General features: G+C 43.4%; 2 protein-coding genes across 3 annotated transcripts in view; both read right to left on the bottom strand.

Annotated features, from left to right (window-relative positions):
* Positions 1-12,593, bottom strand: part of LOC311099282 (voltage-dependent N-type calcium channel subunit alpha-1B-like) — a gene marked incomplete at both ends in the record, with an annotated part of 253,927 nt that extends 241,334 nt beyond the window's left edge. The window contains 3 exons of the mRNA XM_084139992.1: positions 5,769-5,908; positions 8,772-8,877; positions 12,298-12,593. Of these exons, the coding sequence (XP_083996118.1) occupies positions 5,769-5,908; positions 8,772-8,877; positions 12,298-12,593 (542 nt within the window). The remainder of the gene's footprint in view (positions 1-5,768; positions 5,909-8,771; positions 8,878-12,297) is intronic.
* Positions 12,594-26,140: 13,547 nt separating this feature from the next.
* Positions 26,141-64,357, bottom strand: LOC311100109 (histone-lysine N-methyltransferase EHMT1-like). Of its 2 annotated transcripts, none has more exons than XM_084140865.1 (27): positions 64,329-64,357; positions 47,685-47,808; positions 47,053-47,600; positions 46,770-46,917; positions 46,441-46,574; positions 46,154-46,315; positions 45,895-45,963; positions 45,566-45,683; positions 45,346-45,453; positions 44,790-44,935; positions 42,880-43,023; positions 42,398-42,633; positions 41,969-42,178; positions 37,450-37,532; positions 37,214-37,320; positions 36,815-36,937; positions 34,892-34,993; positions 31,576-31,680; positions 31,243-31,397; positions 30,900-31,061; positions 30,542-30,686; positions 29,412-29,489; positions 29,211-29,326; positions 28,885-28,971; positions 28,645-28,723; positions 28,139-28,314; positions 26,141-27,919 (listed from the first exon to the last, which is right to left on the bottom strand). In XM_084140865.1, exons 1-27 carry the CDS (start codon positions 64,347-64,349, stop codon positions 27,757-27,759), a joined length of 3,849 nt encoding a protein of 1,282 aa, XP_083996991.1. In that variant the 5' UTR covers positions 64,350-64,357; the 3' UTR covers positions 26,141-27,756. The 2 variants fall into 2 exon arrangements, with proteins under 2 accessions (XP_083996991.1, XP_083996990.1); XM_084140864.1 differs by having other exon boundaries at positions 46,441-46,577; positions 64,329-64,356.
* Between the last annotated feature and the right edge of the window lie 7,732 nt (positions 64,358-72,089).

Genomic DNA, 72,089 nt, shown 5'->3' with positions numbered 1-72,089 from the left:
AAATATATATTGTATGGGATAACCATAATGGACTAAGAGAAACAGGGAATCGAGACATGGGTTAGTTTTCTTAGCTACAGGTTACTGTAGCATTTGCCTTACTGAGTGAGACCCCTATTAGCATTCTCTAAATAGCATGCTGAAATCACCTCAAAGTGACTTCAAACCAAGAGTGTTAGCTACATAATCCCTTAGAAGTTGAAGAAGCATAGAATATCAGAGAGGATAGTATAAGTTGTTTAGTTGTAGACTATTTTCTCAAGTGGTGAAAAACCTCACAACTCCAGAAGGTTTTAGACATACAACACTGTATAAACTGATAAAGAAACTGATATCAGATACTCTATCAATAAGTGCTACACAATTAATAAAGTACAGTAAGTAAAGTCAATTAATTGTAGGCATGAAAAAAAAAGACAAATAGAAAGGGAGATGTAGGGTTAGAGACATAGAGGATGGAAGAAGATGTAACACAATGTAAAGAAAGAGATTGTGTCTCCATTGAGACGTGTCGCCACACAGCCAGGGGGAATATGACTATGCCTAGGCAGAGAGAGTCTACACTCACACAACTCTCATGTGCAGAGTCCAAAGCCACTCATCAATGCCAGGGTGCGGAAATAAACCTTCCATCTGTACATTTCAAATGGTCTTTTGATGCCCTTACCAGGAGGGATGACACAGAGACTATTGTTTTACCGTCACTTTCCATCAGGCAGTGACAGGGCAGCACGCCCATTTCAAATGACACCATATACCAAATGGTCCGTTCACACAGTCATGTCTTATTCAGCAGAGCTAGCTCCAAATAATCTCATGTACACCTGTAGAGCTTTGTGAGAGAAAAACTGTAGACAGACACAACCAACAGACAGACGGCAAAAGTAGTTTGGCAGAGCCTCAAAGGGACGATTCATTGATGCTGTTAGGGAGTGACCCAACTACGCTTCTCTCTACTGACACTCTAAAGCCCACGATTGTTGGTCCATATTACATGAAAATATATATGAAAGGGCAAAGGATTGAAGGCACTACTTTGAAGTCAGCAAGGGCCATTTCATATTCATAACATTTAGAGGTCTGACATGAACATCAAGCCCAAACGCAGATAACAACAAACAACACTACTGCCAATGTTTTGTCTGCAGGTCACTTTAAGTTTACAGTTAGCTGGAAGGGAAGGCTTTGACCTCACCACGAGAACATTTGATTGTGGTTGCCATGCTGTTTCTAAGGGCTGTAAAAGGCCAACTGAGGCCTTGATCAATAAAAGCGATGCCTGACTGTCTCAGAGCATGAACTACTAGAGTAGATGGCGCTCTAACCACAGGAGCACAGTGGAGCACAGACCAGGTAAGCACTCAGAAGGAAACAAAACACAGCTCATAATAGATCCCTCGGTCGACACATAATATACAGTATACACACTTTACATAATAACATCTCCTGTGGATGGCCAAATGGGATGATTAAAAGCTAGCTATCAATAAAACGCATGGGCTTTTCATCAAGATTCAGCAAATAACTGATTAATTACTCTGTTATAGGTTCAATAGACCAAGGAGCCTTTTCAATCAAAACAGGTAACCAGGTTTCTAAATTAAGTAAATCATTAGATTTTCCTGTGTAGTGGGTCTAAAATAATCCACTGTAATTTATTTGGTCGGGTACATGAAACAAAACATCCAGTCTTGCAGCGCCAGATGATTTGTACTCCTCTCTGAAAATTTGGTTAGAGTTTAATTGAATGGAGCCCTTGAATTTGACAGGCGTAAACACACTGCTGCCACCAGTGGTTTAAAGCAAGAACAGGCCCAGTGCTATTCTTCATCATGTCATGGACACTCTCAGAGACAGTTGTAGTTGGCTGCTTTGGCTCCAGGTCAGTTCTCTCAGTTCTCTGTGTTCTGGGCTCGGTACTCTATTGATTGGGCCTGTGGCACCCAGGGCAGATGTATTGTCTTATTAGCAGGTGGTAATGCCTGATCAGGACAGATTAAAAGGTCTACCACTGCCCGAAGGACCACAATCATTTAGGAATTAGCTATTTAATTAGGAGCAGAAGACTATATCGACAACAGTTATCCCAAGGTTACAGACATGTGGGTGGCTAAGCTAGCACAGAGGAGGACAGAGATTTCAGAATTTTTCACAGTAATGGTTCAAATATAAATGGAAAAATTAACATGTATATAATTGTAAGGCCAACCTACCATGTCCTTCTTGACGTGCAGTCAGGGTAGGCAGGGAAGCAGTGCTTACTTACCCTGTGATAATCGAATAATTGCATCAAAATCTCAGGAAAGGCGGCAGGGTATTCATGCCTTTCTTTCCATCCATTAAAAGCCATTAAAATCCTTGATGTGTGAGGCCTTATCTGACTCCAGGTCACTGTTAATGGGCAGGATCAACATATGCATAGCTGCTTTGCGCATGCTTATTGCCTAAACATGTTGTGTGGCTATTGTTGGGGTAAGCTGTGCACAGGCAACCACCATGGCACACTCTCCTTCATTGCTAGCTGTCGGGCAGGTGAACAGAGTGAGTGCGGGACTGTCCACTTGTCTGGAACGTCATTACCAATTAATATACAAAAACATTATTCCATGTCATAGACCGACCAGGGGAATCCAGGTGAAAGCTATGATCCCTTATAGATGTCACTTGTTAAATCCACTTCAATCAGTGTAGATGAAGGGGAGGAGACCGTTAAAGAAGGATTTTTAAGCCTTGAGACAATTGAGACATGGATTGTGTGTGTGTGCCATTCAGAGGGTGAATGGGCAAGACAAAATATTTAAGTGCCTTTGAATGGGGTATGGTAGTAGGTGCCAGAAGCACCGGTTTGTGTCAAGAACTGCAACGCTGCTGGGTTTTTCATGCTCAAATCTTTCCTGTGTGGATCAAGAATGGTTCACCACCCAAAGGACATCTAGCCAACTTGACACAACTGTGGGAAGCATTGGAATCAACATGGGCCAGCATCCCTGTGGAACGCTTTCGACACCTTGTAGAGTCCATGCCCCGACATATTTAGGCTGTTCTGAGGGCAAAAGCAACTCAATGTTAGGAAGGTGTTCCTAATGTTTGGTATACTCAGTGTATATCTTGTTGGATATACAGTGTTATGTTGTGTTTGCTATTTAGTTGTAAATATGTATGCGAGTGTTATAGCTACTATGGATTACTTGTTTTGTTTGTTGTTTTCAAGCCACGTTAGCAGCTAGCTAGCCATGCATTGATTTGTTTCATTTCAATATAAGATGTTGCTTCGCTATTAAGTTGTAACTAGCTATAACTACATGTATCCTTGATGCTGTGTTATATTTCTGATGTCTGTGATCTGAAAGTCACACATCTGATTAGCTAGCCAGCTACTTCACTTCACACTAGTGCACGGAATAACCATGATCACTGGAAGAATTGTAAATCCATTGTGAAAGGCTATGGAGTTTGCGTTGCGAATTATTCGGATGAAATGTGTCCATATATTGGTATTTTAGTGCCACCTATCAATTGTTACTGTGGATGCTACATCGGTCTATAGCTGAGCTCAGTTGAGCAGTGTCATATGGTGAAAAGTGTTTGTCAATTTCGGTTAATAGCCTATGTCACTCTGGTTGTTGGAGCTATCTATTGTATGGTGAACTTGGGCATCATCAAGGTTTGTTTGTGAGTAAATCTAGCTTTAATAATAGCCAGTGCTTACCCAGCCACCGACCTTCCCTCACGTCAGTGGACTAGCATAACTGCTAGACATAGTCTATTTCATATTGCACGCCAGCACAGCCATGGGAACCGCATATGGAGATACAGCACAAACAATCTGATTAATAATGCTAAGTAATTGCATAGGACCATATGAACTCAAATGGATCTTGCAAAACAAAGCTTTAACTACAATAATGAGGTATAATTGTCTGATTGTAATAGCTGTACTATCTAACCTGAGGGAGGATAGTCAATCCTCTTCTATCACATCCTTTCATCAGCTTCACCTCTTCATCACTCATTATGATCACTCACATACTCCCCCCTTACCCTCTTTAAATGCTCAATTTAACCAAAAGGATGAAAAATGCTAAACTGGCCTGTGATCAGTGCTTGTAAATATGAATGTGAGTGTTATAGCCACTATGAGTGTCAAGCCACGTTAAAACCACTCTGCCTCAGGGCTGAGCCTCAGGCATCTCTGTCTGGGGTCCTTCCCTTCCCTCTCCTCTCCACTTCTCTCCTATCAACTCCTCTTCTCTCCCACTCATACCGTATCTTCCTGTCCTCCCCTCCCCTCTCCACCCCACAACCCTCCTCTCCTCTTTTCTCCTCTCCTATCAACTCCTCTTCGCTTCCCTCTTCTCCTTTCCTCTCTATCCCACTCATCCCTTCCTTCTCCTCCCCACTCTTCTCTTCCTCCCCACTCTTCTCTTCCTCTTGTGGAATAATCTTCCAAATTCTCTTCAATGGGATGTTTTGGTGCCTCTAGGGCAATTCAGACTACTGATTGAGGACCTTATTACTGTTTTGCATTTCTTATTTGTATTTGATGTGTATATTTTTGTAATTAGAGGGCTCATCTGTAAAAGAGATATTGGCCTCAGCATGACCACCTGTCAAAATAAACAAAAACATAAAAAATGATTATCCCCCATTCCCCTCTCTGGTCTGTGCCAGTGTCTGAACACCAACAGGGGATACATCATAATTGAAGCGAGTTCAGAGCTGGCGGGGCCACCTCAGATAAGACATTTCATACGGAAATAAAATAAAGTAGACCGACTGATAACACAGCTGATGTTACGACTTAGGAGAGGTGTGTGCGTAGGGGAGGGTGACACGTAGAAGACTACATCAACAGCCTCACTATCTCTCTCCCTCCCTCCAACGCTTCCCCATCTTAATCTCCATTCCTTCCCGGCTTCAGTATCCAGCATGATTTATTTGTTTAGTGAATTTCCGGAATGGCCATTATTTACACCATAAATCCCATCCAGACTCCTTATAACACCAAGCTGGCACAATATCTCGATGCTTATAAATGTAACAAAGCAAAGGAATGGTTACCACTGGGGAAGAGCAACACTGGCTCCCTACTGCAGTGGAGTGTGATACACTTCTTATAGGTGATTATATGGTGTTGGTACTCCACCACTGCTCCACATAGACTGCCCTACCCTTTCACCCCTGTCTGTGGTGGCTCAATCAGAGATAGAGCCATTACTGCTCTCCAGAGCCCTCTGTCTGGCTGGTAGTCTCCATGCTAGCCAGGCACTCTCTCTCAGCCCAGACAGACTAAGAGCTGCCCCCAGACTTTTAACTTATGGTACTCAGAGTATCCATCCAAAACTGTGGAACAATGACACAGTAAAACTAGTGCTGTATCACTGAAGTTGTACAAATTTTCACCTTTGGCCTATTACCTCTGAGCATCCATGGAGCCTTTGCAACAGAAAAAGGAGAGCCAAAACAGATATTCAAAATGTCAATAAAGACTGTGATACCTGATTTATGAAACACATTTGATGAGCAATATTGGACAATTCGTTGGTACAACAAAATTATATTTTTGTATTGAAACGTCGCTTTCGTTTGCTTTGCTATCCTTTGTAGGATTGTGAAGGCCAATTCTGGCCAATTGCAGCAATAAGGAACGCACCCCATACACAACTATAAAACAGACACACACAAGCATGCACATGAACAAATCAGTCTTTCTTTCATCCATCCCATCCCATCTACAAACACACACACCCGGCGGGCCAAGAACTCACCCAGTGAGGACGACCACAAAGTCCATTACGTTCCAGCCGTTGCGGAGGTACGAGCCTTTGTGGAATGCAAAGCCCAAGGCGATGATCTTAATGCCGCCCTCGAAACAGAATATTCCAATAAAGTAGGGCTCTGTGTCATCCTGCAAAGAGAGAGAGGGAACAAGGGAGAGATAACTTTTTGTTAGAGGTAAGAGAGAGGTTAATGAAGCATGGCAGAAGAGAGAGGGGGAAGAGAGTGAAAGAGAGGAAAGGGGGATGGTTTCCTTCACTTTTCTACCCAGCATGCAGAGAATGGGTCGAGGAATAGGACGCTCTCTTGGTGGATGAAAGGTAGAGGAAGAAAGAGGGGTTGAAAACATAGCCTACACAAGAAGACCAACAGTAATCTTGGAGATCATATTTTATCAGTGTGATTTACGCATCCATCATAACACATTATCATTTACATAAGATAATAGCTTACATTTTACTCTTAACGAATCTTACTAATTGATGGCAAATTAGTATGATTAAAATGTATCAATAAATTATAATTTGATGAGGCTTTTTGGTCTCCAAAAGGCATCTAACGAAACATTCAAAACATAAACAAACAATTTTTATGGTATGAAGATCTTTAAAGTAACTGCCCGGTGTTTCCAGATTTATAACCTATAATCTATAATTACTTACACGATATGAGTGAAATAGTTTTCCTTCCAAAAAAATAATAATTAAGCATGTTAAAAATCAGCTTTTCTGTGTTGAAATGGTGTGGGCGTACCCCAACAACAGAATGGTGTGGACGTATACCGGTCATTTAAAATATTAATGCAAGTAGACCGCTGATTGGCCAGCTCATCCTCCTCAGGGAGGAGACATGTTATATGAAGAAATAGCAAGCATTTTTTAAATTGTCTGTTTGAGATACAGATTTGAGGTGGTTTTTGAAGTATTTTTTCTCCAATTTATGCTTTGGCCACAAATACGAGTATAGGACAAGTCAACATTATTTGTATATGAGTTAACAGAATATGAACTTTTAAAAGTGAGATTTTCACTGGGCAAAAAACTATTTGCAGCTAGGATGACTCTTGCTCTTGTTCAAAGCAGTGCTGGAGCAGGCACGTATGACATGACACTTTTTCATTCCCTTCCATTAATATCATGTCAGTGGAGGCCTGAGGTGCTGCTACACACACAGGCACTAGCAGAGGATATCTCACAACTTACACTAACCTCCCTCTCTCTCTTTCTTTCCCTTTCTCTTTTTCCACAGCTCCACGACCCCAACCCTCAATCACCAACCCAGGATTTCCAACGCAAATAATCACAACGAGTTTGACAGGCTTGAGAACAGCGTTAAAGGGTCTGTGACCTTTTCACTTGCTCTAAGGTAAGATCTAACAACAATGAACAACAAGCAAAATAACAGACCTGTTTGATTTGTCACTGTAACAGGAATTGGTGCAGGAAATGGTGTTTTAAAATAACTGGTTTGTTGTTCAGCCAGAGAAGCGAGTCTGGGATTGCTGCTGTCTATCAAGACCACACAGCACTGATGCTCTCAGGGCTTTAATGTAAGGAAAGACACTAATGACAAGCATTGAGACTGACATCTTTGCATCTCTGTCTGCTATAAAAAGATAGCAGACAAAACAATGCTATGCCAAGCCTTACATGATGGCTAGGCTGGAGGGGTCCATCCATAAATGCATGATGTTTTACAGTAGACTGTGTTAACATCTATAATGTAGAGATGTAAAATATTCATGAATAATGAACACTCCATCTACAGTACATGGCTCTGAAGGGGCAAACTGGAAATCACAGGGGACCACAAGGGTAAATCTCTGCTATGGATCTGAAGAACAACGACTTTTGACAATGTTCTATTATCAGGAGCTCCACTTAACAGACACACCCCAGTCTATTCATCCTGGACCATAAATAGCCGATTGTTTTTCTAATTACAAGGACGCTTGTATTACATGCTTCTACTTGAGAGAAAGCGGGAGGAAGGAGGGGAAATGTATTCTCTCTACTAACACTAATCAGTTTCTCAGGTGTCGAGTAACTTTTTTATTGTGCCACTACACTGCTGCTGATGTTGCATCACTATTATGGAGATAACAGGAGCAGGCGGCTGCATTTGAGGGTCATTAACCTTATTTCAACAAGCTGTTGCAGCAGCGCCTTTTATGCATTTTCCTCCATTCCTCCAGGAGCCACAACATCTTTAAGACCACATCTGTGTGTGCAAGATGCTGAAAAATGATATTTTAGAGAAGCAGCGTCACAATCCTCCCATGGCCGCGCAGCAGCCTCTCCTGGCTTCAATATTTCACAGCTTAAAGGGAGAACAGCAATGGTTAAACGACTCGACTGGCTGAGTTCAAACAGGGGTTTAAGCTATACGACGCGTGTGAGAAGGCAGGGGAACGAAGGCAGGGGAACAGAGGGCCTGGAGAGGGAAAGGGGGGAATCAAAGCCACTCAGTGTGAGGCTCAGCTGACTTACAGAATGAGAGGGGAGAGGAGAGGGAGACACACATCGCCATATACCCACGCACTAATGAGGAGGGGTGCTGCTCTCCCATGGACTGGAGGTGTGGGTGGCCCAGCTGCCTGGCTGTGTGTCTGGTACTCAGGGCCCTCTGACTGGGAGGAGGAGGTTAGGGATGACTGGGTTCCCTCATCACTGAGCTCTACTCGTGGAAGACTCTAAATGAGCAACGACTCTGAGCGAATTCTCTGTTTCGCTCTGTCTGACTACCTCTTTCCCTCTTGAAAATCACCTAAATAACATTCTACACTTTTGCAGCAAACAAACAGAAGACAATACTGTATACGTATATTAATCGGAGCCCTAAGTAAAGGCAGAGAAAGTGTGAAAGGAATATGGATGCATTCCAAATGGCACCCTATTCCCTATTTAGTGCACTACTTTTGACCACTGCAATAGGGTGCCATTTGAGACGTAGCCTTAGTTCTCATCCAAAGGGAGGAGTGTTGAGACTCTTACCAGGCGTTCTGACATAGGTGTCTTGTCGCTGGCTGGTAGGTGCTGCTCCAGGGCCAGTACGATGCAGTTGGCGATGATGGTGGCCAGGATCAAGTACTCAAACGGAGTGTGCAGGTTAAGGAACACAAGCCATGATAGAGAATTTCATGCACAATACAAAACACTAACTCCAACTTGTAAGTATTTTAGTCTTAACCCATTGTGGTAAAACATATATGTATTATTGAAGAATAATTTAGATTTAAAAAAGACATGCAAATACCCAGATTGTGTAAAAGGCTGGTGAGAATTGCCTCAACAGAGTTTAGGTGTGCAGAATGAGCATGGATAAACAGTGCCACTGCCACCACCTGCCACCACCCAGCTGCGGTGCCACAGAGCATGAGATATTCCGCTTTAGGAAGTTACTGGCTGATTGAATTAATTTAACCAATTAATGACATTGACTGAACAGGAGTCCAATAGACAGCGATGTTTCTGAATGCTGTGTGACTTAGACATGGTCAGAAATACAAGATGGTAGGCTAATCCCACAGCTACAGTTGAAGTCGGAAGTTTACATACACCTTAGCCAAATACATTTAAACTCAGTTTTTCACAATTCCTGACATTTAATCATTGTAAAGATTCCCTGTCTTAGGTCAGTTATGATCACCACTATATTTGAAGAATGTGAAATGTCAGAATAATAGTAGAGAGAATGATTTATTTCAGCTTTTATTTATTTCATCACATTCCCAGTGGGTCAGAAGTTTACATACTCTCAATTAGTATTTGGTAGCATTGCCTTTTAATGGTTTAACTTGGGTCAAACGTTCCAGGTAGCCTTCCAGAAGCTTCCCACAATAAGTTGGCTGAATTTTGGCCCATTCCTCCTGACAGAGCTGGTGTAACTGAGTCAGGTTTGTAGGCGTCCTTGCTCGCACACGCTTTTTCAGTTCAGCCCACATATTTTCTATAGGATTGAGGTCAGGGCTTTGTGATGGCCACTCCAATACCTTGACTTTGTTGTCCTTAAGCCATTTTGCCACAACATTGGAAGTATGCTTGGGGTCATTGTCCATTTGGAAGACCCATTTGCGACCAAGCTTTAACTTCCTGACTGATGTCTTGAGATGTTGCTTCAATATATCCACATAATTTTCCTTCCTCATGATGCCATCTATTTTGTGAAGTGCACCAGTTCCTCCTGCAGCAAAGCACCCCCACAGCATGATGCTGCCACCCCCGTGCTTCACGGTTGGGATGGTGTTCTTCGGCTTGCAAGCCTTCCCCTTTTTCCTCCAAACATAACGATGGTCATTATGGCCAAACAGTTTTATTTTTGTTTCATCAGACCAGAGGACATTTCTCCAAAAGGTACAGTTGCAAACCGTAGTCTGGCTTTTTTATGGCGGTTTTGGAGCAGTGGCTTCTTCCTTGCAGAGCAGCCTTTCAAGTTATGTCGATATAGGACTCGTTTTACTGTGGATATAGATACTTTTGTACCTGTTTCCTCCAGCATCTTCACAAGGTCCTTTGCTGTTGTTCTGGGATTGATTTGCACTTTTCGCACCAAAGTACGATAATCTCTTTCTTGAGAGGTATGATGGCTGCGTGGTCCCATGGTGTTTATACTTGCGTACTACTGTTTGTACAGATGAACGTGGTACCTTCAGGCGTTTGGAAATTGCTCCCCAAGGATGAACCAGACTTGTGGAGGTCTACAATTTTATTTCTGAGGTCTTGGCTGATTTGTTTTGATTTTCCCATGATGTCAAGCAAAGAGGCACTGAGTTTGAAGGTAGGCCTTGAAATACATCCACAGGTACACCTCCAATTGACTCAAATGATGTCAATTAGCCTATCAGAAGCTTCCAAAGCCATGACATCATTTTCTGGAATTTTCCAAGCTGTTTAAAGGCACAGTCAACTTAGTGTATGTAAACTTCTGACCCACTGGAATTGTGATACAATGAATTATAAGTGAAATAATCTGTCTGTAAACAATTGTTGGAAAAATTACTTGTGTCATGCACAAAGTAGATGTCCTAACCGACTTGCCAAAACTATAGTTTGTTAACAAGAAATTTGTGGAGTGGTTGAAAAACGAGTTTTAATTACTCCAACCTAAGTGTATGTAAACTTCCGACTTCAACTGTATACTTGGGTTACAACATCTTTCCAGCTGGGTGACCATTTCATTCCGTTTTTTATGGTTGATTCATTCTACAATCCATTTTCCCGTGTCATTCCCCCGCGGGGGTGGCCTTTGTGGAATAGCCAGTCGTGAACGAATGGCGAGGTTTTACTGACCCCATCGACCAATCAATCTAGAATCGTTTGCCCAGGGGCGCCAGAAGCCTGAACACCGCACTTTGCCCCTCGCAAAAGCCCAAGAAACGCATTGCACTGCCAATACCACGCCTATGAGTGGACAGTGAGTTGAGTTCTGCCCTTTACTTGAATTTGTTTACCCACAATAATGTATTGTGGTTTTGCCCTCTATACTCATTTAATTCCTTTAATCATTGCTTTAGCGTTAATTTCAATTTATTGAGGTCACAGATACATTGATAACCATTGTTATTAGATTGCATTTCGGAGAGCGCTGTTCTCACTGACGCCTACACAACAGATCCAGCTGTCTGTTCGCGTTTGTCATGCGCCCTTCGGCTCTCTCCAGCCCTCGCGGTTTGTGGTTGAGGGTGATGTGGCGGGGTGCGCGTGGGCAAGTTCAGGACCATGGAGAGGGCCCGAGCAGCTCCGAACCAAGACGAGGCGTTTTACAACCTCAGAGCCAGCGGTCTCCTTTCCAACTCACTGAGCACTCTCACCTTACCATGGAAACGGACAAATCTGTGAACAGCAACAGTTGAAACGACACTGCTATAATACACAAATAGGCAATGTGCAAACAAGACTATATATAAATAATAGAGAGAGAAGGGGAATTAAAAACGAACCCTAATCCAACAGAAGCAAGCGCAGAAAGAACAAAAAATCTACAAATTGTTAATTAATCTCGCACATAAAATAGAAATGGAAAACTAAATATAGTGAGTATGATTGTTGACACGTTGGCAATTACTGATCACAATCAAACCTTTTTGGAGGTGACAAGCCGTCGTGCACAATTCGTGAATGTTTAGCCTACATTGTACCTATAGACATCTTGCCGTTAAGTAATTCAACTGTATCCAAACACTATCATTAGAGGAAAAGCCTTTATCGTGTCCAACCAGTAAGAACACAGCGACAGGTGCACCAGGAGTTACACAAGGTTAATGAGCTAATCATCTACAGCAGAATAGGCATCCGCCTACTTTCTATGGAATAATCGACTTTTTGAGTTCACTGACAGGTGCGCTTCGAAATGGTGACAAAGGCCATATATTTTTTTATTCTCAGTAAAATCTTTAAGTACAAGACTTGCTCTACTCCCTGTGTCATGTTTCTGAATTAAAAATCTACCCGTGTGTTTGTCAAATAAGGATAGATATGTTATACAAACATCAATGCAATGTGATGACAGCTAATGTTTTACCCATGGTGGTTTTGGAAAGGATATGGCCATTCGGTTATTCGCTTAGCATATTTCCTAATGAGATTGTCCTCTCGAAAGATGAACAAGGATCGGTTGACAGTGAAGCAGTTCTGTTTGACTGGGTTAGGGTTGTATATGGCCATTGTCCTGGCTCTCTGAGCCATCGACTGCTTGTACATCCTTTGGCCGCCTGGAGGACCACCTGCTCGGGCGCCCCCTCTGCCTGCGCCCGGCGCACCTCTGCCTCCTCCTCCAGCTCCATAGCGGGTGGGTAGATCTTCTGCGAAGCGAGCCATTCTGGAACCCCACAGATCCAACAATGAAAATCCAAACTGTTTTCAGTGGAAATAGAGGGGAGAACCATCACAACAAACACACTTAGCCAGACCACAGGTTTGCATTAGTGTGTATGGATGGCTTGTGTTTTGAGAAAATAAATCGATTTTCTTTGGGTAAATCCTTTCCTTTTTGTCCTTTCCATTCACTCAATACTCAAAGAAATTCGACATTTAAAAAATAAAGTTTGCATTCAAGCGCAATGTGTGCACGATGCACTTCAACCTATCGAATAAAAAATTATCCAATTCATTCCAATTATCAGATTAATTCCACATATTACATCCATATCTGCCGGCACCGCGTAAATAGATCATGCAGCCACGACAGGAAAAATATCGAAATGAAACACACGCGCGTCTTTTTTCAGTATTGGCAACATCTTGTCAATGTTGAAACAAACACCAGTTGAAAGACCCGCAGAAAAGGTCGTGTTTGTCTCCAAAAGAAAATAAAAATACAGAAAATCCTTCTGTTTCGTCTGCCAGTGTCAATGATCGATTCCAATAACAAAACAATAAACCAATCCGGGATTGTGTACTCCCGATACCCACCTGATAGCTCGCTGTGTAAAATGTTACCAATTTCTTAGGCACAGGTCCCTAACAATCAGCGCATGTGACCAAAATGAGCCTATCGGCAACTCGACTTGCTCAGGAGCGCTTCGCTGATTGAGCTGGATGGATACGAGTGACAGATAAGAGACATTATCTAATAATTATTTAGCAAGGACGCACCATGCAATACGGTAGCTGAGGAACGCACCATGCAATACCTAGCTTGTTATGTATTCGACTAAACATTACATTAAACATGTATAATACGTTAAGAGGTGGTAAGGCTAAACGCGCTAAACAAAAAAACTAAAACAAAAAAGTAAAAGGTATGTTTGTTCCATTATTGTGTTTTGTAGATGGCAGTGTTGGGGAAGCTACTTAGAAAACATAGCTCACAAAGCTACCAATTACGTAACACTGGAAGTTAAGCTGCACCAAAGCTATCTTTCACTACATCCAAACTACTTCGTGAAAAATTATCATATGTAAATCTGAAATGGAATAGACTACAAATTGAAAGAAGAGATCACTTTGGGATCATACGTTAACATGTGTAATTTAGACTATTAAACACAAAACGATGTTTCAAGTGAGAGTTAGGTAGGCAGGTCTGATACCGAAAAAGAAAGGAAATGATCGCCTACTTTACCGACTATTTTCATGTAGTTCCAGTAGTTAGCTACACCACTGCATGGCAAAAAAAGAAGTAATTAACTACTAGAAACACTACCTAGATTTGAATTTAGTTCAACTACCACCAAGCTACTGCAAAATGTAGTTAAATTACTAGTTGAACTACATGTAGTTCAATACTCCCCAACACTGGTAGATGGGAGGAGATACTGTACTAGAAAAAAGACTCCACATTCTATAGGCAGCTATTCATAAAATCACATTATCTATAGGGGTAATTAGTGTATCCAATGGATTTGATTGAAATCATAAGAAGGCATGAGTCTGTGGTTAACCAAGATCACATGCTTTGAGATTGGTTGCATCATGTACATAATTTTTTGAAAGATAACAAATGCAATGTCTTTGAATTCATTCTGGTAAAAAAAAAATCTGGGTAAAATATATGAAACTATACTGGCTACAGACAAGAGGGCATGGGCCTCTGATAGGCTACAGTGCAAATAGAGCCAAAGAGGCTCTGTGTCAAATATGGTAAATGCAGAGGATTCGTCTGATGCTCACATCAGAGCAGAGAGCATCTATATATATGTTTTGGTTATTTTTCACTGAGTCACATCAAACTGAATGATGAGTCTCCCCCACCAGCCCACTGCTAAAGATATTCCCTAGGAAGTTGTCCTGTGTTTCCCAACTAGAGACTGTGGGTGGGATGGCAGTGGCCTGGAGGGTCTTTCTGTGCAGCCATGGTCTGTCCCCCTGAGAAAAAGACAGTTTGAGCTGCTTGGAGCTGCTTGGATGCCCTCTGGTTTAGGAGCTTATCTCTGTCGGAGTGGCTTGCAGCGACTGTGTGAAGGCTTGGCATCACCCTGACTTACCATCCTCAAAGACCTCTGGAATTCAGGTTTTCATAGCCTATACATCTTTTGTGTTTAATTGACCTGTTATAAGATAACTGTAAGGATAATAATTTGGTGGGTGCATATATTTGTCCTATTTCATGAAAATGTGTTTTTTGCATATCCCACTCTCCCTGAGGCACCCTCGGAGAGTGGGGTCATGGCCAGGGTCTGCCATTATCAACAGTGACCCTGCAGCAATTAGGGTTACAGTGCATTGAAGTTAGGGTCTACCCTGCAGCTTCTTGGGCCTGATGCAGGACACAGAGGACACATGGAGGAAGTCAGTCACAGGAATACACCTTCACAATAACAGGAAAATATTGATAGAAAACAGGAATAATCTAACATGTGCATAAACATGATCAGATCACACAGGTAGGTAGCTGAGGAACCCTCAACTTCATTCTCTTACAGTGCATTCGGAAAGTATTCAGACCCCTTGACTTTTTCCACATTTTGTTACGTTACAGCCTTATTCTAAAATTGATTAAATTGTTTTTTCCCCTCATCAATCTATACACAATACCCCATAATGACAAAGCAAAAACTGTTTTTTAGAAATGTTTGCAAATAAAATTTAAATAAAAAACGAAAATATTACATTTACATAAGTATTCAGACCCTTTACTCAGTACTTTGTTGAAGCACCTTTGGCAGCGACTACAGCCTCGAGTCTTCTTGGTTTCTCCCATTCTTCTCTGCAGATCCTCTCAAGCTCTGTCAGGTTGGATGGGGAGCGTCGCTGGAGAGATGTTTGATCGGGTTCAAGTCTTGGCTCTGGCTGGGCCACTCAAGGACATTCAGAGACTTGTCCCGAAGCCACTCCTGCGTTGTCTTGGCTGTGTGCTTAGGGTTGTTGTCCTGTTGGAAGGTGAACCTTCACCCCAGTCTGAGGTCCTGAGTGCTCTGGAGCAGATTTTCATCAAGAAACTCTCTGTACTTTGCTCCGTTCATCTTTCCCTCGATTCCTGACTAGTCTCCCAGTCCCTGCCGCTGAAAAACATCCCCACAGCATGATGCTGCCACCACCATGCTTCACCGTAGGGATGGTGCCAGGTTTCCTCCAGACGTGACGCTTGGCATTCAGGCAAAATAGTTCAATCTTGGTTTCATCAGACCAGAGAATCTTGTTTCTCATGGTCTGAGAGTCCTTTAGGTGCCTTTAAGTGGGCTGTCATGTACCTTTTACTGAGGAGTGGCTTCCATCTGGCCACTCTACCATAAAGGCCTGATTGGTGGAGTGCTGCAGAAATGGTTATCCTTCTGGAAGGTTCTCCCACAGAGGAACTCTGTCAGAGTGTCCATCGGGTTCTTGGTCACCTCCCTGACCAAGGCCCTTCTCCCCCAATTGATCAGTTTGGCCGGGACGCCAGTTTAGGAAGAGTATTGGTGGTTCCAAACTTCTTTCATTTAAGAATGATGGAGGCCACTGTGTTCTTGGGGACCTTCAATGCTGCAGACATTTTTTAGTACCCTTCCCCAGATCTGTGCCTCAACACAATCTTGTCTCTGAGCTCTACGGACAATTCCTTCGACCTCATGGCTTGGTTTTTGCTCTGACATGCACTGTCAACTGTGGGATCTTATATAGACAGGTGTGTGCCTTTCCAAATCATGTCCAATCAATTGAATTTACCACAGGTGGACTCCAATCAAGTTGTAGAAACATCTCAAGGTTGATCAATGGAAACAGGATGCACCTGAGCTCAATTTCGTCTCTCATAGCAAAGGGTCTGAATAAATAAGGTATTTCTGTTTTTTATTTTTAATACATTTGCAAAAATGTCTAAAAACCATTTTTTTCGCTTTGTCATTAAGGCTGTAACGTAACAAAATGTGGAAAAACGGAATGGGTCTGAATACTTTCCGAATGCACTGTACGTGCCTTGCTCAAGGGCACAGACATAATTTTTCACCTTGTCAGCTCGGAGATTCGAACTAGCGACCTTTCGGTTACTGGCCCAACACAAACTGCTAGGCTACCTGCCGCCTGGATATGGCATAAGCTCAATGTTGCAATGAATCAAACAGAACAGACTATCTGAGGTTGATAGAAAGAAATGGCTATATATGAATAGCATTGGCATAATGCCAGTGTGTAAAAGTGTGTAATAACTCCTACCATGTGTTTGAATTGTAGCCCTCTGTACATCAGGAGTTGAGTGAGGTTTTGATCCCTCTGGTGGCTGGAATGATGTATTGCAATAGCAAAAAGTGAACGAAAATGGAATGGAATGAGTAACCTTTTCAGTGATATTAGAAAAAACATATCCTTTGATATAGAGGCTATCTTCCACAGGTCAGACTGAGCCTAGCCTGAGAAGACCATTACTATCAACTTTACCTCTTCGACTTGGAACATGGCGTGCAATTGAGGGCTTCGTGTGTATGAATGATGTTATGCTTGCCACAACCCCCTCCTGAAGCTGCTCTCTCGTCAAGTTGCAGGACGCATAATACTGTTGAGTAGGCCTACCATACATCTGCTGCTCTCTCCATGACGGGTCAATGTTGATGCTGTCCGTTTTTCAGAGTTGAAGCTTATCACTGCCTGTCGTCGACGAAGGCTTTCGGGAGATTGGACCCACAAGCTATATTCAGCGCCTAAAGTCAGCGTCCTCCACGTGCTAAATGTGGCGGAGCGCATGGCTTGTGGGGTTCACAAAGTAAAATAAATCATAATGTTGTCACCTTATGGTTTTATGCAAATATAACATTATTATATCTCTTATAGCCTAGCCAACTCTAAAATGACAAAGTATATTATTTTGTTCCTCTCTCATTCTTTCATTAGATAGGGCCTACAGATATTTGTTGCATCATCTTGTCTTGTTGCTGTTTTTTCTTGGTCTGTCCTATTCCTAGGTTGAGTCAGTCCCATGCAAACTCGCCCTAGACCCACTCATAAAAGGCAACTCTCATCTACTATGCCTACTTGTCTACCTTACTCAATTGGATTTATTGTTAGCCTAATATTGGTAAATAGTGTTTCATTAAGAATTGAGAAAGCGAATCATTGTGTGACACAAAAGCAAGTGGAGTAGAGCAGTGTTAAGGAGTGAGGAAGGCAGCCAGAAAAGGAGGTAGCACCATAAAACAAGTCCCATCATTGATGCGACTTCAAGGGAATCTTTGCAACTCAAGAATCCTGATCACCTACCATAAACCACAGTGGATTGCCTCTCCACCCATATGGTGTAGTTAGGGGCCCTCCTGTCCATAATTGCTCCCTCACTAACCGTAGTGTCTGTAATCCAAGGCAACAAATATGAAATGGCTACAAAAGCAAGCCAACTAACTATTGCACATTTTCACTTCTACTGTGTATCTGCCTGCTTACAGGGGCTTCTCTACATGGCACAAGGACTGGTGGCACAAAAAGGTTTTGCCCCAACGGAAACCGGAAAGGCTGTTTCCTGTTCTGCTAATTAAGTGCTTTGTTATCAGCCCAAACGTCTTCAGTTCAGAAGGAGAAAATTATTCTCTGATTCAATAACCAACTCTGCCTTCTCTCCCTCTTTCTCGGTAATCAGGAAGGGAGCAATCATCGTCTCGTTTAAAGGACCTAAAAGGCCTGCTGGTGCGTAATCAGAGTCACTTCCTGACTTGTTCTCGTTGGAGGGTTTCTTCTGGGGAAATGTTTAGTTCAAGCATCAGAGCCTTTCTAAGCCAGCTAACAAGGCCTCTCTCTGAATACAGGGATATCAGAAAGATAAACAACTGAGTTCCATAGGATCAACCATTCTAATGTGCATTCTGCAGCTCTTAATGTTACACCACCACCACCTGTCAGTAAACAAATGAAGGGTTGCATTCATTATGGGGGAGTGGAGTGTGGGAGGTGTCAGCCATCGTTATGCCACTACACAGCCGCTGAAATATCTCAGCAGCACCAGCTAGGCCCAGAGCCTGTCCGTCAAACTACCCTGCTGCTCGGTTCATGGAAGGCACGCTGGGTTTGAAGTTGCTTTAGCTATTCACTGGTGGTAGGCGAGATAAGGAGTAGAAAAAAATCTTTCTCTCTGGACTCAATAAATCACGGTAGAAGAATAAGAATAATAAACCAGAATGTGAACCAACATTATGGGGTTTTCATTCAAATACAGCAATGACATTCATATCAATCATTCAGGAAACTCTCTACTTCCTCTGACACGGCTAGGAAATCAATGACGGCTGAGATCTGAAATGAGCAGTAAGGAGATTCATAGTGAAATGGATGATGTTGAGGCATAAAAAATTCATAAACAAAAATGTTTACACAGTCTTTAGCTATAATAGTCCAGAGGCTTTTGAAGCGCAAAACATGGCATTGCACTCATATAGTAGGGCATGATTCCAACACCTCCAGCTAAACTAACTCACCCCAAGCTTAAGAGAGGTTAATAGAGTACCACAGTATGAGTCATAATACCCATAAAACCTAGCAGTCACACACGGAAATGGTTCCAATCATTGTTCCACCTTCAATTTTCCCATAGGGGATTTTAGAAACACTTAAAATAAAAGGGCTGTGTTTCGTGTAGGCTTACCCTGGTGTGACGTTTTGAAAACCATGTAAATATCTCTCGGACAAGGTGACCTTTATCAATATATTCGCCTGTATTTACCCTTATTTGCACATTGTCTATTCCAGAAGACTGCAGCCAAGGCAGCTCTGGTCCACACCTGCCCTGTCTGTCGGGTGAGTAGTATTGTTTGGCACTGTATGTGCCTTTAGGTTCCTCTACATATGTAGGCTATTGTACTGGCCTGAGTGGTAGTCTTTCATGTGCAGTAGTTTGTTTCTTAGTTTATCATGTATCAACTCTGAATTCAATCCAAGCCACAGATTAACTTCCTGCATTTTGAGAGCAAGCATCCCAAGTCTCCAATGGTCCCAGTAGTGGTTGATGTGCAGGCTTAAGTGACAACACAAACTCAAATGGACCTAGAGCTGAGGTAAGATTCTTCCAACATTCACACACAGTAGATAGAGTGTAAACCACCATGCTGTCAACGAAATGCTGTCCTCAATGCTTAAGTTGGATCGTGTATGACTCAATTTGTGGAAATGCTGTGATCACTCATCGTCTGTAATGTTGTGATTCACAGACACACGATGACCACGATTTGAATGCTGCAACTGAGACAGAATGACGTCGAGGGAAACATGCGGAGAACCTGAGTATGACTGCACATGGGCCCTATATTTGTGACAACAACCTAGTTTTATGTTTATTCCATGGCCAACCATCCCTCTAGCTAACGCTTATTCTACACTATGCCTTTTATGCCCCATGGTCCCTCAACTTCTGACATTTTGGAACTCTCAATCTTATCTCTATAAACCCACCCTACCTTTACCCATTTTCCCTATACTGTTTCCTGCACTTGTTCTTCTCCTGATTGGATAAACATCTAGACTCAGTAGCACGTTTAAAACTGTTGTGTTTTTGCTACCTGTTTTTCACCTGTGTAATGCTGTCATCCTGCTCATTCTGGTGTTCAGACTGAATGCAGGGGTAAATGTGCTGCTCACAAATAACAGCAGCAACATGGACCTGTTAAATTGATATAACTGCATTTAGGTATGGCTTCCTTGTTTTGAGTCTGTTGACCTAGTATTTTATATTAAACCTACCTTACACATCCAGTTGTTTCTCTAATCTTTACTTAAAAGTCAGATGTTTATAGGTTATGTATAAATATATGTATGCATTGTTTACTATTTTGATTTCTTTAAAACAATGTAATTGTTGGAGTTCAGGTGTTTTACGTGATTGATGGGTGACTAGGTGCATTCTTGTCAAATAAATATGCTTTTTATGGATGATTATGGATACATTCTGCAATGAGTTAATCTGACTTTGAATCTGCAACAGAACATGTCAACAAGTTAGTTCTGAATTGCTTTAATACAGCAATGCATTCTGACACCATTCATTGACATTGATTTCACCTTGTTCATATACACTATATATACACTGCTCAAAAAAATAAAGGAAACACTTAAACAACACAATGTAACTCCAAGTCAATCACACTTCTGTGAAATCAAACTGTCCACTTAGGAAGCAACACTGATTGACAATACATTTCACATGCTGTTGTGCAAATGGAATAGACAACAGGTGGAAATTATAGGCAATTAGCAAGACACCCCCAATAAAGGACTGGTTTTGCAGGTGGTGACCACAGACCACTTCTCAGTTCCTATGCTTCCTGGCTGATGTTTTGGTCACTTTTGAATGCTGGCGGTGCTTTCACTCTAGTGGTAGCATGAGACGGAGTCTACAACCCACACAAGTGGCTCAGGTAGTGCAGCTCATCCAGGATGGCACATCAATGCGAGCTGTGGCAAGAAGGTTTGCTGTGTCTGTCAGTGTAGTGTCCAGAGCATGGAGGCGCTACCAGGAGACAGGCCAGTACATCAGGAGATGTGGAGGAGGCCATAGGAGGGCAACAACCCAGCAGCAGGACTGCTACCTCCGCCTTTGTGCAAGGAGGAGCAGGAGGAGCACTGCCAGAGCCCTGCAAAATGACCTCCAGCAGGCCACAAATGTGCATGTGTCTGCTCAAACGGTCAGAAACAGACGTTTGGCATTTGCCAGAGAACACCAAGATTGGCAAATTCGCCACTGGCGCCCTGTGCTCTTCACAGATGAAAGCAGGTTCACACTGAGCACGTGACAGAGTCTGGAGACGCCGTGGAGAATGTTCTGCTGCCTGCAACATTTCTTTTTTTCTTGTTTTTCTTGTCATTTAGCAGACGCTCTTATCCAGAGCGACTTACAGGAGCAATTAGGGTTAAGTGCCTTGCTCAAGGGCACATCGACAGATTTTTCACCTAGTCGGCTTGGGGATTAGAACCAGCAACCTTTCGGTTACTGGCACAACGCTCTTAACCACTAAGCTACCTGCCGTTGCACCAACATCCTCCAGCATGACCGGTTTGGCGGTGGGTCAGTCATGGTGTGGGGTGGCATTTATTTGGGGGGCCGCACAGCCCTCCATGTGCTCGCCAGAGGTAGCCTGACTGCCATTAGGTACCGAGATGAGATCCTCAGACCCCTTGTGAGAACATATGCTGGTGCGGTTGGCCCTGGGTTCCTCCTAATGCAAGACAATGCTAGACCTCATGTAGCTGGAGTGTGTCAGCAGTTTCTGCAAGAGGAAGGCATTGATGCTATGGACTGGCCCGCCCGTTCCCCAGACCTGAATCTAATTGAGCACATCTGGGACATCATCATGTCTCGCTCCATCCACCAACGCCACGTTGCACCACAGACTGTCCAGGAGTTGGCGGATGCTTTAGTCCAGGTCTGGGAGGAGATCCCTCAGGAGACCATCTGCCACCTCATCAGGAGCATGCCCAGGCGTTGTAGGGAGGTCATACAGGCACGTGGAGGCCACACACACTACTGAGCCTCATTTTGACTTGTGGTTTTCCACTTTAATTTTGAGGGTGACTCCAAATCCAGACCTCCACGGGTTGATAAATTTGATTTCCATTGATTGTGTGATTTTGTTGTCAGCACATTCAACTATGTAAAGAAAAAAAAGTATTTAATAAGATTATTTCATTCATTCAGATCTAGGATGTGTTATTTTAGTGTTCCCTTTACTTTTTTGAGCAGTGTACAGTGGGGAGAACAAGTATTTGATACACTGCCGATTTTGCAGGTTTTCCTACTTACAAAGCATGTAGAGGTCTGTAATTGTTATCATAGGTACACTTCAACTGTGAGAGACGGAATCTAAAACAAAAATCCAGAAAATCACATTGTATGATTTTTAAGTAATTAATTTGCATTTTATTGCATGACATAAGTATTTGATACATCAGAAAAGCAGAACTTAATATTTGGTACAGAAACCTTTGTTTGCAATTACAGAGATCATACGTTTCCTGTAGGTCTTGACCAGGTTTGCACACACTGCAGCAGGGATTTTGGACCACTCCTCCATACAGACCTTCTCCAGATCCTTCAGGTTTCGGGGCTGTCGCTGGACAATACGGACTTTCAGCTCCCTCCAAAGATTTTCTATTGGGTTCAGGTCTGGAGACTGGCTAGGCCACTCCAGGACCTTGAGATGCTTCTTACGGAGCCACTCCTTAGTTGCCCTGGCTGTGTGTTTCGGGTCGTTGTCATGCTGGGAGACCCAGCCACGACCCATCTTCAATGCTCTTACTGAGGGAAGGAGGTTGTTGGCCAAGATCTCGCGATACATGGCCCCATCCATCCTCCCCTCAATACGGTGCAGTCGTCCTGTCCCCTTTGCAGAAAAGCATCCCCAAAGAATGATGTTTCCACCTCCATTCTTCACGGTTGGGATGGTGTTCTTGGGGTTGTACTCATCCTTCTTCTTCCTCCAAACACGGCGAGTGGAGTTTAGACCAAAAAGCTCTATTTTTGTCTCATCTGACCACATGTCCTTCTCCCATTCCTCCTCTGGATCATCCAGATGGTCATTGGCAAACTTCAGACGGGCCTGGACATGCAGGATTTTAATCCATGACGGCGTAGTGTGTTACTAATGGTTTTCTTTGAGACTGTGGTCCCAGCTCTCTTCAGGTCATTGACCAGGTCCTGCCGCGTAGTTCTGGGCTGATCCCTCACCTTCCTCATGATCATTGTTGCCCCACGAGGTGAGATCTTGCATGGAGCCCCAGACCGAGGGTGATTGGCCGTCATCTTGAACTTCTTCCATTTTCTAATAATTGCGCCAACAGTTGTTGCCTTCTCACCAAGCTGCTTGCCTATTGTCCTGTAGCCCATCCCAGCTTGTGCAGGTCTACAATTTTATCCCTGATGTCCTTACACAGCTCTCTGTTCTTGGCCATTGTGGAGAGGTTGGAGTCTGTTTGATTGAGTGTGTGGACAGGTGTCTTTTATACAGGTAACGAGTTCAAACAGGTGCAGTTAATACAGGTAATGATTGGAGAACAGGAGGGCTTCTTAAAGAAAAACTAACAGGTCTGTGAGAGCCGGAATTCTTACTGGTTGGTAGGTGATCAAATACTTATGTCATGCAATAAAATGCAAATTAATTACTTAAAAATCATACAATGTGATTTTCTGGATTTTTGTTTTAGATTCCGTCTCTCACAGTTGAAGTGTACCTATGATAAAAAATTACAGACCTCTACATGCTTTGTAAGTAGGAAAACCTGCAAAATAGGCAGTGTATCAAATACTTGTTCTCCCCACTGTATATATACACAAAAGTATGTGGACAACCCTTAAAATGAGTGGATTCAGTTATTTCAGCCACACCCGTTGCTGACAGGCGTATAAAATTGAGCACACAGCCATGCAATCTCCATAGACAAAAAATGGCAGTAGAATGGCCCATACTGAAGACCTCAGTGACGTTCAACGTGGCACCGTCACAACAATGGCTCAGCCGCAAAGTGGTAGGCCACGCAAGCTCACAGAACGGGACCGCCGTCCTCGTCTGTCCTCGGTTGCAACACGCATTACTGAGTTCCAAACTGCCTCTGGAAGCAACGTCAGCACAGGAACTGTTCGACCGGAGCTTCATGAAATGGGTTTCCATGGCCAAGCAGCCGCACACAAGAGATCACCGCCATTGGACTCTGGACCAGTGGAAACGCGTTCTCTGGAGTGATGAATCACGCTTCACCATATGGCAGTCCGACGGACGAATCTGGGTTTGGCGGATGCCAGGAGAACGCTACCTGCCCAAATGCATAGTGCCAACTGTAAAGTTTGGCTGTTTTTCATGGTTTGAGCTAGGACCCTTAGCTCCAGTGAAGGGAAATCTTAATGCTACAGTATACAATGACATTCTAGACAATTATGTGCTTCCAACTTTGTGACAACAGTTTGGGGAAGGCCCTTTCCACAAAGTCGAGATCCATACAGAAATGGTTTGTCGAGATCGTTGTGGAAGAACTTGACTGGCCTGCACAGAGCCCTGACGTCAACCCAATCGAACACCTTTGGGATGAATTGGAACGCCGACTGCGAGCCAGGCCTAATCGACCAACATCAGCGCCCGACCTCACTAATGCTCTTGGGGCTGAATGGAAGCAAGTACCCGCAGCAATGTTCTGACATCTAGTGGAAAGCCTTCCCAGAAGAGTGGAGGCTGTTATAGCAGCAAAGGGGGGACCAATTCCATATTAATGTCCATGATTTTGGAATGAAATGTTCGACGAGCAGGTGTCCATATACTTTTGGTCATGTAGTGTAGTTGCAGAAATTATAACGGAAGGAGAAGAGGATCTTGTAATAGAAGAGTATGCTGCTAATAATCATCTAGGTAGGTAGATAGCTAGCTAGCTTCTTTGCAAAAACTAGCCTAGTATTCATGGCACATTATTTTCTTTACATTTTAGTCATTTAGCAGACACTCTTATCCAGAGCGACTTAGTTAGTGAGTGCATACATTTTTCATACTGGTCCCCCGTGGGAATCGAACCCACAACCCTGGCGTTGCAAGCGCCATGCTCTACCAACTGAGCTACACAGGACTATCTGACTGCTACTAGGATAGTATTCTGTACGAGACACAAGACCAAATGAATATATTTGACAACAAATATTAGTTAAATACAATATGGAACAACAAATGAAATTGTTCAATATCTCTTTCGTTTTGGATTAAGGTAGCTAGTAGTTAGCTTGCTGACAGCAAAGGTGTAGTAGAGATGACGTGCAGGAGCTTGCAGGGATTTGTAGTCTTGCATGTCTACTTTGATGCTAATTAGCATTTTCGATTCGGAGAGTAAAATAGAGCCAAATATACTGATAAAAGTCACCTTGTCCAAAAGATTTACACGGTTATCAAAACGTCACGTCAGGGAAAGCCTACATGAAACACAGACCTTTTTTGAAGTGGTTCTAAAATCCCCTAAGGGAAAAATGAATGGTGAAAAAAATCAATTGGAACCATTTCATGTTTGACCGCTAGGTTTTATGGGTATTATGACGCATCCACTGTGGGGCTCTATTGCCAGATGACATAAGGAACCACTGAAATTCTTAGGAAAACTCACTAAGTACAAAACACCTATTTTACTTACTATACATAGGCCCATCGCTCCTCTGGGAGCATAGGCCATTGCAAATTGGTCTTCTCCAGCGCATTCCATCCCAGTTTCTCTTGTATCTGCCTCAAGCGCCTGCCTCCAGGTGTTTCTCGGGCGCCTCTTTTCCTTTTCCCTTGTGTGTTCCAGGATAGTGTTTGCCTAGTGATGTTGGAGGGGGGCTTTTGGAGGATGTGGCCGATCCATCCCCATCTTCTCCTCCAGATCCCCTCATCCACCGGAACCTGTCTGGTGCGCTCCCTCATTTTGCTCTGTAAATAAAACCTGGCAGCCATATCCATTAGTAGTACATTTATTGAAAAAGAACGATACAACCAATTAGATGTTTCACAGTCCAGAAAACATGGATACATTTTTCATGTTTTATAACCTTTTTATTTTCATACCTTTGAAAATTTGCACAAGAGTCACTAACCATACTAACCACATTTAAAGACATGGGAATAATGTGTAGGTTTCCATCAACATGAAATCATGGAACAAAATTTTAACAGGCTAATAACTACAGTAACTACAGTTAGAAAACTGGAGGTACATTTAAATGTAAAAAAGAAAAGCTTGCTTCTTTATCTTATTTTACAACTTGTATTCACTTGGTGAGTAATACAAAATTAATAACGGAAAAGAAAACCTTGTCAGCACCATTTGCTTGAGTCTCACCCCATTAACATTCAATCCCATTTAAAGCCGTCAGAATTGTGGCAAATTAATATTTTTGACTCAACGTTCAAAAGAGTGAGTCAGCCTCAAACATGCTTAAAAATCTTGCAGATAAAAAAAAAAATCCATCTGCTTTAATTTTGCAGGTACAGTATGGCAAACTGTACAACTCCCACCTAAACACTTGTGCACCGGATTCCTCAATCATGACACCCTTAGTTTGGCCATTCAATGTCACACCATCCTTCATATACACATATACTCAGTTTCCATTAGACAAATAGCTAATAGAAAAGGACCATTGTCTTGAAGAATTCATGCCAGATAACGGAGAAGAAAATCTGCCACTCCTGTGTGGTCTACTTTACCCCCTCTGAACAGAACAGTGAGATGATTGGTCAGTGTCCTCATTGACTTTAAATTGATAGTTCTCTTTCCATAACCTGATATCTGATGTTCTGTATACAATACACTCGGCTTAATGTTATTCTGTATAGAAAATGTGATTTAAAATTGTATTATTTAAATATAAAGTGATAATTCAAAAGTCTGTTTTTTATCATTGATATCTAGCACTGACCATTATTTTCCTGCAGAAATGCTCAAGAGAAGTAGTCCAGTAAAAACATACGATTGTGACTTAAGTCCTCTGTCCTGTTTGCAATCAAAATATAGCATGAGGTAAATACGTCAGTTGTTATAAATTGTGCATGAACATTGCTCATTTCTATGGTATGATGTGAGGGGGTAAGGGCGCTCATGCTACAAATGCCTTTCGCACTGTGAAAATGTTTTTCATGGATAGATATACATTGTTGCTTAGTACAAACTTGATTCAGACCACTGGCTAGGAAACACCATTACCCAGATTGCAACTTTCCAGGATAGAGCACAAAGCAGGTTTGAGAATTCCATTTGGAACCAACAACACAAGAGCTAGGCTCATAGCAAGGCCTTTTTTCTCCAACATTTTTATTCATAGCGCTTCAGACACACGAACATACAGACTTGCTTCCTGTCCAATGTGTCCTGCACTGAGGGGGAGTTTCAGTAGAAGTTCAGAGTTTGTGCTGGTAAGGATGTGATGTAAGAGCTGGATGAGACATTAAGCAGGTGGGTTTCTGTGGGGTTGATCGTTGATCTCAGTGATGGGCCTGAAGGTTCATTGTGGTGATGGTTCACCTGGGGGTGGAGGTGGGGTGTCTGGGTATGTACGGCTCAGGGCCTGGGGGGGGGGAATTGTGTTTGGGGGGGAATGGAGACACGTCTCCGCTGGCCTGGAAGTCCTATTTGTGGGGCTGGGAGAGGAGGCTCAGGAGGGGGTGGTAGAGAGGGTGCTGGGCTGCTGGTCCTGGGGCGAGCTGTCTGCCTGGCGCAGGGTGATGACCGCCGCTGAGTACTTGCACTTGGGAGAGCTGCACTCACAGCTAAAGTGCTTCCCCTTAATGTCCCAGAAATGGTCACCGTAGTCAAACCTGAGAGAGGAGCGTTGGGACAGAAAGAGCGAGTTAGATGCATCTAGAATCAAGCTACCTAATCCTGATTTCAGGGTGAACAAAGGCATGCTAAAAAAATTGATGAAAGGCTTAAAAAACATAGAATGACAAACTTAAATATGCATACAGGGTAATAACTTCCAAAGACTGGTAATAACTTGACCTTGTGTCAAGTAAAGCATATTAAATTACCCTTACCCTAGCTCTTCCCCAGCCTTGATGGTCTCACAGGCGAAGAAGGCGATATGGGGGAAGCGCAGGTCCTGGTGTGCCGTGAAAACCCGGCAGGGGAACAGGTTCGGCTCGCACATGTGGTTGATGAACCGGCTGATGTTGCCATAGAAACGGGCGTCGATACAGTACACGTCACCCTCCTGCGACCAAAGAACACACATCAATTGATCATAATGAATAAAGCAGGCTCTGCGTCAGCTGTAGTGGTAATTCTTCACGGGCAGAGATATCATGCAGAATAACAAAGTAAGATAATGATCAGAAGAATAGCAGAGTGTTTAAGAAACCACAACAGGAAAGGCCTCAAGAGACAAGAATAACATTTATTTATCACTGGGTAACAGATTGAAACCGGCCTGCAAAGCACAGCAGAAACCACTGCAATTACAGTGGCCCAAGTTGAGATACCTAGTTACATTTTGGATTTGTCCTAAAGTTAGCCAGCGAGATTTATGAGCACTGATCCCTACCTTGCTGTCTAGGTTGAACAGGTAGGAGTCGTTTTCCCTGACATCTGCTTCAGCGTCAGAGATTATCTCCCCCACGTACCTGTGGACAGGAAGTGAGGTCAGGGACCCATCAACATCAGAAATAGCAATGCAGCACCATGCACACATGACATTGAATGGGAAATCATCTAAGAACTTGGTGAACGTTCTGTAAAATAAAGCCAAACTATGCATTGTGAAAGGGGTATGTCTGGGACTCACTCGCACACAAAGGTTCCCTGGGGAATTTCCTGCAGTGTCCGCACCCCCCAGCCCATACGACTGGTCCGGAACAGCTGGAGCCGGACCCTGAAAACAAAACACACTCCTTCAGCATGGATGTTCTAACACACTCACCTCGCAAACACATTTTCCCAACATGCATTTTGGGATGTCAGATGCATTACAACTTCCAAATGAGTGGTTGCTGTTTGACTGAGTCAATGAAATACATTTTTCTGATCTAGATGTTCTCATCAATAGGGTTGAGGAGTGTTGGTTTGGTTGTAAAAATATGGTAGAATGTAGAGACAGGAAATTGGAGGTACCTCAGTCCGTTCTGCACCACACGGTTCTTGCAGGTTCTCCAGCAGGAACAGGCGTGGTTACACTCGAAGATGAGGGGCGGTTCCTCACGACAGAACTCCGGGAGCAGACGACCATCCTGAGAACGGTCATGGAATAGACATGACGATCATTAGAGACCAGCACCTTGTCAACAAAAGTGATACTGAAGTGTCCAGACTTACCTTGTCATACCAACAGCGCAGGCTAAGCTGGCCACACATGCAGCTGCTTGAGGAGCAGTCGTCTTTACACACACAGTACTGTGGACCGCAGAGAGAACGAAATTATAATTTCATCTTTCAGGCCATGAAGTATGATCAACTATAGGATGGTCTATTCCAAGGGTCTCCAACCTTTTCTAGCATGAGAGCTACTTTTAAAAAACGAAGCATGTCGAGAGCTACACATTTTTTTCTAGCTTTCAAATAGGCACATTCTTCTCCTCTCTCCTGCAACTCTTCCCTGGGTCCTTAGTGTACAAGATATAGTGCACTGTGTTGTCTGTCAATATACCTGGTAAAATAATGGTTAATAAACAACTAAGGGGGGCCCTATAAAATCTGTGATTTTTTTCCCTAAATTATGTTTTATATTTTCCCAAATTATGTTCTCAGTTGTATTTTTCCTGGTTTGATATTTTAGTTTTTCACTCATAAAACAACGAAATTGGATGTTCTGCGTCCATGTCAATGCTTAAATCACATCAGAAGACTATTTATTTTAGGTCTGGATGAAAACAAACACATTTTGAGTGCAATTCCCCTTTAATTGTGCATCTGGCCCTTTAATTGCACATCTAGTGAGGAATGTGCCGGTCTAGCGATTGCTCTGTACTCATTTCATGGCAAAGTTTGCAAATAACAAATAATAGATTCAAATGATATACTTACTCATGATATACTTCTGCCAGGTAAGCCTACTGGCAGTTAACATTTAATTGAGAAGGTTTTGGGGAAAGTACTTCTGTCAACCCACAAGAGGTTATTACATCAACTGGCTACACACAGAGTGATAGACAAACACGCGCACCACACAGACAGAGGCAATATTGCTGGAAATTAATTGGCAGATATTGTGTTAGGTTTGGCTTTTTAAGCCAATAGTGGCTAACCAGGGGTGGTATAATGTCAATGTTGCATTGATTAGATAGTAGCTGGGAGCTTGTGGTGTTGATACTTGTGATATTTGTTTATGACAGTATGCTGTGGAAAACGTAAAAAATTGCATGTACTTTCAGAATTGTTTGGCGTGCTACTCATATGTGGGCTGCGAGCTACTGGAGACCCCTGGTCTATCCAGTGACATGACCCACCTGTAAGTGTGTGATGTTCTTGTCTATGTTCATGGGGGAGGTGACACAGTTGTCTGGGACATATTTGTAGTTGTCTGGACAGGGCTCACTGTCCACTGAGTTGACACAGGGGACTGGAACTCCCTCATACCCCCGGGCTATGTCTCTGTGGTGAAAGATGTACTGGTCAGCAGAAGGTTGGAGGCTCAGGTCCCAGTGGATATTATATTATACTTGACAATCAGTCAAAAAGAGGTAGCCACAAGTAGAGAGGAAAGGGTAGAAAGGGTACCATGCATTACCAGAGAATCAGAAAGGTACATGTGTGAGAGAAATGGATGAGATTATTGAGAGAGAGATGGAGATCAAGGAATTCTACCTGTTAAGGACCTTCTCCCCCTGGGTGCTGCTCCTGGCCTCCTTCACCCTCCTGTTAGTCTGCAGGGTGAGCCAGACCCTGGAACTGTGGCTGCAGCAGTCTGGCGGCGTCTCCCCCTCACGGTTCTTCAGGTTGACATCCGCCCCACGAGACAGGAAGACCCTGAGGGGCCACAGACCATAGCCTTCAACACCATCACTTAACTGTACTAGATGGAATAGTCCTGATATGGCTATAGCCTCGGTTATTATAATGGAGGCTACAGCCACAGCAGTGCTATAGATGGAGATTATATTACTTATTGCTGAATCACCAGAGCCATATCCCCTCAACCTCTACTCACGTGACACATTCGAGCCTGTTCTCCCGTGCAGCGATGTGCAGAGGGGAGTCCCCGTGTATGTTGACAGCATGGAGGTCACACTTGGCCTCTAGGAGGAGCTCAGCAATATCCACACTGCCAGAGAACGCCGCCCAGTGGAGACAGATGTTCTCCTCCTACAAACAGACAACAGTTAGCAAATTCAGTCAGACACAACAAAGTCATAGAAACGAAAAAGTCAGACACAACAAAGTCATAGACACAACAAAGTCATAGACACAACAAGTAATTGAAACAAAAACAATTTGGCTTGTGTGAGGTCATGAGGACCCTTGGTTACCCATAGCTACTGACCTTGTCCCTGATGTTGATGTCAGCCCCTTTATTGAGCAGCATCTTCACCTGCTCTAGGTGCTTATACTCTGTTGCCCAAATCATAGCCGTCCAACCGCCATCGTCCTAGAGAGAGTAACACATGACAGCTTTAAGAACGGGCCCCTACAGCATGGGATTGCTTCAATGTCCTGGATATAACAATGATCATTGTAACTAACCTCCAAGAGATATTATAAGAGGTTGAGGAGGATGTATTACCACAAGGACATGGACTGCCATGACATCATTCCTGCCATAATGGATCAATACCTGCAGCAAGGTCAACCACTTCAAATAGAGGACATCAAATACCATACTCGGGTTCTAAACTCTGCAGTCCCACAGGCATATGGCCTCAGAGGGCCTTTGATGGTGGCACACAAAGGACGAAGGATATCTCCTTTTGAAATGCTGGAGCATTTCTGCCACACGTCCTTGATATCAGATACATTTTTGAGGCAAAGAGAAACAACCGTTTTAGAGATGGCCAGAATAGAGGAGGTCAACGTCAACTTGCTCAGTAGCTTTACACAAACAAATTGGCTGTCATGTCGGCAGGGTAGCCAATGGGGTTGTAATCTTAACTAACGCATGCTGAGAAAGAACTGATCATTCTACAGCGGCTACAATGTAAGAGGAAACCCTTAGGACCCCATGTGGAGCAGCACACCCACCGAGAGGAGAGTCAGACCTCGGGCTGTGGCGGTCACGAAATTCCGTCAGCCGGTGATTGTCAAGCAAATAACTGTCGGTTTCACGGTAATTGACCGTTAATTAACATAAACACATTTAACATCTCCTGGCTTCCACACATATCCTACAAGCCACTGATGCAAACATTTGGAACATCTACATTTAAAAAAGTCAAATAAATCCATGTAATATAGCCTACACCTTCACAATAAACCCATTATTTATTTTAGATAGAACATATCATGCTTCTTTAGACCTATTTCAGAAGAACAGAATAGCATACTCTGAGTTGTCCTTATGTTAGGTCCTGATCTGGCTATGCCAAATGGCTTTGGGCTACACTAGTTCATTTAGCAGACAAGATTTGCTTAGAATTCCGTGGCATTATTTTATAGTATGAAGACTACAATTTAACAAAGCTGAATAAAATAGAAATGATAATTTCTACAAACGATTTGAGTGCGCACGTGGCTATTCTGTGTTGAGCAGTTAACAAAGAAATAGGTACTCCTATATGCTTAATTTAGAGTTATTAATGTAACTTTAGTTGTTCTACAAACGTTGGCCTATATGTTTAGATTTTTAATACATTGTAAGGCTGCATGATGCGACTAATGACGATTAGAAAAAAACTTGCTTGAAAGGCATGAGCTCTGCTTTGTTTTTTGCGCAGGCTGTACACACACAGTCTCTCATTCACAATTTGACAAGCACTTGATAATGCCTCAAATTTCCCGGTGGCATCCCCTTTGTGTGGCCGTAATGCATCACTAAAAGAATCCATGCCTTTTGCAGCCAGTGGCCGTTGTGCCCTTGGCCGGGAGTGCTGCGCGCTCCGAACCACCGCTCACTCACATGGTTCTCCATCACGTGATCGGGTCTTTCTCACAGGCTACAAGTGAAGACAGACACATCTGAGACGCAACTGCGCGCGTCCTTATCCAATTCCGAGGTGCATATTGAAGATATCGTCAGCCAACAAGATGAGTAGGCCTAACGAACAGCAAACGTTTAGCTTAAAATATTGATAAACTATTAGGCCATTTCTTGACATTATAAGCGCAGCAATGCGCACATGGCAGTAGGCTATAAGCGCGAACGTTCCATTAGCAGGAAAACACCATTATCAAAAGTGACCGCAAATGCGATTATGCATGTATTGTTTTTATTATAAAGGTGCATTTTTATGGTGAAAATGATCTTCCCCAAACTTGAAACACTTATGCATGCCAGTTAGGCTCTAGACCCCTTGTAAAGCCGATTAATGTGCTTAATTTTAAGAAGTTATTTGGCCACTTTAGTTGTGATACAAACCTTATTAAAACATATAGGCCTATGGGCTAGGCTACATGAGGTGTGCGACTATGATTAGAAAAAGTCACAAAAAAAGGCATTGTTTCTTATGCTGGGCATTACTCACAAGTGATAATATATAATTCACAAGTGATCGGCTAATACTGTCACCCATCAGACTATTCTTGATTTAATCTGGTCTTTACATAAAGTAAATAATATATGTGTGAAATTTGTTTTGATTTAGAATGGACCATTAGCATGCACCTATCTTGAAACAGAGGCAGTGGGAAAAAATAAATGTCATCTATGCACTTAAATAGCGAATGGAGGACGCTTTTCCCGTGGTTCATTTTCATGCCAGCCAGGTAGGGTATACTCCTGTTGTAAAGATAAGTAATGTGCTTCATATTATCACTGGCCACTTTAATAATGGAACACTAGTCACTAATGTTTACATACTGCTTTACTCATCTCATACGTATATACTGTATTCTATTCTACTGTATTTTGGTCAATGCCACTCCGACATTGCTCGTCCTAATATTTAAATATTTCTTAATTCCATTATTTTACTTTTAGATTTGTGTGTGTTGTTAGATACTACTGCACTGTTGGAGCTAGGAACACAAGCTTTTCGCTACACCGGCAATAACATACAAAAAAAATATGTGTATGTGACCAATAAAATTTGATATGATTAAGAATGTTGAGAAATAAATATAGTAAGCCTAAATAAAGCTGATGGGATCTTCTTTTTAGTAGAGGCCATCACTCTGTTTTCTCACGCAATTGCATAGCCTATAGAAATGTTGCGCAACATGAGCTCATGGGCTCTCATTAAGTGTTTGATTAGATTGTCGATTACATTTGAATTGATGTCAGAGTGATTAGAGGGACAATAGAGTGCTGAGTACCAGGCAGTTAGCATGTTTGGTAGGCTACTAATGGCCATCAGCAGCATCAGAGCTTGGAGAAGCCTAATTACCGTGACTAAACAGTCACATGGAATTTGACTGCTTCATGACTCGTGACCGCCGGTGTGGTGATAATACGGTCACCGCAACAGCCCTAGTCAGAACCCTACGGAAAGGCTACTAGTGAGGGCACAACACAAACACAGGCCAGAGGAAAATAGAACTGGATTAACATTAAAGCACTCCTGGTTCTGATTTACTTCAGTGGTACAACCAACACAAGCCATGCTAAGCTATAATCATCTTGAGGGACTAAACATTGTGCAGAATTACGGTTATGCTCACTGAATTTGTGTTTCACTGGTTCATGAATGAAAAAAAGCAGAACTCACCTGACAGTTGATGTCTATGAGTCCTGTGGAGAGGAGATGCTCCACGATGTTATAATGGCCAATCTTAGCAGCTAGGTGGAGACAAGTGAACCCCTCCACATCCTGGAGAACAGAAGGGAGTCAACACACTGCGACAGTCATAAGATCTGTACCACTGTAATACAATGCAACACTCCACATAGCATGCAAGCCCTGTTAGTTGGCTATCAAAACACTATTACCTACAGTGAGGGAAAAAAGTATTTGATCCCCTGCTGATTTTGTACGTTTGCCCACTGACAAAGAAATGATCAGTCTATAATTTTAATGGTAGGTTTATTTGAACAGTGAGAGACAGAATAACAATAACAAAAAATCCAGAAAAACGCATGTAAAAAATGTTATAAATTGATTCGCATTTTAAATGAGGGAAATAAGTATTTGACCCCCTCTCAATCAGAAAGATTTCTGGCTCGAGCTGAGATTAGGAGCACACTCTTAAAGGGAGTGCTCCTAATCTCAGTTTGTTACCTGTATAAAAGACCTGTCCACAGAAGCAATCAATCAATCAGATTCCAAACTCTCCACCATGGCCAAGACCAAAGAGCTCTCCAAGGATGTCAGGGACAAGATTGTAGACCTACACAAGGCTGGAATGGGCTACAAGACCATCGCCAAGCAGCTTGGTGAGAAGGTGACAACAGTTGGTGCGATTATTCACAAATGGAAGAAACACAAAAGAACTGTCAATCTTCCTCGGCCTGGGGCTCCATGCAAGATCTCACCTCGTGGAGTTGCAATGATCATGAGAACGGTGAGGAATCAGCCCAGAACTACACGGGAGGATCTTGTCAATGATCTCAAGGCAGCTGGGACCATAGTCACCAAGAAAACTATTGGTAACACACTACGCCGTGAAGGACTGAAATCCTGCAGCGCCCGCAAGGTCCCCCTGCTCAAGAAAGCACATATACAGGCCCGTCTGATGTTTGCCAATGAACATCTGAATGATTCAGAGGAGAACTGGGTGAAAGTGTTGTGGTCAGATGGGACCAAAATCGAGCTCTTTGACATCAACTCAACTCGCCGTGTTTGGAGGAGGAGGAATGCTGCCTATGACCCCAAGAACACCATGCCCACCGTCACACATGGAGGTGGAAACATTATGCTTTGGGGGTGTTTTTCTGCTAAGTGGACAGGACAACTTCACCGTATCAAAGGGACGATGGACGGGGCCATGTACCGTCAAATCTTGGGTGAGAACCTCCTTCCCTCAGCCAGGGCATTGAAAATGGGTCGTAGATGGGTATTCCAGCATGACAACGACCCAAAACACACGGCCAAGGCAACAAAGCAGTGGCTCAAGAAGAAGCACATTAAGGTCCTGGAGTGGCCTAGCCAGTCTCCAGACCTTAATCCCATAGAAAATCTGTGGAGGGAGCTGAAGGTTCGAGTTGCCAAACGAAGATCTGCAAAGAGGAGTGGGACAAAATCCCTCCTGAGATGTGTGCAAACCTGGTGGTCAACTACAAGAAACGTCTGACCTCTGTGATTGCCAACAAGGGTTTTGCCACCAGGTACTAAGTCATGTTTTGCAGAGGGGTCAAATACTTATTTCCCTCATTAAAATGCATATCAATTAATAAAAATGTTTACATGCGTTTTTCTGAATTTGTGTTGTTGTTATTCTGTCTCTCACTGTTCAAATAAACCTACCATTAAAATTATAGACTGATCATGTCTTTGTCAGTGGGCAAACGTACGAAATCAGCAGGGGATCAAATACTTTTTTTCCCTCACTGTAAGCCTAAAACAAGAATGGCACTTGAGTTACATACAGCAACATCAAATCCACTGCCCCTATGGAAATATAGACTAATGAAGCCTCTTTGGAGAATGAGGTATGCGTGTTGTTGTGGTGTTAGAGGGGGTTGGTGAACCCACCTTGTGGCTGGCGATGGCTCCTGCCCTCAGCAGGTAGCGGACTGCCTCCAGGTGGTTGTTCTCACAGGCCTCCATCAGGGGCGTGCGCTGGTCCTCATCACAGATGTCCAGGTTAGCACCAGACTGGTAGGGAGGGAGGGACAGACCAAAACTACTAGATCAATCTACTCTGATTTACTCATCAATACTATTGAAATTGGTCCATGATAAGATTTTGATGATTGTCCGATTATAATGATCCACTATAAGACGTCAATATATGTACAACATAATAAGCTGGTGAGGCAACTGATGCCATTTAACCCATGCTGAAAAGCTTGGTTTCTATGCATGTCCATGTAATGCATTGTCTACCCCTTCACTCATCCACTCCCAGTGGGAACCATAGCCAAGCCTCACCTGAACCAGCAGGTGACAGATCTCCTGGTGGCCTGCCTCAGCTGCCACATGGAGGGGGGTGCGCCTGCTCTGGCTCTCCATCTTAAAGTTAGGGTCTATCCCATCCACTGGTGGACAGGGATACAGAGGGACATTTGTTATTCACAAAAACCTGACCGGATAATGACGTTTTTGTTCATTGTTTAATATGGCCATCATAGCCCATTGAGATCTTAGTTAAAAGTTATCTCCCTCACCCAGCATGAGCAAGACCTTCTGTATTTCCCCCTGTTTAGCAGAGATAAACAGCTGCTTGGGGTGAAACCGCAGCTTCTTGGGCCTGATGCAGGACACAGAGGACACATGGAGGAAGTCAGTCACAGGAATACACCTTCACAATAACAGGAAAATATTGATAGAAAACAGAAATAATTTAACATGTGCATAAACATGTTCAGATCACACAGGTAGGTAGCTGAGGAACCCTCAACTCCATTCTCTTACAGTGCATTCGGAAAGTATTCAGACCCCTTGACTTTTTCCACATTGTTACGTTAAAGCCTTATTCTAAAATTGATTAAATTGTTTTTTTCCCCTCAATCTACACACAAACCCCTATTATTACAAAGCAAAAACTGTTTTTTTAGAAATGTTTGCAAATTAAATTAAACTGAAATAAGATTTACATAAGTATTCAGACCCTTTACTCAGTAATTTGTTGAAGCACCTTTGGCAACAATTACAGCCTCGAGTCTTCTTGGATATGACACTACAAGCTTGGCACGCCTGTATTTGTGGAGTTTCTCCCATTCTTCTCTGCAGATCCTCTCAAGCTCTGTCAGGTTGGATGGGGAGCATCGCTGCACAACTATTTTCAAGTCTCTCCAGAGATGTTCGATCGGGTTCAAGTCCGGGCTCTGTCTGGGCCACTCAAGGACATTCAGAGACTTGTCCCGAAGCCACTCGTGCATTGTCTTGGCTGTGTGCTTAGGGTCGTTGTCCTGTTGGAAGGTGAACCATTGCCCCAATCTGAGGTCATGAGCGCTCTGAAGCAGGTTTCCATCAAGGATCTCTCTGTACTTTGCTCCGTTCATCTTTCCCTTAATCCTGGCTAGTCTCCAGTCCCTGCCACGGAAAAACATCCCCATAGCATGATGCTGCTGCCACCACCATTCTTCACCGTAGGGATGGTGCCAGGTTTCCTCCAGACGTGACGCTTGGCATTCAGGCCAAAGAGTTCAATCTTGGTTTCATCAGACCAGAGAATCTTGTTTCTCATGGTCTGAGAGTCCTTTAGGTGCATTATGGCAAACTCCAAGCAGGCTGTCATGTGCCTTTTACTGAGGAGTGGCTTCTGTCTGGCCACTCTACCATAAAGGCCTGATTGGTGGAGTGCTGCAGAGACGGTTGTCCTTCTGGAAGGTTCTCCCATCTCCACAGAGAAACTCTGGAGCTCTGTCAGAGTGACAATCGGGTTCTTGGTCACTTCCCCGACCAAGACCCTTCTCCCCGATTGCTCAGTTTGGCCGGGCGGCCAGCTCTAGGAAGAGTCTTGGTGGTTCCAAACTTCTTCCATTTAAGAATGATGGAGGCCACTGTATTCTTGCGGGCCTTCATTTCTGCAGAAATGTTTTGGTACCCTTCCCCAGATCTGTGCCTCGACACAATCCTGTCTCGGAGCTCTATGGACAATTCCTTCGACCTCATGGCTTGGTTTTTGCTCCGACATGCACTGTCAACTGTGGGACCTTGTACAGAGAGGTGTGTGCATTTCCAAATAATATCCAATCAATTGAATTTACCACAGGTGGACTCCAATCAAGTTGTAGAAACATCTCAAGGATGATCAATGGAAACAGAATTCACCTGAGCGCAATTTCGAGTAAAAAAAAAAGAATAAGGCTGTAATGTAAAAAAAAATGTGGAAAAAGTAAAGGGGTCTGAATACTTTCCGAATGCACTGTATATCAAGGCGGAGTTTAGTTTTTATGACTGCTTGCGGGATTTGCTAGCAACAACATTGTGGTTCAGAACTATTGTAAAACATCACAGTACAGTTGAAAAATATATGGCAAATATAAATCCTATATGGATGGTGTTAAGAGATAGATGGGTGGTGTTGAATGGAGTTGAATGATGGGACTAATAACAACTAATAACAAGATAACTAATAATGTAAGCATACTGTGTCCATAATAAGTATATAGGTTGTACGTTGGGAGCTTTTGTGAAAGAGAACAGTTAGAAAGATATGGCATATATAAGCAAACCGGACGGACATCATCTATCTGCAATATTAAGCTTATCTACCCCCACAACAACAACAAAAATCACCATCAGTTGATTCTTGTAAAAAAAATGCAATTCTGGAAATGCTTACCTGTACCTATGTTTGTCCTGTACAACTGTGGTCCTTCCGCGGGGTGCTGAAATTCATTATTCTAATAACTTTTAGTGAATACGACCACTGACCTTTTCCCCGTTGCCCATACTACATAAGCTGAGATTCAATTGGGTCCGTGCTATCCGGGATCCTTGGGACATCCCTACCCTAAACCCTACCATTTAAAATGTAAACTTCAATGTGGTAGGGACATCCCAAGGATTCCGGATAGCACGGTTCCAATTGAATATCACCATATGTAGTACGAGCAACAATGAAAAAGTTGGTTGTATTTGCTAAACGTTTTTATTAAAAAGTATGAATTTCAACTCCCCACGGGAGGACTGCAGTTGTACAGGACAAACATACCGTCTGTACAGGTAAGCGTTTTCAGAATTAACATTTTTACAAGAATCGACTGATGGTGACAATGTTGTTGCTAGCAAATCCTGCGACCAGTCATTAAAACAACTCCGCCTTGATATAAGAGAACAGAGTTGATGGTTCCTCAGCTAACAGGAAGGATGCCAGATGATGGATCATAGAGTCAGAGGGCAAGAGACAAGTCTGTCTGTCCGTCCAGCTGTCTGCCTACCCAGAGAATGAGTGAGATTGAGTGAAAGTGAGTGCTATTATTAATCAGGCTTCCATCCAACCTTTTTGTGAGTAAAGTACATGTTGGATAAAAATGGTCACGACAGGCCTGATTGAAACAGCACATTTGTCATTAAACTTCCCAAATGTCGACAAAATAAATGACACTAGACAAAGTGGAATCTTTTTGTGTCTATAAAATGAATTATGTGAAAAATGGCAGTGGAAACGCCTTTGTACCCAAATATTGATACAATAACCATCATATCAATGTAGACTTGGAGCCACTCCCGAGTGGCGCAGTGGTCTAAGGCACTGCATCGCAGTGCTAGCTGTGCCACTAGAGATCCTGGTTCGAATCCAGGCTCTGCTGTAGCCGGCCGCAACCGGGAGACCAATGGGGCGGCGCACAATTGGCCCAGCGTCGTCCAGGGTAGGGGAGGGAATTGCCGGCAGGGAGGTAGCTCAGTTGGTAGAGCATGGCGTTTGCAACGCCAGGGTTGTGGGTTCGATTCCCACAACCCTGTAAGTAACTGTAAGTCGCTCTGGATAAGAGCTCTGGATAAGAGCGTCTGCTAAATGACTAAAATGTAAAAAAATTTAAATGTTTTTATGCAGATTTCAGAATATTTGAATGAAAATCTGTCACCAATTGGATGGTAAACCTAGCTATTCAGTGCCTATAGCTAGGTTTCCATCCAATTGGTGACAGATTTTCATGCAAATATTCAAAAATCCACATTAAAACGCACATTTTCCCACCAGAGATGTTTCCATCAAATTGACTTGTTGCAGATAAAAGGCTGTGCGTGATGACATAGCGCACATAAAATAACTTTTGCGGTTAAATTCCCATGTACCGAATAAAAATACAAGTTAAAATGGGTTTCCATCGCATTTTCAACTCTGCTGATGGTTTTGTCACAACAAATGTTGCGTTATATAACAAATGTGCCCACTCTGGCCTTGGCAGGTGCGCTCTAGCCAACAGCTCGCAGATACAGTCCGGGTAGGCTATCTACATGAGATTATTATGAATAAGAGAGAGATTATTTTTATTTGTCAGACGGCAGTCAAGCATTGATAATCATGTCCCCAGAATAAAATCCTCAATATTTATTGGAAAGGAGCATCAAGCTTATCACCGTGCACTTTCACCACCCTGTGATCATAACTTATTTCATCTGTAGCCTAATAAACTGCATGCTATTCCAAGTCGTAGTGGGAGGACCACACAGCATACCATCGCGTGACTCCAAGTTTACTTCGATATGATGGTTTTTATATCAATATATGCGCATAAAGGGGATTCCACCGCCCTTTCTCGCATAATTAATTTTAAAGACAAAAATATCCCACCTTGTCTGGCATAATTTGTTTTGTCGACATTTGGAAAGTTCACTGCCAAATGTGCCGTTTCCATCAGGTGGGTCGTGCCATTTTTTATCCGACATTGTCCCGTGTAGCTCAGTTGGTAGAGCATGGCGCTTGCAACGCCAGGGTTGTGGGTTAGTTTCCCACGGGGGCCAGTATGAAAAATGTATGCACTCACTAACTGTAAGTTGCTCTGGATAAGAGCGTCTGCTAAATGACTACAATGTCAATGTAAATCTACTACTTGCATAAAAAGGTTGGATCGAAACCTTGTTAGTAACACTAAAAGTGGTTAAGAGTGTGAGAGCAAGAGGAGACTTATGGTGAGGAGGCGGTAGTGAGAGAGTGAAATACTAACAGGACAATCAAACAATTGCATGGTAGAGCAGCACTCTTCAACCTCGAGTCTTGGTAGAATGTCTTACTTCTCTGTGTCCAGTGCCAGCAGGATGCTCTCCAAGGTCTCTTTAGGGGCGGTTCCCACTCCTATGCCGATCCCCATGCCCACAGCAGGAGGCAGTACTCCGGTTCTGGAGCCCCCAGGGAAGGTGGTGTCCAGTGTGTGCCCAGGTGGGATGGAGAGAGAGCTGTCTGCTTGGCCACTCAGATCACCTCCCACAGAGAGACGGGATGGACTGAAACACACACAGAAGGATGGTCAATGCCTGATCACTACAACAGAAGAGTGATACTGTTCATATTACCAGTGTCATCTTCCCAGATTGAAAGCAATACATAATAGGAGGAAACTATGTATTGATGAAAATGTGTCATTCGGCTCCTTTCTTTACCTGCTATTGACTGTAATGGAAGCCCCCCCCAACCCATTATCCCCAACAGTGCTGTGAACCTACCCTCCAGTGGTGGTGTCTGCCCTGCCCTCTGCGGTCCTGGGTGTGGCAGGGTCATGTGAAGCATGTGTGGCGGGCACGGTGGAGGTGGTGTCGGCCTTGGCGATGGTGACCTCCTTGGCCTTGCTAGCCTCCTCCCCACAATGTGGACAGAAGGTCTGGCCCTTCAGCACCGAGGCACAGGCCCGGTGGAAACGGTGAGAGATGTTGATGTCTGGTTGGCACTCCATGAAGGTCCCCTACAACCCAAACAGCCAGGTCAGTGTGTCCGCCATTGAAGAATCCTAATGTTTTAATGTTTTGGAAGGCCATAATCATCACAGAATGAATAAAGGCCTTGGCTAGTTCAGTGTTATAAGTAGGGCCAGGTTTTTTCCTAACCACTATAATTAGGACCAAGAGCTTTTCCTGGCTTACTAGAAGATACTTTCCACAATAGATGCAGTGTTTGCCCATTCCCACCCCAGGGAGGCTCCAGTACTCACGGCACTGCAGAAGAAGCCACAGCCGGGGCAGCACTGGTGCTTGACCATGCCAGCCCGGTGGTCCTCACACAGCACCAGCAGCTGCACAGAATTTGAGGGACGCATCATCTCATGCTTTAGAACCGCACTCTGACACCGGCTCAGCTGTGAGGAGACGGAAAGAGGTATGTATGAGTGAGAAACAAAGGATGAAAAGGTAGAAAGTGGTGGATAATCAGGACGCAGCCAAAGATATAGGGAGGGAATGTGACACAGTGGGGGAAAAAAGTATTTAGTCAGCCACCAATTGTGCAAGTTCTCCCACTTAAAAAGATGAGAGAGGCCTGTAATTTTCATCATAGGTACACGTCAACTATGACAGACAAAATGAGAAAAAAAAATCCAGAAAATCACATTGTAGGATTGTTAATTAATTTATTTGCAAATTATGGTGGAAAATAAGTATTTGGTCAATAACAAAAGTTTCTCAATACTTTGTTATATACCCTTTGTTGGCAATGACACAGGTCAAACGTTTTCTGTAAGTCTTCACAAGGTTTTCACACACTGTTGCTGGTATTTTGGCCCATTCCTCCATGCAGATCTCCTCTAGAGCAGTGATGTTTTGGGGCTGTCGCTGGGCAACGCAGACTTTCAACTCCCTCCAAAGATTTTCTATGGGGTTGAGATCTGGAGACTGGCTAGGCCACTCCTGGACCTTGAAATGCTTCTTACGAAGCCACTCCTTCGTTGCCCGGGCGGTGTGTTTGGGATCATTGTCATGCTGAAAGACCCAGCCACGTTTCATCTTCAATGCGCTTGCTGATGGAAGGAGGTTTTCACTCAAAATCTCACGATACATGGCCCCATTCATTCTTTCCTTTACACGGATCAGTCATCCTGGTCCCTTTGCAGAAAAACAGCCCCAAAGCATGATGTTTCCACCCCCATGCTTCACAGTAGGTATGGTGTTCTTTGGATGCAACTCAGCATTCTTTGTCCTCCAAACACGACGAGTTGAGTTTTTACCAAAAAGTTCTATTTTGGTTTCATCTGACCATATGACATTCTCCCAATCCTCTTCTGGATCATCCAAATGCACTCTAGCAAACTTCAGACGGGCCTGGACATGTACTGGCTTAAGCAGGGGGACACGTCTGGCACTGCAGGATTTGAGTCCCTGGCGGCGTAGTGTGTTACTGATGGTAGGCTTTGTTACTTTGGTCCCAGCTCTCTGCAGGTCATTCACTAGGTCCCCCCGTGTGGTTCTGGGATTTTTGCTCACCGTTCTTGTAATTATTTTGACCCCACGGGGTGAGATCTTGCGTGGAGCCCCAAATCGAGGGAGATTATCAGTGGTCTTGTATGTCTTCCATTTCCTAATAATTGCTCCCACAGTTGATTTCTTCAAACCAAGCTGCTTACCTATTGCAGATTCAGTCTTCCCAGCCTGGTGCAGGTCTACAATTTTGTTTCTGGTGTCCTTTGACAGCTCTTTGGTCTTGGCCATAGTGGAGCTTGGAGTGTGACTGTTTGAGGTTGTGGACAGGTGTCTTTTATACTGATAAGTTCAAACAGGTGCCATTAATACAGGTAACGAGTGGAGGACATAGGAGCCTCTTAAAGAAGAGGTTACAGGTCTGTGAGAGCCAGAAATCTTGCTTGTTTGTAGGTGACCAAATACTTATTTTCCACCATAATTTGCAAATAAATTCATTAAAAATCCTACAATGTGATTTTCTGGAAAAAAAAATCTAAATTTGTCTGTCATAGTTGACGTGTACCTATGATGAAGATTACAGGCCTCTCTCATCTTTTTAAGTGGGAGAACTTGCACAATTGGTGGCTGACTAAATACTTTTTTCCCCCACTGTAAGTGGACATAGGGAATGACGTGCAAAAATAGGATGAGGCCTAGCATCAAGGCTCACCTGTCGGTCGACGCTCTCCGTGGCCATGCACTTCCTGTCAGCCAGCGTGAGGATCTCCCGACTCTTAGGCGTCTCCATGCGACAGCTGCAGAGGGACAGCTCCTGCACCATCTCTGGCTCCACACTTCCCACAGCCCCAGAAACTCCTGCATAGAGGACCATCCACTCAGCTCATCCAACAGACGTCAATGTGACCATAACTAGACACAGGTTTACTGCGCTTTCCAAGAGTTTATAGAGATTAATTTATAAAGATACAGACTGCAAAGAGCTACAATAGTGGTACAGTTCTATACTCTTATTGATCATAATTTATATGACAGACATCACCACCAGGGGGCTCTCAGTGCTGCTCTCATCTGGTCCATTGAGGAGAGGACAGAGGCCTTGCCTCATAAAACCAAGACCATTTCGGAGTCCTCAGAAACATTAAAGGTAGTCTATGGATGGGAAAATCTCAGCGGAATTATCTTACCAACAGGCAGTTCAGTTCGCAACCCCCCTTCCTACTCCTCTTATTCTCCCCCATCACCTACTCCTCTATGGCCTCACTCACCTGTGTGCAGTGAGGAGAGCAGCTTCTCCTGGGCTTTGAGGTTGAATAAGTGGAGGGGAACCTCTGTGTACTCCTTATTGAGGCTGGCCTGGGGCTGGGGCCCTGTGCCTGGAAGGGGAGGGAAAGTTAGCTAGCACAGGGAGCAGAAAGTCAAAGGTAGGAGATATATTCAGATGTCTCCATAATGTTCCTAATAAGGCAGAGTGGTGGGTTACTGTACCAGGGAGTCCCTCAGTCTTGGGCTTGGGCTTCCTTTTCCGTTTCCTGGACGGCCGGAGCCAGGCGTTGTCTCCCTTTACTTTCTTTTTCAATCTCTTCTTCACACTGGATTCCGAGCTCTGTGTGTAAGCAGATCAGTTGAGAGATGTAAAGTTCTATTCTCTCCAATGACAATCAATGTACTCCTCCTCAGTCTGGTGGTGGAACAACATGATTGAGGACAAGATTGTGCTTTGATAATTTTTGGGTTCACAAAAACACTCCTTTACGCTAGTTGATGTTGTTCTAATCAACGGACTCAAAGAAGTGAAAATAGTTGTGTGATCTTACCAAGTCTGACTCGTTCTCCTCTTCTTCCTCTTCCTCTTCAGCGGATTCCTCAGAGTCTGGCTCCTCTCCCTGAACAGACAAGTATCACACAATGTCAAGGAAGTTTGGCCATTCGTAAAGGATTTAATTGAATTTCCTACCTTGATTTGTGGTTCTATACCTGTGATATCTATGAATGTAATAGAAACATAATTTTATCTAGGTTATCAACTGGGGTGCAGACAGACAAACTAAGACAATGAAGTAAATGGGTTTCCACCTGAACGGCAGGGCTTGATGTTCGACTCTTCTCCTGGCCTGTGGGGACACCTTCCTCTCCACCCTGTTCCTCCTCTTCCTCCCATTCCTCTCCATCTTCCAAATCTTCCTCCTCTGACTCATTCTCCATCCTTTCCCCGTTGATGTGTGCTACCTCTTTAGGCTGGGAGGGGGAGCAGAGAAATATTACATGATGCTGACAGCTACATATCCAAACTTTAATAAATTTCATCCCAATTTCCATTAATTCTAAAACAGTTAAAATAGTATATGGAGGAGAGGTGAAACCTGTGTGCTTTGAGTCGATTGTTGAAGATGACTAAACATCTCCAGCACTGTCAGCTGCCTCAGCACTTTGGTTTTCTTCCTGGGGACCAGACTGTATGTTCCCATCTTCCGTTTCTTCTTCCTCGATACCGACGCTGCTGGAAAAGAGCAACCAATTAAGTTCAAAAAGCCATGAACCTCTTACATCACAGTGCACAGACGCCTTCAGTAAGCAAAGTACTGCCATTACATAACTGAATAAAATTTTTGCTGTGTGTGTGGGCTGTGTGATCATTATTTGCCTTGTACCCTCTCCCCTCTACTGTAGGCCCCTGTGCTGTCTCTCTGACCTGTCTGGGACTTGGCTGTGGCTGCAGCCGGCACGTCGTTTTGGCTCTGAGGTAGCTGGTTCTGGGAGGGGGATGTCTTCTCCTCCTCTGGTCCATTCTGACTCTCCTCGTCTGCACCGTTTGGTTCTTTTAATTCCCTGTTTAGAAGCTATGGATATACATAAAATATTAGTGAATCAAATGGTGGCTATGCTTCATATTCTAGTAGAACTTCACTCATATGTCTCACTCAAATACCTGAAACATTCATCGACTCCCTCTTTACTAGGCTAATGCTGATTACCTTTAGTGTCTGGTTGGATGCTGGCCTGGACATGGTCTTGCGGGCTCGGTGTATGGCGATGGACAGCGGAGAAGGGGCGGGGGAGTCGCTAGGGGACGTGCCATTTTTAGTCTCTGTGTCTGAGCCCCCCTGTCCCGACGGGGAGCCGGCCTGGTGGGTGTCAGTTCTTAGTGCGCCAGGACTGTGGGCGTGCCCTGATGCGGAGGACAGGAAGGTTTTGGTGGTGTGTCCCACCATTGTGGTGCCGGAGGGCAACCAGCTAGTCCTGTGTGGGGAAGCCACCGAGCCTGTCCCCGTTGAAGACCCCCCCTCCTGCTGCTGCTTGCTGAGGATGTATCCATTACTCCCGGTGATGGAACCGTGAGGTGGGTCGGTCTCCAACATCCCATTCTCTGTGACCACCTGAGACTTGTCGCCCTGGGAGGCCAGGGGGGTGGGGCACTGGTGTCCGTTTCCCACCTCTGCGCTCTCATAGGTTCCGTTTAGCTCCTCCTCTGCTCCGGGGGAGGATCCCAGTCTGGCAGCTACCTCCTCGTCTCTCAATGGGTCTGAAACAGTAGATATCAGTCAGTTTCACAGTATGGTCTTATGTTAGGCTAGCCCAAGAGACGAAGACTAGGAGTAAACCTTACCATGTTTAGCTGTAATGGCTTTAAAGATGAAGTCATCTCCTTCCTCCTCTCGGTCCCCAGGTGACTCCATCCCCTCCTCCATGGACTCCCCTTTACCCACTCTGCCTTTGGCCAGACCTGTGGGCTGACAGCACACACACACTGTTAACTCCATGCCCAGCGTCAAGAACACAGCTATATGGTCAGAGAATGTCATATAGCCTACAAAAGCATGCTGGACAATTAGCAGCCTTGCTACGCAAAATACAGGCCTACTCTGTTTAGAGAGGTTACAGACCAACAGAATGCATTCATAAACCTAAGAATGTCCACAATTTCACACGATTTTTAAGCTTAGCCTACATATTCCAAAGAATCCACAGTTTGAAGTATTATGTGAAGTTTATGATCCCATGGCTGAAATAGCCTATAGCTCTGAGTGGCTATAAACAGACACAGAACATAACTCATGAACAACACTACATAGCCTAATGGATCATTCCACCTGAAAGAGCACAAGAAAGAGGATTTTGACACCCACCATCTTATATTGTTCTGAAATCACGTCTGTAGTTAAGAAACAGAGCAGATTAGCATTCCTGCAACATTATTTTGTTGAAATATAATTTTCTCTCTGAGAAATTAAGCTAATTGATTGACTCAAATTGGCCATTTTAATTCATAGGACGCATATAAAATGTTCAATAAATATAGTACCTAACTTTGGACAAAACTTCTTCCGAACAATGAATAAGACATGAGGAATTAAGAAAAATGGCCAAAAGCCACCCACGGACCCAAAACCAAGCCCACCCCAAAGGCCAGTATATATCAGTAGTATGAAGCTGTGGCTTGGTGTATTGTTTATTCATACTATGTCATGTATTCTCAGTGAAAATGGTGATGTCCGTCCAATCCATGAATGTATTTTATCGCACAACAGATATTCATGATACAAATATTTTAGCTGCCCCACATTACAAAGATGGTTAAGTTGTTGGTGGCGCTTCTTACTATCCAATCTTGACTGTATGGAGAAACTTAAAAATGTTTTGAAATAAATATTGGTTTAAACTAAAATGCAGTTAATCATTTTAGCTTTAACTGCTTGAAAATATTTTTATTTTACCTTTATTTAACTAGGCAAGTCAGTTAAGAACAAATTCTTATTTACAATGACGGCCTACACCGGCCAAACCTGGAGGACGCTGGGCTAATTGTGCGCCGCCCTATGGGACTCCCAATCATGGCCGGTTGTGATACAGCCTGGAATCGAACCAGGGGGTCTGTAGTGACGCCGCAAGCACTGAGATGCAGTGCCTTAGACCACTGCGCCACTTGAAAAGATTACTGTCTCTAGGCTGTCATAAACTGCTATAAATGGCCCTACTTAAACTTTTCAAATGTGCTCAACTGACTTGACTAGTAAAATGCGAGCACATTTACAACACATCTCATCTTTCATTTAGGAAATTTAAAAAACAAAAAGAACAAAACTGCTTTGTTTTAAATTAAATGAAAATCTTGACCTATACCAGCCATGAATAAACAACAGAAAAGCCATTGTGCTTAGTCCATTTTTTTCCAATGACTCTAGATGGCTGGGTTACAATAGGACTGCCCATTAACAATCTTTACATTTGGGGAACGTTTTTCTTCACAAAGAGGACCTGCTCGGCTTTGTCACAAGAGAGTCGGTTTCTACCATGTGTGAAGCTGCACTGAAAAGGCGCTCACTATCCACACTAGTACAGGGAGCACCAAGATACTTGCGCGCAGCTTTAGCTAGGATGGGGAAACAGTGTTTGTTACTTCTCCAGTATCCAAGTGCATCTTCATTCCTGGGAATAGTACAGTCGTGGTCAAAAGTTTTGAGAATGACACAAGTATTGGTCTTCAAAGTTCACTGCTTCAGTGTTATGAGATATTTTTGTCAGATGTTACTATGGTATACTTTTGTATAATTACAAGCATTCCATAAGTGTCAAAGGCTTTTATTGACAATTACATTAATTTTATGCAAAGAGTCAATATTTTCAGGGTAGGACCCTTCTTTTTCAAGACCTCTGCAATCCGCCCTGGCATGCTGTCAATTAAATTATGGGCCACATCCTGACTGATGGCAGCCCATTCTTGCATAATCAATGCTTGGAGTTTGTGGGTTTTTGTTTGTCCACCCGCCTCTTGAGGATCGACCACAAGTTCTCAATGGGATTAAGGTCTGGTGAGTTTCCTGGCCATGGACCCAAAATGTTGATGTTTTGTTCCCCAAGCCACTTTTTATCACTTTTGCCTTATAGCAAGGTGCCCCATCATGCTGGAAAAGGCATTGGTCGTCACCAAACTGTTCTTGGATGGTTGGGAGAAGTTGCTCTCGGAGGATGTGTTGGTACCATTCTTTATTCATGGCTGTGTTCTTAGGCAAAATTGTGAGTGAGCCCACTCTCTTGGCTGAGAAGCAACCCCACACATGAATGGTCTCAGGATGCTTTACTGTTGGCATGACACAGGACTGATGGTAGCGCTCACCTTGTCTTCTCCGGACAAGGTGTTTTCCAGATGCCCCAAACAATCGGAAAGGGGATTCAGAGAAAATGACTTTACCCCAGTCCTCAGCAGTTCAATCCCTGTACCTTTTGCAGAATATCAGTGTGTCCCTGATGTTTTTCCTGGAGAGAAGTGGCTTCTTTCCTGCCCTTCTTGACACCAGGCCATCCTCAAAAAGTATTCGCCTCACTGTGCGTGCAGATGCACTCACACCTGCCTGCTGCTATTCCTGAGCAAGCTCTGCACTGGTGGTGCCCCGATCCCGCAGCTGAATCAACTTTAGGAGACGGTCCTGGCGCTTGCTGGACTTTCTTGGGCGCCCTGATGCCTTCTTCACAACAATTGAACCTCTCTCCTTGAAGTTCTTGTTGATCCGATAAATGGTTGATTTAGGTGCAATCTTACTAGCAGCAATATCTTTGCCTGTGAAGCCCTTTTTGTGCAAAGCAATGATGACGGCACTTGTTTCCTTGCAGGTAACCATGGTTATCAGAGGAAGAACAATGATTTCAAGCACCACCCACTTTTAAAGCTTCCAGTCTGTTATTCTAACTCAATCAGCATGACAGAGTGATCTCCAGCCTTGTCCTCGTCAACACTCTCACCTGTGTTAACGAGAGAATCACTGACATGATGGCAGCTGGTCCTTTTGTGGCAGGGCTGAAATGCAGTGGAAATGTTTTTTGGGGGGGATTAAGTTCATTTACATGGCAAAGAGGGACTTTGCAATTAATTAGTAGCAGTCCTTGTACCTAGCATCAAGCATGGTGGCGACACAGTAAAGAGGCTCAGAGTGAATGCCACCGAATCACTTGTTCACAGCCTCTAGTAGAGTACTTTTGCAAGTTTTAACCCGACGGTCTGTGTCGGCAGTTTTGTTGAGCAGGCGTTTCAATGCCATGACAGAGGGTATCACGTCTGCTGCAGACGCAGTTGATGAACATATTTCTTAAGTCAGTTGTTCGAATGGAGCTAGGAGTGTGTTCATGTTTTCAATGAGAGTCCACTGGTTTGTACTGATTGTTGCAGGTAACTCATAGTTGGCTGCGTACACGCCAAGCACTCATTTTTGTTCCAGCAGGCTCTCCATCATGTAAAAGGTACTGTTCCATCTGGTGGAAACATCTTGCTTCAGCCTTCTCTTTTTCACTCCAAGATGCTCCTGTATTGCTTGCAAGTGGCTGTATGCTAGCTGTGAGTGTTTAAAATGACCCACTATCTTCCTACCTGTTGCCACTGTGTCAGATATGGTGTGTTGGGCCAAAACACCTTAGTTCACAGCCAGTTGCAGCGTGTGTGCCATGCATGGCAAACTGGCGACTCCGCATTCTTCCAAAGCCTTTGTCATGTTACGTGCATTATCACGTAGCACAGCGTGTACTTTGTTCTTGGGGATTTTCCAAGCTTCAAACATGTTCTCAAATGCCATTGAAATGGCAGCAGCGGTATGAGAACCAGCACATTCTTGAGAATGCAATACGGCTTTCCTCAGTACGAAATCCTTGTCGACCCACTGTGCTGACTCATTATGCTCATGGGGCTGACATCGCTGGTCCAAATGTCAGTTGTGAAGCTAATAGCAGTGACACCCATAGCAAGTAGCTCATGGATGTGCATTTCAACAATACTGTGTAACTCCGGTAGGGAAACATCTGACAAATTGCGCCTCCTTGGTAGTGTGTAACGGAGCTCGAGGTGCTCGACCAGTCGGCAAAAGCCAACATCATCCACGACAGAGAACGGTTGATTGTCAAGGGCAATGAATTCCATTATCTCGGCATTAATGGATTTTGCGTTTGAGTTGTCTCGCTGAAATGTTCTTACTCTTTCAAATGACTGCTCGACTTGACCTTGTTTAGTTGTTGGAAGTGTGCGCTTATAGTTTTTTTCTGCTTTTGTTCTAAGTAGTCGCTCAACGTCTGGGGGTGTTGCACTTTCAAGTGAGTAATTAGGTTTGTGGTATTGAAATATTTCACTTTCTCCCCTCCTCGGGAAATAATAGCAGCACAAACGTAGCATATGGCCTTTCTGTTATCTTCCTTCGAAACTTCAAAATAGATCCACACAGCAGACATTGTGGGCTAGGTTAAGAATGCTGTGTTGCACGTGTAGCGCTGTATTTTTCATGGCATCATTACGTCATCTACCTACGTTATACAGGTATTCACGTCTGCTTTGACATCAGTTTTGCTCATCGGCGTTAAACTATACATAGAGCCGATGCTGGCATTTTTAGTTAATATCGGCCCATTCCGATATGCTTACCGATATATTGTGCATCCCTAGTTGAAGCATTAGGTTGCTAAGAGAAAGACAAACTGAATTGCTTTCATGAAGGACTGGCTTGACTTGTGAGGATGACCACATCATTTATTTGGTTTTCTACCCAAAGTTGCAAAGACAACATTGTGATCCATTTGATAAACAGAAGAGATCAGCTAAATTTATAAAATGGTGTGGCAGTAACATGAACAGCGGCACCTAGTGGGCCAAACTTGGTACTTTCACACTAATTTATGGTGGTGGTGGGGGTTAAGAAAAGGTTTGGTCCAAATCGGATGTTGGGTACTATATTTATTTAATATTATATTAATCCTATAAATTGAAATGGCCAATTTGGGTGCAATCAATTAGCTTCAAATTGAAAGAATTTCAGAACAATCTGAGATGGTAGGTGTCATGGCTTGCTGAAATGACATGACAGACACTGGCTGGACAGACATGGTAGAAACGACACATTTTATATTTTTTACATTTTACTCATTTAGCAGACGCTCTTATCCAGAGCGACTTACAGTTAGTGAGTGCATACATTTTCATACTGGCCCCCCGTGGGAAACAAACTCACAACCCTGGCGTTGCAAGCGCCATGTTCTACCAACTGAGCTACAGGGGACTAGGCACCTTCACTATGGGAAATTCCCCATGTGGGATCCAGGACCACCACACTACAGATTACTAATTCTTTAACCACCGAGGTCAAACAGGAAGAAAGGCGGTGCTCTGCTCCCTCTCTCTGGCCCTCTGTATTCAGGCCCTTAGCGTCACTAACTACGCTCTGCTGACATGCTTGGCTGAAGGCCCAGTTTTGGCCGCTGCTCTGCAATGGGAATGGAATCAAACAGTGTCTCCTCTCCTCCTCCAGAGAGCTGCCTACTGAACGGCTTTACCTCCAACATCTCAAACCTCCAGAGGAAGCATCTCATGCTCAACCAACTGTCATCATACTTCAGATACTCAAATACAATGTGATTGAGAACCCCTTCTAACAGTGTAGCACAAGGCCAACTTCCTCAGATTAGCACCAGAACCACAAATCAACTATGATGATTATGGTGAAGACCTATTCAGGGACAAGAAACAATCCATAATCTGTTCTTGTTTGCCTTGCCTTATTCTGTCTCATCTCTTTCAATACAAGCAGCTAATGCAATCTTCCTTCAGCAGCACCAGACAAAACAAACAAAGGATAAAGACAGCAGACACTATGAACCAGACAGGCCCAGGGAAAAAAAACTGAACAGATAAATCAGACAGAAGATAAAGAAGAGGACATGCAGTTATACCAGTGGATCCACCTTTACAAACCGACAGGTTTTCCAACCTGTATTTCTGCTACAGAACGTCTGAAAACCTCAGAAGAGGAAGCAGGTCAGAGAATTCCGCAATGGAAGGAAATTCACCATCTTCCCCTCCCCCCTGAAAACGCAGGCCCGTCGCAAAAGCTTTGCCTTCCAATTGGAAACCCCATCAGACACCTGCCTCTAAAACCACCACAAAATGTCTGCTCCTAATGTTGCTCTCGCAACAAAAGATGCCCTTCTCTCAGTTTCCACCAGGGGAGCCATTACACAGAGTTTTATGTTGGCTAAGAGTGGGAAGGTTGTGCAGTGCTTTGGTATTGGAGGATATAGCCTAGCCTAGCATTAGCCTCCTTCACCAGCTGTCCACGGCCACCTCCCCCACAGTCCCCTCGCCACAGGATGGCCCCCACCTCTTGGCACCCTGCCATCATCAGGAGCTGAAGAGGACTGGACCTATTGGATTGGTTACAGAGAGGCCTCTCGTTTCAATGTGTCCTTCAGGATTAGCCTGGCCAATGCCTGTCAGATTAAAGTCACCTAAGGCTAGCTGCTAGATTTGAAGGGAGAGCAGAGTCTGACCGACAAACTCAGGAGACCTTTTGCCAGGACACCCTGCGCTGGAGCTGCACCTGACAGAACATTGACCCAAGGCTGATAATTCATTAAGGCTTATTTGCCTTAAGTCTAAGCAAAGGGCTGTGTGAATTGTCTAAGACCACTGACACCCCAGTGGACAAAGACACCGGTGTCCTCTGTCAGGCAGATGCATGCATGTCAATATAGTGGCCTGTCTGTTGCTCTGTCTGTAGCTCTTGCCACACATAGCTCAGTGGATCAACAGACAAATCCATTGGTATTCTGAGCACTCTGCCTTATCCTGCTCTCTCCTCTCGGTTATGAGAGAAATGCCTTAGATTTAGTGCTACTTCGATTTTTTATGAAAAATCACAATCACGTAGGCTAAAGTAAGTCTTCCAACATCAATCAGATAGTAATTTAGCTTTTACAACAGTTACAGGGAAAGTTGGTCTTGCTCGTCTAAAAGAGAGACTTGCACCCAAGAGCAAGCTGATAACTATCAGAGGCACCCAAAGAAAAAGGATCTCTGAGGTATTCTCACATGAGACCAGGTAGAAGAGAAGGGGTTCCAGAGTTACAGATTCCAAGGTGTGTGGTCGACACAGGTATGAGGGGAGAAAACCTTTCGTATTCCTTCATAGATTCAAGAAACCTCCTCTAATCGTGCTTCTCTATGTCCTCAGTCCTGCCCCTAGTGGGTGAAAAGGGAACTTGCACATTGGAGAGAGAAAGGGAGGGGGAGGAGAGAGAGAGGACCGTCTGCAGATCTCCGCCATTTCGTAACCAGATTGTTTACTGACACAACGTGGCCAACGCTGCACATTTCCACTAGGTGGGGGACATGTGGCCAGGATTTACATGGGTGGGGGATGGGAGCTCAAAGGCAGATTCACCTATTGGTTCTAATAAAGAATTAGCCAACATGAGAAAATACAAATATATCAGAATCATTACAAATGTAGGCTACATAACAAAAGCATGTTAAAAAAAACAATGCCAAAAAATAAGATATTGTAAAAAACAAAACCGGCTTATAAAATGTTCATATCAGACACTGTCATTTAAAAATGACTGCATCTGCCAACCATTTCTTCCAAAAATAAATCTAATGGCAGTGAGGTCAGTGCAGCCTATAGCTATTAGAACACAGCTAGCTACATGACTAAAGTCTATCTTGGGTTGTGGGTTCTGACACCAGCCCCCTGAATTAGGCTTGTCTAGCTATTGAAAGGTTGTGAACGATTAGAAAACATCTACTAATAAAGCCTAGCAATGTAAACAACAATATAGCCTCCTCCTATCACAGGTGTTAGACTGCCCAGCGCCCCAGAGAACAACACCCTAAACAAAAGACTCATTAACAATGGGTAAAACAGCTATTGAGCAATGACCATCAACATCTTGAAGATCGCCTTCTCTTTCCTCTAAGATTATTTGTATCATTCAATTCACAACAAGTCGGCTGCATGAACAAAAAGCGAGGAGTTTGGACTTGAAACAATGTGAAAAATCAACTACTGTTACAAAGCCATTATGAGTGCAAAATGCAGGCACCATCACACTGGATACTGAAGATGGTGCGGAACAGCACTGAGGCTATGGTATTATAAGACCTGAGTCCTGAGCCTGACTATTGCACAGGATTATCCTGCAGTCATTCATCTTTCTTCGGTTTCTCGCCAGTGTGTATTTGACCATATGGGACATTTTCCCTGCGGTACCTCCTTGGCCTTTTCCTGAAGGAGACGGTAGGGCTGCAAAGAGAAAGAGAAGGAAAGCGAGAGGAGTAAAACGAGGATGGGTCAGAGTCCTGGAGTGCCTGCCGGAAAGGCCGGGAGGAACACCATTTGAGATTTCTAAGAAGTCAGTCCTCTGCCCTGAGTGCATTCATCTCCAGCCTACTGTGTCAATGCTCCAAACACAGCTATCAATCAATGGAGATTTCCCAGACAGCAGGACCCACGAAACACCTTTGTGAAACTCAAATATCCATTATTCTAACACCTGACACAGGTGAACACAGTGCATTACTAACCACTTCACCACAGGGTAGTAGCGGCTTGCTGCCATATGAAATGCTGTAGTCATAGATCACATCAGGCTGAAAAAGCCTTGATTACTGATCAAACTCTCTGTTCAAGCCTGCTGTCATGGACTCTGAAGTCTGGCTTCACAGCCCAGAGTAGGCTAACGTCCCCTTCCCTGTGGTAAATATGCGCTTGCAGTAAGCATCATACCTGCTTTCTCCTGATGGCCTCCATTGAGGAGAGTGGTTGAGAGGGAGAGCGAGAGTGTGGGTGCAAGAGAGAGAGAGCGGGAGTCTCGAACGGATTGTTCCTCTTTTCCTTTTCCTCCCCGCATGCACACATTCAACTCGTTGGTCATGTGACCCAGCAGCTCCCTCTGTCGGTCCCTCTTCAGAGGTCTTCCACAGAGCATGCTCAGTCAGTTCGAATTACAGCGGATCCTCTTTTTTTCTCTCTCGCGACCTGTGCGCTGATGAACGCGCACAGCCATTTCAGGAACAGCAACAAAAAGTGAAAAAAGGTAGCTAAGCAAGGGGCCAAAGAGGAGAGCTGTGTGTGAGTCAGCGTCTTAAAAACTCAATCAACACTGTTCTCCTTTAAAATAGAGCCCACGAGGAGAGGCCCCAACGTAACTAGCATGGGAGCGATCCTCAGCCATCTCACCTCTACATTTACATTTTAATCATTTAGCAAACACTCTTATCCAGAGCGATTTACAATAGTGAGTGCATACGTCTTACTTTTTCATACTGGTCCCCCGTGGGAATCGAATCCACAACCCTGGCGTTGCAAGCACCATGCTCTATGAACTGAGCCACACTTGGCCATCAGCCAAGCCAACTCATCAACAGATAGGCCTACTGTAATGTCCCTGTGAAATGATGGATGCCCACTTCACTAGGCTAGGAGAGTCAGAAAAGGCATCTAGCTAACTGTTCTGTGACATGACCTTTGAAGCAGACAATCTCATGTGAATTCTAAACCAAATAAAATAGAAAGCTTGAGGGTGAGGACAATCTCTGTGAAAAATTAGGCTAGACTATAACCAAATCAAAAGACGTCAAAGTATGGGGACTGCCGATGATCTGTCGCTACCTTTTGGCGAAATCATTTTTCTGTTTGGTTGCAATTCAGAACACCACAATCTATTCTAGGATCAACTCCAATCCCATTGCTTCACTAGTTTCTTAAACCCGTCCTTAGGCAACAGTGACTAGGGTCTTGTTTCAATGGTGGACTCTTTTGGCATAGAACTACATCACTACTTTATCCGCTTGAATAAAACACAAAATAGTAGCTAGCAAGATTGCTAGCAAACTTTGGTTTTGAATCAGGACGTTCTGGCATGTTTGCCTCCTGATTTGTTGGGAGAGTCCCCAGAATAGTTTTTTTCTTATCGACGTAGGCAGCGACGTAGTTCTATTATGCCAAAAGAGTCCATCATTGAAATCAGACCCTAGTCACTGTTGCCTGGGGTCAGGTTTTCGAGAATATTGATTCACACTGCTGGGTCCACCTCTGCTCATTGCTTCTACAGTCCTGTGTTCACGCTGCCCTATTGTCAGGCTCTCAACATGGCACCACAAAGCAGAGTGAGAGGCAGTCTACCGAGCATGCTCAGTAGGAATGTCAGCCATTTTGAAGCTCTATGAACTAGCTAAGTGGCAGGCAATGGAGTAGGATCTGAGAAACGTCAGCAGTCCCTTTCCACAAAATCAAACGACCTTAAACCCACAACCCCATATTTCACAATCTTACATCCCACAAATAAAAATCAGTTTCTTGTTTCACGTTCTCTGTTGGACAGGAATCAACATATTTTCTGATACCTTGATAGAGCCGACACAGGAAGAAAACGAGAGCAAGAAAGAAAGCGAAATAATTCAGTATTATAGGAGCTCAGGCCAGAATAGGAGTTCTGTCAGTCCACTCGCAGCAGTGTATGCTACCACACGCCCACAGAAAGCCGGGGGCCCACTGCCAGTGAGCCATTTAGTCCTCATCTCTTCTGGCTATGGCCACTAAAATGAGTATAACCTATGCACACACGGCAAGAGAGGCTACCAGATGTCACTAGTACTCTACAATAAATTCTCCAAAAACTGGTGACTGGTGTCATGCTAACACCCTTGAAGAAAAGGGCTTGACAAAGACTTCTACCTTCTGACAGTTTCCATCCCACTCTAGTCTGCCACCACACAGGTTAGTTAACCCCTCAACTCCAATAGAATATTTCACAATTGGTTGATTCTCTGGATTACAATGTTCAACAGGCTGTATTTAAGGAGGAGACCATACAATTCAGCTAGATTTGTAAACAACATCAATGCTGTTCATTCGTAACAAAGGCCTTTCCCAGATCAACCCGACTGCTACAAAGAGACAGAATGCCTGATGCCCTCATTAACTAATTCAATGAGTCGGAGGGGAACACAGGGCTTCCAATTCCCTGTCACTGCTGAGCTGAGCTGAGCTCCTGGGGTGGATATGGATTTGAGGCCCCTCTACATGTACATGGAGCGTTCAGAGGATAGTCCCTCAGTCATTCACAGGAATGTGGCTTAGCCATAGACACATACTAAGCTATAGCCAGCTGATCAAGTCTTGCTGTGGATCTGGTTCTCCTGATTGATAAACCTGAGCGTCACTGGTCTACAGGTAAAAGTCTGTGGAACCTTGAAACAATTAAATCGATTAGCCTAATTAATTAGCCAATGAATTAATTCATTAATCATGAGTTTTCGCTTCTAAAAAATTAAGGAGGCTGTCAATTCCCAAACTATTTAAAAAGACAACCAAGGTCCATCTGGGCAAGCTCCATTTGAAGAGACATAAAAATTGAGATTGTAATAATCCCGTTCTTTTTTCTTTCAAGTTCGCCCCCAGGCAACCATAGAAGTACCTGGATAAAGCAGTGAATCACCATTGATGGGGGAGGAGTAAGAGGGAAAGGGCGAAAGTAGAGCTCCACACACAACATCTAGCTTCCCACACATGCACCGTCCCAGCTCAGGTCACATGACCAACTCTCTGTAGAAAGCTCTGACATGGCCTTTACTGGGCATGCTCAGATGGAGCCCTGCTGTTCTTCATGGAGAAGGAAGAGGGAAAAAACATTGCAGCCATTTCGTGAAACGATTTCAAGAGACAACAATGGGAAAACTGTCAAGGGGTTTACCACATTTCAGAATGTGAATGTCTAGTTATAAAATCATCAAATTTTACTGGATGATTTCAATCACTGGCATCAATCAGTTACACAATCCAACAGATTATTTTCTGTAAAGGCCTAATCACAACAAGATTTAGGATGTCAGAAAATATTTTATTTGTCGAACATCAGGGAAACAGTTTCTCTGGCCAAGTCTCTGATACTAGGCCTAGCGTACATTTGCAGATAGCCTAATAGCCTTTAAAATTGCCTAAATATTGTTCACCTACCTAACAAGAAAATATTGTTTTGGAGCTGTACCGTACTAAAACAGTAAGCTATTACCTTCATTGGAACAATGATTTCATTTTAACAAAGCACAATAATACTAATTATACTACCCTACGTCAATCATAATGCAAGAACAACTTTCCAGTCACAAACTTGAACCCCTCACCCTCCAGGGGCCAAGAAGTACCCAATTCTTCATTGAAAAAATCTGGATAAGCTGTTCTGAGGTAGGCCTAAAACTAAGGAGTCCAGATGGGTCATTGTCTGTCGTTTTGTACAGTTTAACACTAACTGGATGTATCGCCCACCAACAACCTGAATGGTGTTGACAACTGCATTATGATCAGTTCTGACTGCATCTAACGGAAATGACATTGATTAAATAGCTTGCATTGCAAATAATTTGTAGAACACAGCTGTATTCACGTTCCATTCAAGTATTGCACTGCTGCTGGATTTATTTAATCAAAGAATAGCCTGAACAAAAGAGGCCTCCCCATCAAATAACAGTGTTTCACCGAAAAGAGGCATCACATGTTTTCCCACCAAGAGTAGGATCTCTAGATGATAAGATGCATGCTCCATCATGACCCAAAAACAAGGAAGATAAGGGTTTTTCATCACAGTCTTCTTCCCAGTGAGAGCGAGTACAAGACACATCCCAAAACGGCCAGTTCACCAACTCATTTTACCATTTGAGAGATAAGTTGAAGGCACTTCAGCCACCTCACACTTGAACTAGCTAAACCCATTTCTACACATATCCTACCTGCACATCACAAACAATAGGCTACATACAGCTTGTGGACAGGTGGCTATACAATGATTTACCAGTTGCCTGACAAATTTAAAAGAGAGATGAAGGAAATACTGTGATAACCACAACATGAGTGATTTAATTCATGCATAGAGAAATAAAGAGCAATGATTCCCCTATTCCACTAAAACAGAGTCATAGGCCCAGTATAAGGTTCCAGTAATGTGGCCCCCACCATGTTACTCCCCCCTCCCTGCAACCCTCACCACAGTGCACCATACCTTTGTCAGCAACAGAGAGGCCGTGCCTTCAAGGAGCCGAGCTGACGCTATAAGAGCCGGTCGTTCCTGTTAAGGCCAGAGGCCTACTTGTCTGCTCTGCCCAGTACCCTGTCTATCCAGCAGGAGCAGCAGAGCTCAGCTCAGTGCTGAGCATGCTCACTGACACCCAATGACTGACAGAGGGAAGACTGCAGGGAAGAACTAGCTTCCGTGGCTAACGATGAGCAAGAAGTGGAATTCGCCAGTCCAGAGGCATCCACATTTACCCACACAAGTCAACAGTCCAACCTTCTTGTATCATCAATCTGCTTCTCCTTCAAACATTTTTTACTTCTGTAAAGAACATTTTGGTTGAAGATTGTTTAATTTATAATTCTCCCCACTTATGTTTTCCAATGCTCTCCTCCAAAATGCCTGCTAATGGCTGCAATGACTACCACAGGGTCAAACTAAAGTTAATTTGGGATACATTAGGTCAGGCTCCTCCTCTTTAAAAATTATCTGGCTCTGCCCAATAGAGATATTTTTCAAACAACAAAGCAGGCTCTGGGGCTCTTCTTGGGTTCCATCACCAGGGACTTTAAATCACAATTTAGGCCTACACACTCACAATACTAATATTCAAAGCAAAGTAAGATAAGGCAATATGTCAGTAACCCAACTATGTATTTGATTCACAGAGAGGCCAGTATAAACAAAATTACCAACATCCATTCCTCTGTGTTCCCTGCCAAAGCAAATGTGATGGGCATGGTTAATACTGGCATGTGTACTGCTTTGCTTTATCTTGGACAGGTCGCAGTTGTAAATGAGAACTTGTTCTCAACTGGCTTACCTGGTTAAATAAAGGTTAAATAAAAAAATTAAAAATATTGTGTGCAAGAAAAAAAAACATGTTGCCTGCGTGGCTCTGGAGCTATAATTAATGGATATTTGAGTGCAGAAGACAACCTCAGATTTGAAGATTCCTCCCTATCCCTCACAGAATTGACATTCGAGTTCTCAAACAGATGGAGATGGTGACGACGTCTACCTCTGTCAATGGAAGGAAGCTGTCAGGGATTGCTGAAAGAGAGACTGCTAGTGAAACATCATTCGAGCTCCCTCTGTCGGATAACAGCGGATTGTCACAAAATTGAAAATGAAATGTACATGAGAGTTCTTGAGTAGATATTACCAGCGGTATAGTGGAGGGTATACCTACTTATTTTTCAGTGGGCATTGCTTATAATTACTTCTTAATCCCCACTGATACGTATCAAAATAGTGTAGTGGAGGTAAACACCGTATCAAAGAATAGGGCTGATGGAACCGATCGGACAGTTTAGCTTAAAATGTTGATACAATATTATTTCTATACATTTTAGGCGCAGCAATGTACACATGGCAGTAGACCTACGCGTGAAAGTTCCTAAATGCAATTTGCGGGAAAACACCTTTCTAAAATGCGCACCGCACATGAAAGCGGTTTCATGGACAGAGATGGAATTGTCCATTAGAAAGAGCGGGGATTTAAAGATGCAATAACTATCATGGGTTGCTAATATGATTCGAACAATTCATTTAGCTGCTAGACAATTAAAGAAAACCAATAGAACAGGAGAACGCATGCCCACCCGTCAGAATTATATGATTATTTGCATCAATCCAGTGGGCATTTCTTTTGCAAACTCACTCATGTGCTACAGAAACACCGCTAACCAAACAGAGCTAGCTAGGTGCCTGCACACTTCAATTAAAGGGTAACTGCACTCAAAAATCTAAATGTATTCGATTTTCCCTAGAAAGTGGTCTCCTTGTGTGGTTTAAGCATTGCTATGGACTTAGAACATACAATTTTGTTTTTCTATAAATAAATAAAAAGTGTGACACATCGAAAGCATTTTTTTTGTGTGTGTGGGGGGGGGGGTCTGAAACCTTTGAATTTCTGACTCAGTTTATGTTTCAATAATAGGTACTAATATTAGCCTACTGCACAGTACAGCTTGGGTTGTCCTTACTGTGAAAGACCAATATGGGATATATCATTTTAGGTCAGTCAGATTGTCACGTCACTGTTGTCATAATTTTTCACACAGGGAACCTTTCCTTCGCTGGGCGGGCCGTTTGGAGAGAAAAAAATAAAGAAAAACTTGAATATACCCATTTCTTCAGGCACCACTACACCACTTGATATTGCCGACGTCTGTTTACATATAGATCATATTAAATTTATTCGACCCATGTGCTAAGCATCCGACCTTGTTGGTTGAGTCAACGCTGAGGGTGTTGGGAAAGTGCATGCAACAATGTTACCAGCTGTAGTCACTTCTGGCTTCATTTGAACAAATCCTTATGCTAATGTTTGTTACTTTATTTCGTCCCGCAACGAACCACTGTCTAGACAGTTGTCTAAACAACGTGGCTCGTTGCTGGACCAAGCAACTTGTTACTGTACTGAAGTTTATTTGGCTACACTGTACCTAGCTAGCTAACAAACCCGTATGCTTCCCTGTGCATACTACAAGCGTTGCTATTCTGTAGCGTTACTTTAGCTATCCTTTTAAAAGTCAATATCATAGTTGTGTTGTATTGGATCTCAAATGTGTTAGCTGGTTATCTAGCTAACTGGGGATTAGCAGGAGTTCCAAGCTAGCGAGCGCCATTCTCCAGGCTCGAGCTGTACTAAACTTTTGATGTCTCGTGCAGCCAGCACCAGCTATGCTAGTCGCTTGATTTGAGAGGGAACTTGAAATTATTCGATGCTCTAGACAGCATACGCTAACGTTAAACGGAATAATGCTAGCTACTTCGCTAATAAACGTAAAAAACACAATTCCGTATATCAATGATAGATAACTAGCTACATCCTTGGACCAGAACCTTGTTTGGACCCCAATACAGGTATCCAAGTTCGATTAATATATAGGCAGCTCGTTAATATTACAAAAGCTAACTTGTTAGCTAACGTTAAGCTAAGCAGCTAACTAGCAGCTCCCTGCCTGTGGAAAAACAGATTACTCTCGCAATAGTAAATGCAAAAAATGTGTAGAAAATCATTGCAAGAGTTATGCAAAAGTGAAACCAATTGCAATAATGTGAGTTTGTGGTTTGCACAGGTAAAACACTAACTAGCTTGAAAGCCGGATGGCGACAAGGCCCTGGAACTTGTATGACTGTACTAAGCTGAATGCATCAACATGCACAATTCAGATTTCGGGGCAGCGCATCCTCCTAGCTAAACAAGCACATTCAATCGCCCTACGGACACAAAAGCAGGGTTTCAGGGTTGACAGTACCGGGCGGGCAGTTTGAAATTTACTGAAAGCAGAGGTCTCACAACATTTATCCACGTTTAAGTTTCTTGCCCTAAAACTACAACATTTGTTGAAACGGGCAAGCCCACATAGTAATACAAAAAAACACAGCTGAAGGAAACCAATGATGTAAATGTGCCTCTCTCGCTTACCTCGGCTTGCACCGAAGCCATGGTTCCTTTTGCCTGACCAGTCTCCGCCCACTTAACTCATTGCGTCATCACATTCATTTATTTGACATACTCAGGAGCGGTCTGCAATAATTTATTTCGATGTAATCGGTGTTAAGTGATACTTACATTTTGGTTTACTCAAGCAGGCTACATATCCGTTCTGGGCATTGCATCCTATGTGTGCACTGTATAGTATGAACAAGAGTTCGCATTAAAACGTGCAAAATGGGTAGACCAACCATAGAATAGTCCTATTGAACTGCCTTTAATATTTTTTCCGCAACATGAAAATACCATGAAATGTCATTTGTGCAGTCAAAATACAAAAAAATCCACTATTTGTTTATCAATGTCATCAGAAATGTATCACGGCATTTAAATGCACTATTTATTTTTTTATTTTTTTATTTATTATTTATTATTTTTATTTATTTATTTCTAGAGGTGCATAAAATTGTGAGATCAAAAATGGGAAAGATCTGATCTACCTTCATTGTGTTTTTCAACCATAAAATTCTACCAAGGTAAGAAACTATGGTCTCTTGGATCCAATAACAACTCAAAGGCAAAGCATCTCGTTCTTTCTCTCACACACGCACGCACACACACACACACACAATCTATCTATGTCTGTCTCTCTCCCTCCAACCCTTGGCAAGTATGCAAGCAGACATAAGCTGTGGTCCATGTCCTTGTGTGACACAGAGTGGCTGATGACAGATTCGGAATCAGCCGTTTCTACGGCAACAGAGGAAAATGAATGCTGCAGTAAACAGTGAGATGTGAGCCTGAGGTGAGATCTCTATGGGGTGGTTCCTCTCTCCTCTCACGCTTTCCCCTGTTGCTCCCATTATCATCATGGCTACTGCCCACAATCTTTAAGCCATGCCATTGCCAATATAGTATAACTAAGGAAGGCCGCTGCTGTATATGACATCAGTCACACCAAGGCATGAAGGATGGGAAATGTCTGAGGCACAACTCTTTTTAGATTGGTAAATTAGCTATCTAAACTTGTAGTAATCATGGCTGAATACTGACCGGGCACGCAGTGCATGTGCCCACGTGCCCTGACCTGGCAAAATGTGTAGAATTGCAAGAAAATTGCTTTAAAACTTCAATATTTTCTCTACGCTCCATGGCAAAATGTGGAGAATTGCAGGAAATTAATGTTACGTTTTGAGGAAGTGTGCAATTGGCATACTGACTACAGGAATGTCCACCATGTTAATTTCTCTACCATAAGCCGCCTCCAACGTCGTTTTAGAGAATATGGTAGTACGTCCAACCGGCCTCACAAGCGCAGGCCATGTGTATGGTGTCGTGTAGACTAGCGGTTTGCTGATGTCAATGTTGTGAACAGAGTGCCCCATGGTGGCGGCGGGGTTATGGTATGGGCAGGCATAAGCTATGGACAGATGCATATCTGTATTCCCAGTGATGTGAAATCCATAGATTAGGGTCTAATTTATTTATTTCGGGTCTAATTTATTTATTTCAATTGACTGATTTCCTCATATGAACTGTAACTAAGTAAAATCTTTGAAATTGTTGCATGTTGCGTTTATATTTTTGTTCAGTATACATTGACCCCTTCACGACCTATGCCCTCGACCCCAGTCCCATGTGGGGCGCCAATGATATGATTAGTTGAATATATTAAAATATAATATATTAAAAACACTATATATGCAAACGTATGTGGACACCCCTTCAAATTAGTGGATTAGACTATTTTAGCCTCACCGGTCGCTGACAGGTGTAAAATCGAACACACAGCCATGAAATCTCCACAGACAAATATTGGCAGTAGAATGGCCTTACGGAAGAACACAGTGACTTTCAACATGGCACGGTCATAGGATGCCACCTTTCCAACAAGTCAGTTGGTCAGATTTCTGCCCTGCTAAAGCTGCCACAGTCAACTTTAAGTGCTGCTATTGTGAAGTGGAAACGTCTAGGACTAACAACAGCTCAGCCGCAAAGTGGTAGGCCACACAAGCTAACAGAACGGTTATGGTTTGTTCGAGATCGGTGTGGAAGAATTTGACTGGCCTGCACAGAGCCCTGATCTCAACCCCATCGGTATGAATTGGAATGCCGACTGCGAGCCAGGCCTAATCGGCCAACATCAGTGTTTGACCTCACTAATGCTCTTGTGGCTGAATGGAAAGGGGTATACGTAGTCAATTGTACAACTGAAATGTGTCTTCCGCATTTAACCTAACCCCTCTAAATCAGAGAGGTGCAGGGGGCTGCCTTAATCGACATTACATTTACATTTTAGTCATTTAGCAGACGCTCTTATACAGAGCGACTTACAGTTAGTGAGTGCATACATTATTAACCTTTTTCTTTTTTTTCATACTGGCCCCCCAGTGGGAATCGAACCCACAACCCTAGCGTTGCAAACTGAGCTACATCCCTGCCGGCCATTCCCTCCCCTACCCTGGACGATGCTGGGCCAATTGTGCGCCGCCCCATGGGTCTCCCGGTCGTGGCCGGCTACGAAAGAGCCTGGATTCGAACCAGGATCTCTAGTGGCACAGCTGCACCCACTGCGATGCAGTGCCTTAGACCACTGCGCCACTACAGTGGGGAAAAAAAGTATTTAGTCAGCCACCAATTGTGCAAGTTCTCCCACTTAAAAAGATGAGAGAGGCCTGTAATTTTCATCATAGGTACACGTCAACTATGACAGACAAAATGAGAAAAAAAATCCAGAAAATCACATTGTAGGATTTTTAATGACTTTATTTGCAAATTATGGTGGAAAATAAGTATTTGGTCACCTACAAACAAGCAAGATTTCTGGCTCTCACAGACCTGTAACTTCTTCTTTAAGAGGCTCCTCTGTCCTCCACTCGTTACGTGTATTAATGGCACCTGTTTGAACTTGTTATCAGTATAAAAGACACCTGTCCACAACCTCAAACAGTCACACTCCAAACTCCACTATGGCCAAGACCAAAGAGCTGTCAAAGGACACCAGAAACAACATTGTAGACCTGCACCAGGCTGGGAAGACTGAATCTGCAATAGGTAAGCAGCTTGGTTTGAAGAAATCAACTGTGGGAGCAATTATTAGGAAATGGAAGACATACAAGACCACTGATAATCTCCCTCGATCTGGGGCTCCACACAAGATCTCACCCCGTGGGGTCAAAATGATCACAAGAACGGTGAGCAAAAATCCCAGAACCACACGGGGGGACCTAGTGAATGACCTGCAGAGAGCTGGGACCAAAGTAACAAAGCCTACCATCAGTAACACACTACGCCGCCAGGGACTCAAATCCTGCAGTGCCAGACGTGTCCCCCTGCTTAAGCCAGTACATGTCCAGGCCCGTCTGAAGTTTGCTAGAGTGCATTTGGATGATTCAGAAGAGGATTGGGAGAATTTCATATGGTCAGATGAAACCAAAATATAACTTTTTGGTAAAAACTCAACTCGTCGTGTTTGGAGGACAAAGAATGCTGAGTTGCATCCAAAGAACACCATACCTACTGTGAAGCATGGGGGTGGAAACATCATGCTTTGGGGCTGTTTTTCTGCAAAGGGACCAGGACGACTGATCCGTGTAAAGGAAAGAATGAATGGGGCCATGCATCGTGAGATTTTGAGTGAAAACCTCCTTCCATCAGCAAGGGCATTGAAGATGAAACGTGGCTGGGTCTTTCAGCATGGCAATGATCCCAAACACACCGCCCGGGCAACGAAGGAGTGGCTTCGTAAGAAGCATTTCAAGGTCCTGGAGTGGCCTAGCCAGTCTCCAGATCTCAACCCCATAGAAAATCTTTGGCGGGAGTTGAAAGTCTGTGTTGCCCAGCGACAGCTCCAAAACATCACTGCTCTAGAGGAGATCTGCATGGAAGAATGGGCCAAAATACCAGCAACAGTGTGTGAAAACCTTGTGAAGACTTACAGAAAACGTTTGACCTGTGTCATTGCCAACAAAGGGTATATAACAAAGTATTGAGAAACTTTTGTTATTGACCAAATACTTATTTTCCACCATAATTTGCAAATAAATTCATAAAAAATCCTACAATGTAATTTTCTGGATTTTTTTTCCTCATTTTGTCTGTCATAGTTGACGTGTACCTATGATAAAAATTACAGGCCTCTCTCATCTTTTTAAGTGGGAGAACTTGCACAATTGGTGGCTGACTAAATACTTTTTTTCCCCACTGTATGTCATCGGCTACCAGGGAACAGTGGGTTAACTGCCTTGCTCAGGGGCAGAACGACTGATTTTTACTTTGTCAGCTCAGGGATTCGATCCAGCAACCTTTCGGTTACTGGCCCATTTCTCCTACCCGCCAGGCTAAGTGCCGCCCCTCGAAGCAAGTCCCATCAGTTCCAACATCTAGTGGAAAGCCTTCTCAGAAAAGTGGAGGCTGTTATAGCAGCAAAGGGGGCACCAACTCCATATGAATGCCCATGATTTTGGAATGAGATGTTCGATGAGCAGGTGTCCACATACTTTTGGTAATGTAGTGTATAACGAAGTAGTGTGTTTGCAGTGAGGGAGATGTGACAGTCAAAACCTGCACCATGATTCCACCTAGTGGTGATTTCACAGAACATGCGTCTCATATTCAGTTCAACACTGGCAGTATTTCTTGAGACTGACAAGGACTTATAATGACTCAGACTACTGTAGGGCCAGAACAGAAGGGGTGAATTTCTGAGTTTGTGGCCATGCTGATATGGCACACTGCCCAATATATGCGGATAGTGTAGCTCTTGGGCATAATCAGATAATAATGACTGACGATAGGAAACTCGTCCCAGGACATTAGGCACTGTACGTTATGTTGTAGGCTGACGTGACCTCACAATTACATAATAGAAAAGGGGGTTATCTCTCTCTAAGCACCTATAGAAGAAGCCTACTTTTTTAGCAGATGTTCAAAATACAGATTCTTCATTCACACATTATTTGCCTCACAAGTGATTTGTACTTTCTGGTATCCAATTGCGATCCAATCATATTATCTGATTATCGCTACAACTCCCCAACGGGCTCAGGAGAGGTGAAGGTCGAGTCATGCGTCCTCCGAAACAGGTCGCCTTCAAGTCGCTGCAGTTGCTTCTCAGCACCATGGACCATCCTCCTCAGTGAATTTCCTAAAAAATAAAAATTGTAAAACATAAAAAAAGTTATCCTTTTTAGATAAAACTATACTAAATATAAATCACGTTACCAAATAATTGATTAAAACACACTATTTTGCAAAAAAGGTCTACAGTAGCGTGAACAGCACACTGTAGGGTAGCACCATGGTGTAGCCGGAGGACAGCTAGCTTCCGTCCTCCTCTGGGTACATTGACTTCAATACAAAACCTAGGAGGCTCATGGTTCTCACCCCCTTCGACAGACTTATACAGTAATTATGACAACTTCCGGAGGACGTCCTCCAACCTATCAGAGCTCTTGCAGCATGAACTGACATGTTGTCCACCCAGTCAAAGGATCAGAAAATTTATCTCGAACTGAAAGCATAAGCTACAGCTAGCTAGCACTACAGTGCATAAAATGTGGTGAGTAGTTGACTCAAAGAGAGAGAAAAACAGTAGTTGAACAGTTTAACAAATTAATTTATTCCAAAATGAAGGAAAAGCAAGAGAGAAATAGAGAGAGCGATTATCTTATTTTTTTTCACTTTCAGTTTCACTTACTTAGCCAGCAAATGCAGCTAGCTAGTTTAGCCCACTGAAACACCCTGCTCAAACAGAGGGATATTATGTTAGCTAGCTGGCTATGACTTTCCAACACAACACTGGAACTCTTCATAGACTGTTCTATGAAGCAAGCGGTACCGGAGCGCCAAGTCTAGGTCCAAAAGGCTTCTTAACAGCTTCTACCCACAAGCCATAAGACTCCTGAACAGCTAATCATGGCTACCCGGACTATTTGCATTTGGGGTGTATTCATTCCGCCGATGCTGTTGAAAAACGTTTCTTAAACGGAAGCAAACGGAACAAAACAGGGATAAACATACCTGTATTTGTCCAATAGAAACTCTCGTTTGCAACTGTTGGACTGATGATTACACCCTATATCAGCTAGATGCAGGCAAGAGTGTGCAAAGCGGTATTGAATGTCACTGTCTGTCCATGTGTCACTGTCCATGTGTCACCTCAAACTTGTCTCTCGACCTGTGTGCACCTACATTGTAAACTGTCATTCATAGGCTAGGTTGTAGCAACCTCATGATGGGTATAGGGAAAATTACAGTATCATGTAGTAGCCTAAACCTATTGCTGTTACATTGAACTGGGTGAATGAAATATGAATGACAGTCATCCAATATGCTGTAATAGAAAGAAAATTGTCCTCCCTCATCTTAAACGGCACTGACCGCCACTGAGCTACAGGGGATACAAATGAAAGTGATATTTAAGACCTCTAACCAATTTACTGTACACACGTTGTTTTCAGTTTGTGAGTGTGTGATATTGGGGTATAGGAAAGTTTATTTCGACATTTATAAAGAAAAACTTGTATAAACAATAGCAGCTATTTTGACACTGCCATGTTAATCTGAGCCTTGCTGTTGGCCCAGATAGAGGAAGAGGCTCAACTCGTTGGAAAATCTGTCTCCCTCCAGCAGGTGGCGTTTTTTCACCCACCAAGCAAGGAGTTTTTGTATGGATGTCAATTTGGTCAACAAAAAAATGTATGGCTTATTTGCTATGTGAGGTTTATTTCATTGAAGTTTCCTAATGCTTAGGTTGTTACGAGTGTACTGATATAAGTAGGACACGTGACTTCCCCGCAACTTTGAGAAAAGTCGCTTTATATTGAAGTTGTCTCGAGATGGCTATGCATATTCATGGGATGAAGCGAGTAGCATAGCATCTTTCCATTGAATACAGGCGGTTGACATCAACAACCCTCATCGAATATTCAAAAAAGTATTAAAATAATGAGATGTATCCACCAATCCAAAGAAAGGATAGGCGGGAGCTAGACACTACTCCGTGCCGCTTTGTGGACGACTCCCATTGTTAGTATCTTGTCAGTATATGCATCATCTTTGGCTCAGATCAACAGTGTCCGACTTTCGGCTGTCGCAGATGCACCTCCCCCGACTTCACCCGTCAACTTTCATCTACAGTCGGTTTCGTTAGCCTTAAAGCCAATTTATGCTTGCTCTGGAAATGTGATCTGGAGGCTCTGTAAGGAGGGTGTGGCGCAATTGTGGAGGCTTGCGTAGGCCAAATTGAGCTCCATACCGCATCGCAACATTTTGTAACAATGCAGAGGGCTCCAAATAGCTCCACGTTGACATGATTGGTTGACGGTAGTTGGGAGCGGTAAATCCTGTATAAGCACAAACTCACTTCCTTGACAATATACAGTGGGGAGAACAAGTATTTGATACACTGCCGATTTTGCAGGTTTTCCTACTTACAAAGCATGTAGAGGTCTGTAATTTTTATCATGGGTACACTTCAACTGTGAGAGACGGAATCGAAAACAAAAATCCAGAAAATCACATTGTATGATTTTTAAGTAATTAATTTGCATTTTATTGCATGACATAAGTATTTGATCACCTACCAACCAGTAAGAATTCTGGCTCTCACAGACCTGTTAGTTTTTCTTTAAGAAGCCCTCCTGTTCTCCACTCATTACCTGTATTAACTGCACCTGTTTGAACTCGTTACCTGTATAAAAGACACCTGTCCACACACTCAATCAAACAGACTCCAACCTATCCACAATG

The sequence above is a fragment of the Coregonus lavaretus genome (genome assembly GCF_964263955.1).
Source record: "Coregonus lavaretus genome assembly, chromosome: 24".
NCBI lineage: Eukaryota > Metazoa > Chordata > Actinopteri > Salmoniformes > Salmonidae > Coregonus > Coregonus lavaretus.
The sequence above is the reverse complement of the archived record's forward strand: the minus strand, read 5'-3'. Positions and strand labels throughout refer to the sequence as shown.

Bases quoted from the DNA above. Each gene is read 5' to 3' on its own strand.
- LOC311100109 (XM_084140864.1), bottom strand. From the start codon at position 64,349: ATGGCTTCGGTGCAAGCCGAG. The intron at 47,809-64,328 runs GTAAGCGAGAGA...GTGTGCTGTCAG, and splicing joins TGGCTTCGGTGCAAGCCGAG to CCCACAGGTCTGGCCAAAGG. The intron at 37,533-41,968 runs GTAAGACATTCT...GTCCTGCATCAG, and splicing joins CTGGCACTGGACACAGAGAA to GCCCAAGAAGCTGCGGTTTC.